Source organism: Triticum urartu, chromosome 1A, assembly GCF_056163025.1.
Source record: "Triticum urartu cultivar PI428250 chromosome 1A, HENAU_Tu73, whole genome shotgun sequence".
Lineage (NCBI taxonomy): Eukaryota > Viridiplantae > Streptophyta > Magnoliopsida > Poales > Poaceae > Triticum > Triticum urartu.
The window spans coordinates 518,166,179-518,238,267 of NC_141873.1; the positions used below are offsets into that span (position 1 = coordinate 518,166,179).

At 44.1% G+C, this 72,089-nt stretch overlaps 1 long non-coding RNA gene across 7 annotated transcripts; it reads left to right on the forward strand.

Moving 5' to 3' along the window:
• The first annotated feature begins 42,342 nt into the window (after positions 1-42,342).
• LOC125545869 (uncharacterized) lies at positions 42,343-47,014 on the forward strand. 7 transcript variants are annotated; one of them, XR_007300323.2, is made up of 6 exons: positions 42,343-43,054; positions 43,690-43,891; positions 43,970-44,175; positions 44,258-44,390; positions 44,492-44,552; positions 44,703-47,014. It is a non-coding gene; the product is annotated as an uncharacterized LOC125545869 (long non-coding RNA). The 7 variants fall into 7 exon arrangements; XR_007300324.2 differs by having other exon boundaries at positions 43,809-43,891; XR_007300325.2 differs by having other exon boundaries at positions 42,353-43,891; positions 44,703-45,317; positions 45,758-47,014.
• Positions 47,015-72,089: the final 25,075 nt, after the last annotated feature.

Here is a 72,089-nt window from a genome sequence, read left to right on the forward strand (position 1 = left end):
CCATGACGTTCAAAACGTCTTTGAAGTCCCGATTCTAAGCCATTAAGCATGATGCACTAAACTATCAAGTAGTCATCATATTGAGCTAGCCAAATGTTCATAACGTCTGCATCTGCTCCTCCAATAGGTCTGTCACCTAGCGGTGCATCAAGGACATAATTCTTCTGTGCAGCAATGAGGATAAACCTCAGATCACGGATCCAATCCGCATCATTGCTACTAACATCTTTCAACACAATTTTCTCTAGGAACATATCAAAATAAACATATGAAAGCAACAACGCGAGCTATTGATCTACAACATAGATATGCTAATACTACCAGGACTAAGTTCATGATAAATTAAAGTTCAATTAATCATATTACTTAAGAACTCCCACTTAGATAGACATCCCTCTAATCCTCTAAGTGATCACGTGATCCAAATCAACTAAACCATAACCGATCATCACGTGAGATGGAGTAGTTTTCAATGGTGAACATCGTTATGTTGATCATATCTACTATATGATTCACGCTCGACCTTTCGGTCTCCGTGTTTCGAGGCCATATCTGCATATGCTAGGCTCGTCAAGTTTAACCTGAGTATTCTGCGTGTGCAAAAACTGGCTTGCACCCGTTGTAGATGGACGTAGAGCTTATCACACCCGATCATCACGTGGTGTCTGGGCACGACGAACTTTGGCAACGGTGCATACTCAGGGAGAACACTTCTTGATAATTTAGTGAGAGATTATCTTATAATGCTACCGTCAATCAAAGCAAGATAAGATGCATAAAAGATAAACATCACATGCAATCAATATAAGTGATATGATATGGCCATCATCATCTTGTGCTTGTGATCTCCATCTTCGAAGCACCGTCGTGATCACCATCGTCACCGGCACGACACCTTGATCTCCATCGTAGCATCGTTGTCGTCTCGCCAATCTTATGCTTCCACGACTATCACTACCGCTTAGTAATAAAGTAAAGCATTACATCGCGATTGCATTGCATACAATAAAACGACAACCATAAGGCTCCTGCCAGTTGCCGATAACTCGGTTACAAAACATGATCATCTCATACAATAAAATTCAGCATCATGTCTTGACCATATCACATCACAACATGCCCTGCAAAAACAAGTTAGACGTCCTCTACTTTATTTTAGCAAGTTTTACGCGGCTGCTACGGGCTTAAGCAAGAACCAATCTCACCTACGCATCGAAACCACAACGATAGTTTGTCAAATAGACTCCGTTTTAACCTTCGCAAGGACCGGGCGTAGCCATACTTGGTTCAACTAAAGTTGGAGAGACAGTCGCCCGCAAGCCACCTATGTGCAAAGCACGTCGGGGGAACCGGTCTCGCGTAAGCGTACGCGTAATGTTGGTCCGGGTCGTCTCGTCCGACAATGCCGCCGAACCAAAGTATGACATGCTGGTAGGCAGTATGACTTATATCGCCCACAACTCACTTGTGTTCTACTCGTGCATATAACATCAACATAAAACCTAGGCTCAGATGCCACTGTTGGGGAACATAGTAATTTCAAAAAATTTCCTACGCACACGCAAGATCATGGTGATGCATAGCAACGAGAGGGGAGAGTGTTGTCTACGTACCCTCGTAGACCGTTCGTGGAAGCGTTATATCAACGCGGTTGATGTAGTCATACATCTTCACGTCCGACCGATCCAAGTACCGAAAGCACGGCACCTCCGAGTTCTGCACACGTTCGGCTCGGTGACGTCCTCGCCTTCTCGATCCAGCAAGAGGGGCGAAGTAGTAGATGAGTTCTGGCAGCACGACGGCGTGGTGACGGTGTTGGTGAAGAATAATCTCCGCAGGGCTTCGCCTAAGCACTACGAAAACTATGACAGAGGATAAACTAGAGGAGACGGGGTTGCCGGCACACGGCTTGGTGTTTCTTGATGTGTCCTTTGTGCTAGCCCTGCCCCTCTATTTATATGTTGAGCCCTGGGGTCGAAACTTGGAGTAAAAGCCTCCACAAAGTCGGTTTCACCCGAAAGGCAAGAGTGCTTCTCGGACTCCAGGGCCAGACGCCAGGGTTCCCGGTGTCTGGACCCAGACGCCAGGGACCCTGGCGTCTGGCCCCTGGACTCCGCAAAACTTCCTTTTGCGCTTTCCAAAAAACCTTGTGGGCTTTCCCCTTTGGACCAAATAACGTGTTCTCGTACCCAAACATTTCGGGAAACATCCGGAACCCCTTTCGGTGATTTCCGGAACCCTTCCGGTGACCAAACACTATTATCACATATATCAAACTTTATCTCTGGACCATTCCGGAATTCCTCGTCATGTCCGTGATCTCATCCCGGACTCCGAACAACATTCGGTCACCAACATACATAACTCACATAGTACTATATCGTCAACGAACGTTAAGCGTGCGGACCCTACGGGTTCGAGAACTATGTAGACATGACCGAGACACGTCTCCGGTCAATAACCAATAGCGGGACCTGGATGCCCATATTGGCTCCTACATATTCTACGAAGATCTTTATCGGTCAGACCGCATAACAACATACGTTGTTCCCTTTGTCATCGGTGTGTTACTTGCCCGAGATTCGATCGTCGGTATCCAATACCTAGTTCAATCTCGTTACCGGCAAGTCTCTTTACTCGTTCCGTAATACATCATCTCGCAACTAACATATTAGTTACAATGCTTGCAAGGCTTATGTGATGTGCATTACCGAGAGGGCCCAGAGATACCTCTCCGACAATCGGAGTGACAAATCCTAATCTCGAAATACGCCAACCCAACATCTACCTTTGGAGACACCTGTAATGCTCCTTTATAATCACCCAGTTATGTTGTGACGTTTGGTAGCACCCAAAGTGTTCCTCCGGCAAACGGGAGTTGCATAATCTCATAGTCATAGGAACATGTATAAGTCATGAAGAAAGCAATAGCAACATACTAAACGATCGGGTGCTAAGCTAATGGAATGGGTCATGTCAATCAGATCATTCAACTAATGATGTGATCTCGTTAATCAAATAACAACTCTTTGTTCATGGTTAGGAAACATAACCATCTTTGATTAACGAGCTAGTCAAGTAGAGGCATACTAGTGACACTCTGTTTGTCTATGTATTCACACATGTATTATGTTTCCGGTTAATACAATTCTAGCATGAATAATAAATATTTATCATGATATAAGGAAATAAATAATAACTTTATTATTGCCTCTGGGGCATATTTCCTTCAATACCTACGTCTAATGGGTGACATTGAGATGCCTGTATCAGATATCTGGATCTGATGACAGAGTTCTCTTTGAAAAATACTGTTTGATAGCCTAGATCAATCAAAGTCCATCGAGAAAAACAAATAAAAAACCTAGGGCAAAAAAATACTACAGTGCTAGGCAAATAGTCTAGATAGAACATGTACAAGAGAGGGAAGATGTGGCGACGTAATCTAGTTGCCATAATTTTTGGGCTACAGTTGTAGTTGTTGTGGATCTGCAGCAGCCTGCTTGCTGGCGGCGTGCGGCGACCGAGGCACCGAGCAAGAGGAGAGTCGATTAGGAGAGATGAAAATTTGAAAACGAACGGATGAGGGATTATGCGTTCGGCTGCGTGTGTTTTCTGTAGGCTAATCATGGTCTAGGCCTAGGAATGAACTAATCGACATTTGCTTATGGGGTTTTTGGGCCCTTTATTTAGCCATCCACGTGAGGCCCTTTATTTGATGGGGTCAGTGACCATTTTGTACTGGGTTCAAGTGATCAAATAATAAGTACCTACACGCACGTAGCAGGCAAATTCCGTTGGGTTCACTTGAACCCAACGCTTATAGGCTGGCTCCGCCGCTGCCTTCCGGTGATCTCTAAGGCCGTGGTGCCATGGAGTCGTCGGGGGATCGACGACGGCGTTAGGGTTCATACCGCCCGCGGATCCAGACAATCTCGGGCTAGGGCATCATGGAATCTTTTGCGTCAAGCTCGGGAACAAGCAAATCGGATCTTGAAGCAATGATGGTGGAGCTAGGGCTTAAGGAGGATGAACTGTAGGATGTGGTGGTGGAAGAAGGCGAGCTGCCGGGGGAGGCGACCCGCTGGATGGCGATCGTCAGGGTACACACCGACAAATCCTACAGTCAATACTGGTTTTATAGGAATATGTGGGTAGCATGGGATCTGGCACAAGAGGTGCAGATCAGGCCGCTTGAGGATAATCTCTACACTCTGCAATTCTCTTGCCTGGGTGATTGGGAACGAGTGATGGAAGAAGGACTATGGAGTTTCAAGGGGAAGGCGGTGGCCCTCGCGTCGTATGATGGGTTCACGAAGCCCTCATTGATTGAACTGAACAAAATTGACATATGGATCCAGATCCATGACCTACCAGATGGATACTTCCCTAAAGTAAAGGCTCTTTCATCGACAGCGGGCGAATTCATATTTGCTGAATCCAAATCACACGACTTTGAAGGTAACTTCGTTCGTGTCCGGGTGAGGATTGATGTGACGAAACCCCTCAAAAACGTTGTTTCACTTGTGGTCAGAAAGAAGGATTCTCTAGAATGAGTCATATTCAGGGTAAAGTACGAGAGATTGTCGGATTGGTGTGCTGTGTGCGGCAACTTGGGGCATTTGTTTAAGGAATGTGGTGACGGGATTCATCCTGCGAAGACGTTGGTGTTCAAGGATCTCGGGGCGAGCTGGTTCAGGGGAGGCCATGGCAGGGGGCGCACTGGTAGAGATGGAGGCCGTTCGACCATGCAAAATAACCCACTGTATAGCTAGGAACGGGAAAGCTCAGAGTATGATTCAGATAAAGATGTTGTTATGGAGGAGGTAGAAAAGAACAGGAATAGGATAGCTTCTGGGGCTGCTCTCATGAATGATCAACATCCCCCAAGCCAAGCGGTATTGCCTAAAACGATGCTCTCGCTCCCTGCACCAACTATTCCAGCAAGTCCTTCGTCCAAGCAGGAACCGAAGAGAACCAAGCCTAGTTGTAGCGACCAGACCTCAAACAGTCTGATCTCTGTGCTCCAGTGTCATCCCTGGATCAGTAATGCTGACACCACACAGTACTCGGAGGATTTATAACAGAGTAGCAATCACACACTTATTACATCGAGTGTTTGAAAAGAGAACTTATTACAATAAATATGGCTTAAGGCCATCTAATAACGATAACAACGGAAGGCTTGGAAGATAAGTGAGTCCATCAACTCCAACGGCATCACTGAGTATAGAACCACGACCTAAAACTCCTTAATCATCGTCTGAAAAGTCTGCAACATTAACGTTGCAGCCCGAAATGGGTCAGCACATGGAATATGCTGGCAAGGTAACACATAGAGAGTAATGGAATGAAACAGCTATACTATATGCATATTTGGCTGGTGGAAAGCTCTATGGTTACAGTTTTGCGTAAAGCCAATTTTTCCCTACTTCAAAGGAATAAATTTATTTAACTATCTTGGTAGTTGTTAAACATTGAGAATGGTTGACGGCATTCTCAATCCCAATTAAACATCATCATTAAACATAACCCAACAAAATTAATTTAGAGTAACATGTTGAGATTCACATGATAATCCAGGTACTAGATACTCAAGATGTCCATAACTGGGGACACGGCTAACCATGATTAGTTTATTACACTCTGCAGAGGTTTTGCGCACTTCTCCCCACAAGACTCGATCTCCTCCGTTGGATTTCTCGCACTACATGATGTTTGAAAAACGGATGACCAAGACATAGTCTTTTAGAAGCGTTTGCACCTTACGATGGGTAGACCGTACCACCTACAACCCCTACATCTGCTAGTTTATCACTGTAAGAGTTCACACGACTTAGTCAACTATGCTAGAGCCCATAATAGCTTGTGGCTACACACGGAAGTTTCTAGTATGAATAGTCTCATGATCCCTTTGAGCCTGGGTGACGGTCCAAAAGAAAACAGGCAAGTCCTGGAATACCCAGGTGCCTCAATCCACCCAGATGTGTGTTTAAGTTACCACCTTAGATAAACCATTAATTAATCAAAACTCACATCTGTCATGGATATCACTCACCCAATCCACGTCTACTAGCATAGCATGGCATAATAAGCAAACGTAGAAGTAACTCCCAAAGGTTTGATAATAAACAGGTAATAGGTACTACCTGATCTACTTTCCATCCCACAATTTAGTTAGATCCTAACCATGCAATGTGTGAGGATTGATCTAATGCAATAAAACTGGGTAGTAGGAAAGGTATGATCAAAGTGTTACTTGCCTTGCTGATGATCCGGGAAACCTAGCGATTCAAAGTAACAAGCGGCGCACTCCGGGTATTCTATCGCAGACAAACAAACAAGCATACAATAAGTACTCATCTAATGCATGGATAAAACTCAAATAAGAGATCTAACCAGAAGGTTCAACTTAAGAACTCCAGTTGGCAAAAAGAATCAAATCGAATGAAGCAACGAAAGTCAAGCGGCGAAAGAAAACAACTTCATTCTACTAATCTGAATCTAGGGCAATTTTTACAGTAGCAAAATTTTGTTTAAGTTGGTTAAACGGATAGAGGGTTTCGAGACGAAACTCTTGGCGCTTGAATCGCCTGAATCCGATAAACGAGCGAAAAGTTATACTAAAACAAAAATTGGATCAGGAATCGCGATCAAAAAAATCGCGGATTTAATCCAAGAAAAAGAAAAACGACGAACGTTCGCTAGAACGAACGAACGGACGAACGCTCACTATTTAAATAAACCGGAAAAACCGTTCTATTTTAAAAAAACCGAATCTAAAAAAACCGACGGAAAAACCGAACGGTTTTCCGAAAATTTTTTAAAAAACGGCGCGGATTTCGAGGCGGCAGCGAACCTCAGCGAGCGTGCGGCGGCGAACCTCAGCGAGCGTGCGGCGGCGAACCTCAGCGAGCGTGCGGCGGCGGCGGGGCTACGGCGGCGGCTCGGGCTGGGGCGGCTCGGGCTAGGGTTAGCTCTGGCTGGGCCTCCCCCCGGCTTGAATAGCCTAACGGGACGGGAGTCCTAGTCGGACACGGCCCTAGGTTGGTTTTTTTAATAATTACGCGCAGAAGAAAAAATAAAAAGAAATACTAAGCGGACTCCAAAAATTCTAAAATAAATTTTCACGGGCTTCTAAAATCAAGCCGCAGAAGATGAACATTTATTTGGGACCTAAATGCAATTTTGAAAAACGCACATTTTTCCTAAATTCAAATAAAACACCGAAAAACTCCAAAATAAAAACTTATTTGATTTTATTATTAAATCCTCAATATTTCTTTATTTTGGGAAAGTCATTTTATTCCCTCTCTCATATTTTTGTAATAGCAATAATTGATGATAAAATAAATAAAATCAAATGATCCTATTCTCAAAATTTGAGAAAACTCAAATATGAAAATAACGAAATCCCCAACTCTCTCTGTGGGTCATTGAGTTGCGTAGAATTTCTAGGATCAACCAAAATGCAAAATAAAATATGATATGCAATGATGATCTAATGTATAACATTCCAAATTGGAAATTTGGGATGTTACAAACCTACCCCCCTTAAGATGAATCTCGCCCTCGAGATTCGGGTTGGCTAGAAAATAGGTGAGGGTGGTCTTTGAGCAAATCGTCCTCTCGTTCCCAGGTGGCTTCATCCTCTGTGTGGTGGCTCCACTAAACTTTGCAAAACTTGATAACCTTGCTGCAGGTAACTCGGCTGGCAAACTCGAGGATCTTAATTGGTTTCTCCTCGTAGGTCAAATCGTTATCCAACTGAATATTTTCCAAGGGCACTGTGTCTCTCAACGGTATGTCAGCCATCTCCGCGTGGCACTTCTTTAACTGAGAAACGTGGAACACATCATGAACTCCTGACAATCCTTCAGCCAATTCCAACTTGTAGGCCACTTCTCCCATACGCTCCAAAACTCGATATGGTCCTACAAATCGTGGCGCTAACTTTCCTTTAACTCCAAAACGCTTTGTTCCCCGAAGTGGAGATATTCGAAGATAAGCTCTATCTCCGACTTCATAAACTGTCTCCTTGCGTTTAGAATCTGCATAACTCTTCTGTCTGGACTGGGCTACCTTGAGCCTATCGCGAATCAATTTCACCTTCTGTTCAGACTCCTTTAATCAAGTCAGGTCCAAACAACTGGCGGTCTCCAACTTCGTCCCATGACAACGGTGTCCTGCACCTCCTTCCGTACAAAGCTTCGAAAGGGGCCATCTTTAAACTAGTTTGGTAACTGTTGTTGTAAGAGAACTTTGCATATGGCAAATTATCGTCCCAACTAGATCCATAATCTAGCGCACAAGCTCTCAGCATATCCTCCAAAATTTGATTGACTCTCTTGGTCTGTCCATCTGTCTATGGATGAAAAGTTGTACTGAATTCTAGCCTGGTTCTCAAAGTTTCGTGCAACTGCTTCCAGAACTTTGAGGTAAACTGGGTTCCTCTATCTGATACGATACTCCTTGGAACTCCATGCAAACATACGATCCTGTTCATGTATATCTTTGCCAACTTAGCACTAGTGTAAGTGGTTTTTACTGGGATGAAATGAGCTATCTTCGTCAACCGATCGACTATAACCCAAATCGAGTCATAGCCTGAATGAGTCCTGGGTAATCCCGTGATAAAATCCATGCCTAACTTATCCCACTTCCATTCGGGTATCGGCAATGGTTGTAACAATCCTGCTGGCTTCTGATGCTCTGCCTTTACTCTCTGACATACATCACAAACTGCTACATACTCCGCAATATCCTTCTTCATTCCGGTCCACCAGAAAATATCCTTCAAATCCAAATACATCTTGGTATTTCCTGGGTGAATTGAATATGGTGAATCATGTGCCTCTTGCAAAATCAACTTCCTGATCTCTGGGTCATTGGGTACGTAAACGCGGTCTTCAAACCATAGGGTGTCATGCTCATCCTCACGAAATCCTTTAGCTTTTCCTTTGCTCAGTTTCTCCTTTATAGCGGCAATCTCTTTGTCAGTTTTTTGAGCTTCCCTGATTCTATCCATCAAAGTTGACTGAATCTCTAATGCTGCTACATAGCCTCTCGAAACTATTTCTCCACATAGTTCACGAAGATTTTCTGCTAACTCCTTGGGTATTTCTCCCGTCATTAACGTATTGACATGGCTCTTACGGCTTAATGCGTCAGCTACTACATTAGCCTTTCCGGGGTGATAATGCAATTTCATATCATAATCCTTGATGAGCTCCAACCATCTCCTTTGTCTGAGATTCAACTCCTTCTGTGTGAAAATGTACTTCAAACTCTTATGATCCGTGTACACCTCACAATGATTTCCAATGAGGAAATGCCTCCATGTTTTCAAAGCATGCACTACGGCTGCTAAGTCCAAATCATGCGTGGCATAATTTAACTCATGAGATTTCAGTTGTCTTGAGGCATATGAAACAACTCTCCCTTCCTGCATAAGCACTGCTCCAAGTCCTCGACGTGAAGCGTCGCAATACACCTCATAATCTTTGGTCTGGTCTGGCAAAATCAACACTGGTGAGGTAACCAAACGTTTCTTCAACTCCTGGAAACTAGCCTCACATTCCTCCGTCCATATGAACTTGGTATCTTTCTTGAACAACTCAGTCATAGACTTCGCAATCTTTGAGAAATTCTCAATAAATCTCCGGTAGTATCCTGCGAGTCCAAGAAAACTCCGGATCTCTCCAACTGTTGTTGGGGCTTCCCACTTGGTCACGGTATCAACTTTTATGGGATCAACTGCTATACCTTCTCCGGATATAATGTGTCCGAGAAATCCTACTTCCTTCAACCAAAACTCACATTTGCTGAACTTGGCATATAATTGATGTTCTCTGAGCTTTCCAAGTACCAAATGCAAATGCTCCTTATGCTCCTCTTCATTCTTCGAGTAAACCAGGATATCATCAATGAACATCACGACGAACTTATCCAAGAACTCCATAAATACTTGTTCATCATGTTCATAAAATAGGCAGGTGCATTAGTCAGACCAAATGACATAACGGTATACTCATACAGCCCATACCTGGTGGTAAAAGTTGTCTTCGGAATATCTTGTTCTCGAATCTTCAATTGGTGGTACCCTGATCGCAGATCGATCTTGGAAAATACCTTAGCTCCTTGCAATCGATCAAACAGATCGTTGATCATTGGTAGTGGGTACTTGTTCTTGATTGTTACTTCATTCAATCCTCGATAATCAACAACCATCCTTAACGATCCATCTTTCTTCTCCACTAGTAGTACTAGCGATCCCCAAGGTGAAGAACTTGGGCGAATATATCCCTTATCCAGTAACTCCTTAATCAGCTTCTTAATTTTCACCAAATCCTTTGCTGGCATCCTATATGGTCTCTTTGATATTGGCCCTGTGCTTGGCAATAGCTCAATCAAAAACTCAATATCTCTATCCGGTTGCATGCCTGGCAACTCCTCTGGAAATACTTCAGGGAAATCCCTTACCACTGGTACTTCCTCCTGCACAACTCCTGCTAGGCAATTCACTTGAGTCCTCTTTGGCACATGCCGGGATACATACTTGATCCTTCTCCCTTCTGGGGTGGTAAGCAAAATTGACTTACTAGCACATTCAATATTCCCTTCATACTTTGATAACCAATCCATGCCTAATATCACATCCAATCCTTGAGATTCCAATACTGTTAGGTCTGAGGGAAAAACATAGTTACCAATCCTTAATGGTAATCGATCACACCATAGACTAGCCACATACTCTGCTCCAGGCAAGGTTACTGTAACGCCCGGGTAATTAAGCTACAGTGAACCTCTGCTAATGATGCCACGTCACCTCGATTTACTATTCCTAATCTCGTGCTAGTTCGAAACTGATTCAAATTCAAATTCAAAATCAACCAAAGGATAAAAACTTTTCAAAATTTAAAACAAAAATGTTCGGGGTGTGCAAATAAATGCCTAGGAATTTATGGTGTGGGATCCATGCCTTTATAAAAGACCTAAATACTTAAAATGAATTAAAATAGAAAAGAAAATAAATAAAGAAAAGAAAATACAAAAACAGAGAGCAAACAAATAAAAAAATAAAAGGACCCCCCCCACTGGGCCAGACGGCCCGGCCGGCCAGGCCACCAACCGGCCCAACTGGGCAAAGGCCCAGCCGGCCACCCCCCTTTCCCCTTATCCCCCCGCGACCCAAACCCTAACCCCCACGATCCCCCCCACTCGCCCCCTCCCCCAGTCGCTCTCCCCCCTCCTCCCCGATCCAGATCGGATCGAGGGGACGAGCCCGCTCCCCCTCGACGGCGACCACGCCCCCGCCCCCGGACCCCGTCGCGGATCCCCGCTGCCTCGACGCCACCCGGCAGCGCCCCGCCGTCGCCGGACCCCTAAGAGCCTCGCCGAGCCCGCTGCCCGTTCCCTACGGCTCCCTGTGAGCCCCTCCTCCATTTCCCCCTTCTCCTCCGCTCTCGTCGCCGTAGGACGCTACCACTGTCGCGCCCCTGACGCGCTCACCACCACGCCCTCCCCCTGCGCGCCGCTAGCCCTCTGCTCGCTGCTGCCGCGCCCGAGCGCACCCCCCGCCACGGCTGCGCGCGCTGGCCGCGCCCCATACCTGCCCGCGTCCTCCACCCGAAGCGTCGCCGCTCGACGCGCTCCGGCGCCACCGTCGCCCGCGCCGGGCCGTCCCGCCCCCGGCCCCTCCCCGCTTCCCCGTGCGGCTCCCCTGCCGCGGCCGCCGCGCCCTTCCCCCCTGGTCCCAGCCACCGCCGCACCCGCACCGGCCCGGCCGTGCCCCCACCTCCAGCCTGCGCCGCCCCGCTCCGATCCGTCGCCGTGGCCGACGCCCCACTGGGCGGCCACGGGTGCACGCCCGGGCGCCCACTGCCCGCGAGAACCCGCGCCCGATAGGCCCCCTGGGCCACTGACACGGGGGCCCCATGGCCCCAAAACGTTTTATAAAAAAAGAGGAATTAAAATAAAAATAAAAATAAAACAAATATAATCAATAGAAATAAAAAATGATTTAATAAAATTAATTATTAATTAGTTAATTAATTAAGAAATTAATTAAGTTAATTAATCCGGTTTAATTAATTTAATTAACTAGTTAAGTTTAATTAAACTGTAATTAGATTAACCTAAACCCTAATTAACCTAATTAGAGGATGACAGGTGGGTCCCCCCCCCTCGACCCACATGTCAGGTTGACTAAGTCAACTCTGTTGACTGCTGATGTCAACATGACATCATGCTGATGTCATTAAATCATTTTCGAATTAATTAAATAATTAATTAAATTTCAGAAATTAATAAAAACTTTAGAAAATCATATCTTTTAATCCGTAACTCGGATTAAAATATTTTCAACATGAAAGTTGCTCAGAACGACGAGACGAATTTGAATACACAGCCCGTTTATCCGCCACGCATCCCTAGCATAGCGAACACGCAGCTTTCCCCCTCTGTTTCATCTGTCCGAAAACGCGAAACACCGGGGATACTTTCCCGGATGTTTCCCCCCTTCACCGGTATCACCTCATACCGCGATAGGGCACCCCTAGCACCGATACTTGTCATGTCATGCATCGCTATGCACCTGCTTGCTTAAATATTTATTGTTTCTTCCCCCTCTTCTCTCGCTAGACACCGAGACCGACGTCGCTGCTACCCAGTACGACTACGGAGTTGACGACCCCTCTCTCTTGCCAGAGCAACCAGGCAAGCCCCCCCTTGATCACCAGATATCGCCTACTCTCCTCTTTACTGCTTGCATTAGAATAGTGTAGCATGTTACTGCTTTCCGTTATTCCTATCCTGATGCATAGCCTGTCCTTGTTACTACTGTTGTTACCATTACCTGCTATCCTACTGCTTAGTATAGAATGCTAGTGTTCCATCAGTGGCCCTACACTCTTGTCCGTCTGCCATGCTATACTACTGGGCCGTGATCACTAGGGAGGTGATCACGGGTATATTACTACATACTTTCTACATGATACATGTGGTGACTAAAGACGGGTCGGCTTGAGGAGCACCCGCGAGTGGATCTTTGAGGCGGAGCGACAGGGCAGGTTCCGACCACCTAGGAGAGAGGTGGGCCTGGCCCTGGTCGACGTTCGCGGATACTTAACACGCTTAACGAGATCTGGGTATTTGATCTGAGTTTGGCCATTTGGTCTATACGCACTAACCATCTACGCGGGAGTAGTTATGGGTATCCCGGCGTCGTGGTATCAGCCGAAGCCTTCTTGACGTCAGCGACGGAGCGGCGCGTGCTGGATTGGACTGGAACGCCACTAGGCTAGGTCTGCTTCCGGCCGCCCACGCAACATGCAGGTGTGCTAAGGGCGATGGGCCCAGACCCCTGTGCGCTTAGGTTTAGACCGGCGTGCTGACCTCTCTGTTGTGCCTAGGTGGGGCTACGACGTGTTGATCTTCCAAGGCCGGGCATGACCCAGGAAAGTGTGTCCGGCCAAATGGGATCGAGCGTGTTGGGGTATGTGGTGCACCCCTGCAGGGAAGTTAATCTATTCGAATAGCCGTGATCTTCGGTAACAGGACGATTTGGAGTTGTACCTTGACCTTATGACAACTAGAACCAGATACTAAATAAAACACACCCTTCCAAGTGCCAGATACAACCGGTGATCGCTCTCTCACAGGGCAACGAGGGGAGGATCATTGGTTAGGGTTATGCTATGCGATGCTACTTGGAGGTCTTCAGTCTACTCTCTTCTACATGCTGTAAGACGGAGGCTGCCAGAAGCGTAGTCTTCGAAAGGATTAGCTATCCCCCTCTTATTCTGGCTTTCTGCAGTTCAGTCCACCTATATGGCCCTTTACACATTTACCCATGCATATGTAGTGTAGCTTCTTGCTTGCGAGTACTTTGGATGAGTACTCACGGTTGCTTTCTCCTTCTTTCCCTCTATCCCTTCTACCTGGTTGTCGCAACCAGATGTTGGAGCCCAGGAGCCAGACGCCACCGTCGACGACGACCCCTACTACACCGGAGGTGCCTACTACTACGTGATGCCCGCTGACGACGACCAGGAGTAGTTAGGAGGATCCCAGGCAGGAGGCCTGCGCCTCTTTCGATCTGTATCCCAGTTTGTGCTAGCCTTCTTAAGGCAAACTCGTTTAACTTATGTCTGTACTCAGATATTGTTGCTTCCGCTGACTCGTCTATGATCGAGCTCTTGTATTCGAGCCCTCGAGGCCCCTGGCTTGTAATATGATGCTTGTATGACTTATTTTATTTGTAGAGTTGTGTTGTGATATCTTCCCGTGAGTCCCTGATCTTGATCGTACACATTTGCGTGTATTTAGTGTACGATTAAATCGGGGGCGTCACAAGTTGGTATCAGAGCCGACTGCCTGTAGGAACCCCCCTTCCACACTCCTTGGCCGAAGTCGAGTCTAGACATTGCAAAAACTTTTACTAACTTGGCTATGTGCCTTACGGGCCCACGTCGCCATCGGGTGGTATTAGGATCTTTTACTCCTCGACCTTTACTCTGGAACTCTGAACTCTCTTCTACTCGGGTTAAACGAATTTACTAACTCTGACACTAGGATCCCGTTACGACATTCACCCCAAAGTTGGATAAGCCCTAGTTATTCTTTAGAGTAGTATTTGAACATTATCCACATTGTCATTTGACTCCTGTGAAAACATCTTTGTTTTCAGATGGAACCCACGAGGCAGGTCGTGCGCCACACGACGGCCATTGGTACCTCGGAATCACCTGCCGTGCTAGCTGAGATGATGACCTATCTGGGTTATCGCTGGCACCCTGAGTACACCGTCTATGAGGAGTATCAGGACTTCAACCAGGAGCAGTACCGTGCCATCGTCCACCTCTACTCTCGGGAGTATGACTCCACTACCGTGCTGCACACTGCTCATGGTGTTGGAGTGACTATCGATATGGCGGTCCACGATGCTGCTTATGCTGCTCTGACACGTCTTCGTGGAGAGTATCAGGAGTTGGATACCTCCCCCTTTAGGCACATTGCTATCGCATCCGATGTTGGTGCGGAGGGATACTACACTGCTGCCTACTCCACTGTCACCCGCGAGCCATTCTACCATCAGAACCTGGTTCTGCATGCTGATGGGCTGGATAGAGCTAACCGAGCTCTTCGCCACGAGTTGTACACCACCCGTTAGCACCTGTATCGTGCTCTGACACTGTTGCACCCCTCTGTCCGCTCTGGTGATCTGTCACGTTCTGCGATCTACCCTGCCCGGACTGTGATGCCCCAGGGCGTCGGCTGGCCAGATGTGGGAGGCTACTCTCCTGCATTGGGTCCTCTCCTGCCACCTGCGCATCGGGTTCCGCACCAGAGTATCCGTGGGCCCCAGGCTACTCGCGTGGAGGTCTTCCCTTCGCGTCACTACCAGCTGTCGGGTTACACCTACCTCCACAGTACCGCATGGGACTGACGTAGACTTGCTTATTAGTGTTAGATGCATTCGCCGCGAGCCTGTGTGCCGCCTATGATGTCTTAGCCTATGTACCGAACTCTGTGTAACGAACTCTGTGCTGATCTCTTTTGTAAGATATGCCGACTATTATGTAGTATCTATCGTGCTACGTTCATTGTGCATGTTTCATCATGAATGATTCTTGTTTCTTTTTTGCAATTCCTCAATGCTGAACTACCCCTGTTAAATATTAGCAGGATGGTTAGACCAGGTGGTCGTGGTCGTGGTGGCAACGCCCCACCACCGCCTGAGTACATGGCTGGTATGATCCAACAGCTTGAGATGAATCGCCAGTTCATGGAGAATATGATGGCTCAGTTTCCTCGCCCCAATATGAACCAGCAGCCAACCCCAGTAACTCTGCAGGATTTCATGCGCCTGAACCCAACTGTGTACCGCAGCTCAACTCAGCCTCTGGATGCTGATGACTGGCTCCGAGACATCACCTATGAGATGGAGTCTGCTGATGTAGCCCCTGCCAGCTATGTCACCTTTGCTTCCTTCTTCCTGAAGGGACCCGCAGCTCAATGGTGGGACAGCCACAGGCGTACTCTGCCAGCTGGAACAATCATCACCTGGCCAGACTTGCAAGCTGCCTTCCGTGCTCGCTTCATTCCTCAGGGAGTTATGGACCGGAAGAAGCGTGAGTTCCGCAACCTCACCCAAGGCAACAGAACTGTGGAAGCTTATCAGCGGGAGTTTCTGGACTTGTCCCGCTTTGCTGAAGAGGACATTGCAACTGATGCACGCAGACAGGAGAAGTTCCGGGATGGCCTTCAAGCTGACATCAAGCTCGCACTTCTAGTGCATGACTTTGCTGATTTCGCCACTCTGGTGAACAAAGCCATCAATGTCGAAACTGGTCTGCAGGAATACCAGAGCTCTCACAAGCGCAGCCGTGGCACAGGCTCATCTTCGGGCCCGTCCTCGCAGAAGCGCAAAATATGGATCCCCAACAGCATGTACCAGCCGGATGCACCTGCCCCAAGGCAGTCCTATGCTGCACCTCGTCTGCCTGCTCCTCCAACTAGGCAGACAAGACTCCCAGCTCCACCACCACAAGCTCCTATTCCCACTCCCAATAATGGATTGTGCTTCAGGTGTGGACAACCAGGACATCGTGCTAGGGAATGCAACCAGAACCAGAATCAACTGGCCCTTCCAGCAATTGGCCGTGGAAGCAACCAACCTCGCAACAACAGTGCCAAGTCTTATGGTCGTGTTCATGCCAACCACGTTGACCTGAGCGAAGCTCAAGACCAGCCTGCTACTGTGATGGGTACCCTCCTCGTAGATTCAGTACCAGCATCCGTTTTATTTGATACAGGTGCATCGCATTCATTCATGTCAGAAGGTTTTGCATGCTTGCACGACATTAAATGTGAGAACATGGATGCTTCACTATTAGTACACACCCCTGCGGGCCAATGTCGAACCTCCATGATTTGCAACGACGTCCCTATAGAAATCGAAGGACTGGAATTCCTTGTCTCTCCCATCGTACTGAAGTCCTGTAGCATTGATCTCATTCTGGGAATGGATTGGTTGAAAGCGTATACTGCTTCTATAATTTGCGCCACTAAGGTCGTCCATCTGCTACACCCTTCTGACGAAATAATAGCTTACCAAGCTCATCTAGTTCAGAACGCCGAGGCACGACTTTATGCCTTGAATGCGTTGAACGCTGCACCACTCGAGGGCATTGAAAACATTCCCGTCGTTCGTGAATTCCAAGACGTCTTCCCAGAAGAACTTCCAGGGATTCCTCCTGCTAGAGCTGTCGAATTCATCATCGACTTGAAACCCGGCACTACCCCTATAGCTAAACGACCCTACAAGATGCCGCCGCATGAACTCATTGAGCTTAAGGAGGAAATCGACAAATCTCTTGTCAAAGGTTTCATTCGCCCAAGTTGCTCTCCTTGGGGAGCACCTTCTCTCTTTGTTAAGAAGAAGGATGGGACAAACCGATTAGTCCAAGACTACCGTCCTATAAACCAAGCTACCATTCAGAATAAATACCCACTTCCTCGGATCAATGATCTTTATGATCAGCTGGCTGGCTCGTCAGTGTTCTCCAAACTCGACTTGAGGTTGGGTTATCACCAGATCCGTGTCCGTGAAGAGGACATCCCAAAAACCGCCTTCGTGACTCGGTATGGATCATACGAGTACACCGTCATGTCATTCGGCTTAACGAATGCTCCCGCCACCTTCTCTCGTCTGATGAATTATATATTCATGGATTACCTCGACAAGTTCGTCGTGGTTTATCTGGACGATATCCTTGTATTTTCCAAGAACGAGGAAGAACATGCTGGACATCTTCGTCTTGTGCTAGAAAAGCTTCGAGAGCACCAACTGTATGCTAAGTATTCCAAGTGTGAATTCTGGCTCCCCGAAGTAACCTATCTTGGGCATGTCATCTCCAAGGATGGTATTGCCGTCAACCCTGAACGAGTTCAGGCTATTCTCGATTGGACTCCTTCGAAGAACGTCAAGCAAGTCCGAAGTTTCCTCGGTCTCGCCAGCTACTGCCGTCGATTCGTCGAGAACTTCTCCAAGATTGCCAGGCCCCTGACTAATCTGTTGCATAAGGGTGTCAAGTTTGACTGGACAGACAAGTGTCAGGAAAGTTTCCAGGCGCTCAAAGACAAGTTGACTTCTGCCCCCGTACTTGCTCCACCTGATACTAAGAAGGACTTCGTCATTTACTGCGACGCTTCCCGTCAAGGATTAGGCTGTGTCCTAATGCAAGAGCGCAGAGTGATTGCTTATGCCTCTCGTCAACTGGGCCCTCACGAAGAAAACTACCCGGTTCACGACCTCGAGCTTGCTGCTGTCATTCATGCACTGAAGCAGTGGCGACATTACCTTCTCGGTAATCGTTGCGAGATCTTCACCGACCATCAAAGTCTGAAGTATCTGTTTACTCAGCCAGATTTGAACCTACGCCAGCAAAGATGGATGGAGACTGTTGCAGACTTTGACGTGGGTATATCCTATACCCCCGGCAAGGCTAATGTAATGGCTGATGCCTTGAGCCGCAAGTCTTACTGCAACCACCTCCAGGTCCACAAAGTTCAGCCCTCGCTTGCCGAAGAATTTAGAAGGCTGAACCTCCATATTGTTCCTCCGGGATCACTCGCTCCCCCTCCCGAAGGTTTTCCCAAACAGAACCTCCATGTTGTTTCCAAGGGTTCTCTCAATACCCTGGTTGCGAAACCAGATCTTGTGGACACCATCAAATGGATACAGAAATGTGACGATGAAGTCCTCAAGATTAAGCGCGACCTCAAAAAGGGAAAGCCCTCATTCTTCACGATCGCCGACGATGGCGCCTTGTATTTCAAAGGCCGCCTAGTGGTACCATGTTTGAAGAAAAACCTGGATAAGACTAAGAGGGTTATGCAAGAAGCTCATGATACGCCTCTGTCCATCCATCCTGGTAGTACTAAGATGTACCAGGATATTCGTCAAAGATTCTGGTGGTCTAATACGAAGCAGGACATTGCTCGTTATGTTGCTGAGTGTGACGTTTGTCGCCGAATCAAAGCAGAGCATCAAAGGCCTGCTGGAACTCCGCAACCTATCTCTATTCCTGAATGGAAATGGGACCATGTTGAAATGGACTTCGTCACTGGATTTCCCAAATCGCAGAAAGGTAATGATGCTATTCTTGTCGTCATTGACCGGCTTTCCAAAGTTGCCCATTTTCTGGCGGTCAAAGAGACAATCACTGCTAGTCAGCTTGCTACTCTCTACATGGCCAGAATTGTTTCACTTCACGGTATCCCACTGGTTATTAGCTCAGACCGTGGCAGCTTATTCACTTCAAGGTTTTGGGCGAGTTTCCAAGAAGCTATGGGAACTCATCTGTCGTTCAGTACTGCATTTCATCCGCAGTCACAAGGGCAAGTTGAACGTGTCAACCAAGTTCTCGAAGACATGCTTCGAGCTTGTGTAATCTCATTCGGCAAGAAATGGGAGGAATCTCTTCCATATGCCGAGTTCTCTTATAATAATAGCTATCAAGCTAGTCTGAAGATGTCCCCCTTCGAAGTGCTTTATGGACGAAAGTGTCGAACCCCTCTGAACTGGTCAGAAACTGGGGAACGTCCACTCTTCGGTCCGGATATTATCCAACAGGACGAAGAACAAGTTCGCATTATTCGCGAGAATCTCAAGACTGCTCAGTCACGTCAGAAAAGTCAGTATGACCGTCATCACCAAGACATGGTCTATCAACCTGGCGAAAAGGCTTATCTTCGAGTTACACCAATGAAGGGTGCTCACCGCTTCGGGATCAAGGGCAAGCTAGCTCCTCGCTATATCGGCCCCTTCACTATTCTCGAAAGGCGTGGAAAGGTGGCATATCAACTGGAGCTTCCGCCGAACCTTTCTCAGGTTCACGATGTGTTCCACGTGTCACAACTCCGCCGTTGCTTCAAGGATCCAATCCGAGCGATGGATCATGAAGAGCTTGAATTGCAACAGGACCTCTCTTATAAAGAGCATCCGGTCCGCATTCTTGACCAAGCTGAACGCCGCACACGTCAGAAGGCGATCAAATTCCTCAAAGTCCAGTGGTCGAATCACTCCGAAGACGAAGCCACTTGGGAACGCGAGGATCGCCTGCGTGATGAATACCCCGCGTTGTTTCCTTCTACCTCCTAAATCTCGGGACGAGATTTCTTGTAGTGGAGGAGTTTTGTAACGCCCGGGTAATTAAGCTACAGTGAACCTCTGCTAATGATGCCATGTCACCTCGATTTACTATTCCTAATCTCGTGCTAGTTCGAAACTGATTCAAATTCAAATTCAAAATCAACCAAAGGATAAAAACTTTTCAAAATTTAAAACAAAAATGTTCGGGGTGTGCAAATAAATGCCTAGGAATTTATGGTGTGGGATCCATGCCTTTATAAAAGACCTAAATACTTAAAATGAATTAAAACAGAAAAGAAAATAAATAAAGAAAAGAAAATACAAAAACAGAGAGCAAACAAATAAAAAAATAAAAGGACCCCCCCCCACTGGGCCAGACGGCCCAGCCGGCCAGGCCACCAACCGGCCCAACTGGGCAAAGGCCCAGCCGGCCACCCCCCTTTCCCCTTATCCCCCCGCGACCCAAACCCTAACCCCCACGATCCCCCCCACTCGCCCCTCCCCCAGTCGCTCTCGCCCCCTCCTCCCCGATCCAGATCGGATTGAGGGGACGAGCCCGCTCCCCCTCGACGGCGACCACGCCCCCGCCCCCGGACCCCGTCGCGGATCCCCGCTTCCTCGACGCCACCCGGCATCGCCCCGCCGTCGCCGGACCCCTAAGAGCCTCGCCGAGCCCGCTGCCCGTTCCCTACGGCTCCCTGTGAGCCCCTCCTCCATTTCCCCCTTCTCTTCCGCTCTCGTCGCCGTAGGACGCCACCACTGTCGCACCCCTGACGCGCTCACCACCACGCCCTCCCCCTGCGCGCCGCTAGCCCTCTGCTCGCTGCTGCCGCGCCCGAGCGCACCCCCCGCCACGCATGCGCGCGCTGGCCGCGCCCCATACCTGCCCGCGTCCTCCACCCGAAGCGTCGCCGCTCGACGCGCTCCGGCGCCACCGTCGCCCGCGCCGGGCCGTCCCGCCCCCTGCCCCTCCCCGCTTCCCCGTGCGGCTCCCCTGCCGCGGCCGCCGCGCCCTTCCCCCCTGGTCCCAGCCGCACCCGCACCGGCCCGGCCGCGCCCCCACCTCCAGCCTGCGCCGCCCCGCTCCGATCCGTCGCCGTGGCCGACGCCCCACTGGGCGGCCACGGGTGCACGCCCGGGCGCCCACTGCCCGCGAGAACCCGCGCCCGATAGGCCCCCTGGGCCACTGACACGGGGGCCCCATGGCCCCAAAACGTTTTATAAAAAAAGAGGAATTAAAATAAAAATAAAAATAAAACAAATATAATCAATAGAAATAAAAAATGATTTAATAAAATTAATTATTAATTAGTTAATTAATTAAGAAATTAATTAAGTTAATTAATCCGGTTTAATTAATTTAATTAACTAGTTAAGTTTAATTAAACTGTAATTAGATTAACCTAAACCCTAATTAACCTAATTAGAGGATGACAGGTGGGTCCCCCCCCTGGACCCACGTGTCAGGTTGACTAAGTCAACTCTGTTGACTGCTGATGTCAGCATGACATCATGCTGATGTCATTAAATCATTTTCGAATTAATTAAATAATTAATTAAATTTCAGAAATTAATAAAAACTTTAGAAAATCATATCTTTTAATCCGTAACTCGGATTAAAATATTTTCAACATGAAAGTTGCTCAGAACGACAAGACGAATTTGAATACACAGCCCGTTTATCCGCCACGCATCCCTAGCATAGCGAACACGCAGCTTTCCCCCTCTGTTTCATCTGTCCGAAAACGTGAAACACCGGGGATACTTTCCCGGATGTTTTCCCCCCTTCACCGGTATCACCTCATACCGCGATAGGGCACCCCTAGCACCGATACTTGTCATGTCATGCATCGCTATGCACCTTCTTGCTTAAATATTTATTGTTTCTTCCCCCTCTTCTCTCGCTAGACACCGAGACCGACGCCGCTGCTACCCAGTACGACTACGGAGTTGACGACCCCTCTCTCTTGCCAGAGCAACCAAGCAAGCCCCCCCCCTTGATCACCAGATATCGCCTACTCTCCTCTTTACTGCTTGCATTAGAATAGTGTAGCATGTTACTGCTTTCCGTTATTCCTATCCTGATGCATAGCCTGTCCTTGTTACTATTGTTGTTACCATTACCTGCTATCCTACTGCTTAGTATAGAATGCTAGTGTTCCATCAGTGGCCCTACACTCTTGTCCGTCTGCCATGCTATACTACTGGGCCGTGATCACTAGGGAGGTGATCACGGGTATATTACTACATACTTTCTACATGATACATGTGGTGACTAAAGACGGGTCGGCTTGAGGAGCACCCGCGAGTGGATCTTTGAGGCGGAGCGACAGGGCAGGTTCCGACCACCTAGGAGAGAGGTGGGCCTGGCCCTGGTCGACGTTCGCGGATACTTAACACGCTTAACGAGATCTAGGTATTTGATCTGAGTTTGGCCATTTGGTCTATACGCACTAACCATCTACGCGGGAGTAGTTATGGGTATCCCGGCGTCGTGGTATCAGCCGAAGCCTTCTTGACGTCAGCGATGGAGCGGCGCGCGCTGGATTGGAATGGAACGCCACTAGGCTAGGTCTGCTTCCAGCCGCCCACGCAACGTGCAGGTGTGCTAAGGGCGATGGGCCCAGACCCCTGTGCGCTTAGGTTTAGACCGGCGTGCTGACCTCTCTGTTGTGCCTAGGTGGGGCTACGACGTGTTGATCTTCCGAGGCCGGGCATGACCCAGGAAAGTGTGTCCGGCCAAATGGGATCGAGCGTGTTGGGGTATGTGGTGCACCCCTGCAGGGAAGTTAATCTATTCGAATAGCCGTGATCTTCGGTAACAGGACGATTTGGAGTTGTACCTTGACCTTATGACAACTAGAACCAGATACTAAATAAAACACACCCTTCCAAGTGCCAGATACAACCGGTGATCGCTCTCTCACAGGGCGACGAGGGGAGGATCATTGGTTAGGGTTATGCTATGCGATGCTACTTGGAGGTCTTCAGTCTACTCTCTTCTACATGCTGTAAGACGGAGGCTGCCAGAAGCGTAGTCTTCGAAAGGATTAGCTATCCCCCTCTTATTCTGGCTTTCTGCAGTTCAGTCCACCGATATGGCCCTTTACACATTTACCCATGCATATGTAGTGTAGCTTCTTGCTTGCGAGTACTTTGGATGAGTACTCACGGTTGCTTTCTCCTTCTTTCCCTCTATCCCTTCTACCTGGTTGTCGCAACCAGATGTTGGAGCCCAGGAGCCAGACGCCACCGTCGACGACGACCCCTACTACACCGGAGGTGCCTACTACTACGTGATGCCCGCTGACGACGACCAGGAGTAGTTAGGAGGATCCCAGGCAGGAGGCCTGCGCCTCTTTTGATCTGTATCCCAGTTTGTGCTAGCCTTCTTAAGGCAAACTTGTTTAACTTATGTCTGTACTCAGATATTGTTGCTTCCGCTGACTCGTCTATGATCGAGCTCTTGTATTCGAGCCCTCGAGGCCCCTGGCTTGTAATATGATGCTTGTATGACTTATTTTATTTGTAGAGTTGTGTTGTGATATCTTCCCGTGAGTCCCTGATCTTGATCGTACACGTTTGCGTGTATTTAGTGTACGATTAAATCGGGGGCGTCACAGTTACTAACATGGGTGACCTAAGGGCTTGGGTTGACAGGTTATACTTATCCACAAATCCCCTTAAGATGTATGAATGCGATGCACCAGTATCAAAAAGAACGAGTGCAGTAACTGACTTAACCAAAAACTTACCTATTACTGCATCGGACTAAGCTTCAACCTCCTCCACGCTAACGTGGTTCACCTGTCCCCTGTTGAAAGAGTTCGGCTTCTTTCCAGAACTTCCATTGCCATTTTGGCCTTCAGGACATTCATTGGCATAATGTTCGGTCTTCTGACACTTAAAGCAAGTGACTTGGCTCAGGTCCTTCTTGGCTGGGGTTGATGGGTTGGTGCGATTCTGGCCGTTGCTTCATCCATTGCCATTACCATTCTTGGTGCCATTGTGATTGTGCGAGCTACCTCCTCCATGGGTATGCTGAAAATGTCCTCCCGGTCTAGGGGTAAAACGTGGCTTCTGTTGAGCTCCTGAATTGTACTTTCCTTGTCCATACTTCCTCTTGCGATTCTCAATTTGCTGATGCTTGCCTTCAATCATAAGAGCATGATCTACCAACTTCTGGTAGTTGTTGAAGGTTGCTACCATCAACTGCATGCTCAACTCATCATTCAGTCCTTCCAGAAAGTTCTCCTGCTTAGCTGCATCCGTAGCGACGTCATCTGGGGCATAACGTGCTAACTTATGCAAGTCCTCCACATACTGGTCAACTGTCCGTCCTCCTTGGCGCAAGTTGCGAAACTCACGCTTCTTCATGGCCATAGCTCCTGCTGAAACATGGGCAGTACGAAAAGCCTGCTGAAACTGGTCCCATGTGACAGTGTCGACAGGGAAAGTGGTTGTGAAATTCTTCCACCATGATGCTGCGGGTCCTTCAAGTTGATGTGCGGCAAACTTCACCTTCTCCGCATCCGTACATCCTGCTGTGGTTAACTCCCTAGTTGTCTTGCGGAGCCAATCATCTGCTACTATCGGCTCGGTGCTACTGGAAAACACCAACGGATTTAGCCTAAGAAAACGGGCTAAGTGGTCAACGGGTGGTGGTGGTGGGTTGTTGTTGTTGTTCCCCTGATTCTAATTCTGGACTAGCAACTGCATCAATGTGTTCTACTGCTGGATCAACTGGGTGAGCTCCGTTGGAAAGGCAAATCCGGGGTCACGTCTTGGAGGCATCTGAGGGTTTAGAAAAGATGAGATGTAAGAATAGAGGGGGTCTAAAGAGAAAACACTACCCATATGCACATGAGGCAAAAACAAACAATTCACTTCATTCAATCAAACAAGGCATACAATCGATCTATCTATCGCAAAAGTGCTCGGACTACTATATTTACATGGTGGACTACTACTACTAATGAGGTGGTCTACTAGAAATATTTTTCGGTTACAGACTCCATGATATCTGCTCCAGCTTCATCAACATAGTCATCATCGCTACTATCTAGATCCGAATCGGTGTCGTCGATGATGATGTAGTCTTCCGGGCTAATCTCCTTGGGTTCTTCATCTTCATCTACTGGTGTAGGGCCTCCCATAAATATTCCAATCTTCTTGATCAGGTCGTCATTCTTCTCCACCAATACTTCAATTTCTTCTTCATAATCTTCACGTGTAGTCTTGAGTTCTTCCTCCAGTTCCTTGATTCTAGTCTTAGCCTTCTTCAGATCTATCATGTCGGCACACATCTGGTTCTCCTGTTGTCGAATGTGCTGGTTTAGCTCCTGGATAAAAGCTGCGATGGATCTATCCTTCCTGGTGCTGATCATCTCCCAGTGTTCATCTCGGCGCCCACAAATCTGGTAGATAGTATCCTTGATATCCTTGCGGTAGACTTCTCCAATGCGTCCCATGGCGATGTGAGCTGCCATGCTCTTTCCTAGACTCCAAGTTGGTGCATCAAAAGAAAACTCTATGGGCTCAGTGACTGGCATGAACGTCCTTCCTGGAACTTGAACTTGAATCATCCAGCGCTCTTCTTCAGGTAAAGTGGCGTTGTAAGTTCCGATGAAGCTTGGTACTCCTATGTTCAGGTATCTAGTGACTTCCTTCAAGTGACGTCCAAAGGGTGTATCTTCATCTGGTTGTGTGAACTTGTTCCTTGCATCCGCCATCCTAAATGAGTAGAAAAGATGAGAAGTCAGAAGAGAAGGGAATGGATAGTGATCTAGGTCTTTTAGCTTAGTGGTCGTGTCCTACAGTCAACTTGGCTCTGATACCATCTCTGTAGCGACCAGACCTCAAACAGTCTGATCTCTATGCTCCGGTGTCATCCCTGGATCAATAATGCTGACACCACACAGTACTCGGAGGATTTATAACAGAGTAGCAATCACACACTTATTACATCGAGTGTCTCAAAAAAGAACTTATTACAATAAATATGGCTTAAGGCCATCTAATAACGATAACAGCGGAAGGCTTGGAAGATAAGTGAGTCCATCAACTCCAACGGCATCACTGAGTATAGAACCACGACCTAAAACTCCTTAATCATCGTCTGAAAAGTCTGCAACATTAACGTTGCAGCCCGAAACGGGTCAGCACATGCAATATGCTGGCAAGGTAACACATAGAGAGTAATGGAATGAAACAGTTATACTATATGCATATTTGGCTGGTGGAAAGCTCTATGGTTACAGTTTTGCGTAAAGCCAATTTTCCCCTACTTTAAAGGAATAAATTTATTTAACTATCTTGGTAGTTGTTAAACATTGAGAATGGTTGACATCATTCTCAATCCCAATTAAACATCATCATTAAACATAACCCAACAAAATTAATTTAGAGTAACATGTTGAGATTCACATGATAATCCAGGTACTAGATACTCAAGATGTCCATAACCGGGGACACGGCTAACCATGATTAGTTTATTACACTCTGCAGAGGTTTGCGCACTTCTCCCCACAAGACTCGATCTCCTCCGTTGGATTTCTCGCACTACATGGTGTTTGAGAAACGGATGACCAAGACATAGTCTTTCAGAAGCGTTTGCACCTTACGATGGGTAGACCGTACCACCCACAACCCCTACATCTGCTAATTTATCACTGTAAGAGTTCACACAACTTAGTCAACTATGCTAGAGCCCATAATAGCTTGTGACTGCACACGGAAGTTTCTAGTATGAATAGTCTCATGATCCCTTTGAGCCTGGGTGACGGTCCAAAAGAAAACAGGCAAGTCCTGGAATACCCAGGTGCCTCAATCCACCCAGATGTGTGTTTAAGTTACCACCTTAGATAAACCATTAATTAATCAAAACTCACATCTGTCATGGATATCACTCACCCAATCCACGTCTACTAGCATAGCATGGCATAATAAGCAAACGTAGAAGTAACTCCCAAAGGTTTGATAATAAACAGGTAATAGGTACTACCTGATCTACTTTCCATCCCACAATTTAGTTAGATCCTAACCATGCAATGTGTGAGGATTGATCTAATGCAATAAAACTGGGTAGTAGGAAAGGTATGATCAAAGTGTTACTTGCCTTGCCGATGATCCGGGAAACCTAGCGATTCAAAGTAACAAGCGGCGCACTCCGGGTATTCTATCGCAGACAAACAAACAAGCATACAATAAGTACTCATCTAATGCACGGATAAAACTCAAATAAGAGATCTAACCAGAAGGTTCAACTTAAGAACTCCGGTTGGCAAAAAGAATCAAATCGAACGAAGCAACGAAAGTCAAACGGCGAAAGAAAACAACTTCATTCTACTAATCTGAATATAGGGCAATTTTTACAGTACCAAAATTTTGTTTAAGTTGGTTAAACGGATAGAGGGTTTCGAGACGAAACTCTTGGGGCTTGAATCGCCTGAATCCGATAAACGAGCGAAAAGTTATACTAAAACAAAAATCGGATCAGGAATCGCGATCAAAAAAATCGCGGATTTAATCCGAGAAAAAGAAAAACGACGAACGTTCGCTAGAACGAACGAACGGACGAACGCTCACTATTTAAATAAACCGGAAAAACCGATCTATTTAAAAAATGAATCTAAAAAAACCAACGGAAAACCGAACGGTTTTTCGAAAAAAATAAAAAAAAACGACGTGGATTTTGAGGCGGCGGCGAACCTCGGCGAGCGTGCAGCGGCTGGCGGCGGCGCGGCGGCGGCTGGGGCTGGGGCGGCTCGGGCTAGGGTTAGCTCTGGCTGGGCCTCCCCCCGGCTTAAATAGCCTAACGGTCCGGGAGTCCTAGTCGGACACGGCCCTAGGTCGGTTCGTTTTTTTAAATAATTACGCGCAGAAGAAAAAATAAAAAGAAATACTAAACGGACTCCAAAAATTCCGAAATAAATTTTCACGGGCTTCTAAAATCAAGCCGCACAAGGTGAACATTTATTTGGGACCTAAATGCAATTTTGAAAAACTCACATTTTTCGTAAATTCAAATAAAACACCGAAAAACTCCGAAATAAAAACTTATTTGATTTTATTATTAAATCCTCAATATTTCTTTATTTTGGGAAAGTCATTTTATTCCCTCTCTCATATTTTTGTCATAGAAATAATTGATGATAAAATAAATAAAATCAAATGATCCTATTCTCAAAATTTGAGAAAACTCAAATATGAAAATATCGAAATCCTCAACTCTCTCCGTGGGTCATTGAGTTGTGTAGAATTTGTAGGATCAAACAAAATGCAAAATAAAATATGATATGCAATGATGATCTAATGTATAACATTCCAAATTGGAAATTTGGGATGTTACACTAGTTCATCTACCAGTGAAGTCGCTGTGAGCAAGGCTCCAGCCCTCAACAAAACCACCGATGCGTGATTGGAGGGCCTCCGAGTGGGGTTGCGCCCAGCACAATGAGTCTGCTAAGTTGGAATTGTCGCGGAATTGACAAAGCCGCGACAGTCCGTGAGCTTCACGACTTAGCGAGGCACTTTGCCCCCTATATCCTTTGCATTGTAGAAACACAAATAGAGGGTTTGAGAGTTGAAATTTAGCATATACTCTAGGTTACAATAAAAGCTTTGCTGTTAGTAGTTCTGGACGAAGTGGTGGTCTTGGAATTTTCTGGAATGATGAAATAAAAGTTGAAATTTCTGGTTACTCGAAGTACCATATTGATACACTTGTTGATGGTTTGGCGGATGTGTAGGTCAGGGTGACCTTTGTTTACGATGAAGCCCAAGTACCGAAACGATATCATATGTGGAATACCCTACGGGGGATAGTTGAAACACAGAATAGGCCATGGGCGGTAATAGGTGACTTTAATGAAGTTTTACATATCCGTGAACATGACGGAGTTGGTACCCGGAGTCAAGCTCAAGTTGAAGCGTTCAGAGAAGTTGTGGACTTATGAGGCCTGACAGACATTGGATATACTGGAACGGATTGGACGTTCAAAAAGAAGGTTGCGGGAGGCACATACACAAGGGTGAGGCTTGATAGGTGTGTTGTAAACCCTGAGTGGCTCTTGGCATTACCATCTACGACCCTAACCCACAAAAGTGCAGCCGGATCAGACCACATTCCAATCCTTCTCACGCTATGTGAGTTGCATGCATGCACTGCGGGTCCCAAACTTTTTAAGTACGAAACTATGTGAGAGGGGGAAGATTCTTTATTTATCACTGTCAGCCGCTGATGGAACATGCAGCCAACAGAATCCGCGGCCTCTCAGCATGAGAAGCTTGGGAATCTGGTAGGGGACTTGTCGGCTTGGGATCATACCCACTTTGGCTCGGTCAAAAAAGAAATCAACCAATTAAAGGCCCACCTGGAGTATATGCGCTCTGCCCCAGGAAGATCCAGTCCGTCACACGATGAGACAAAGGTTGTAGACAGACTGATTGAACTGTTCCACCGCGAGGAAATGTTGTGGCGCTAGAGGGCACGTCTTGATTGGTTAACTCATGGGGACAAAAACACCTATTTTTTTCCATTTGAGAGCGAGCAGACGGCGTCGGAAAAACCAGATAAAATCACTTCAACGTGCCGATGGTACTTTGACGGAGGATAGTGCAAAGATGGAAGCGTTGACCACGGAGTTTTACAAAAACTCGTACACTTCGGAAGGGGTGCAAAACATGGACCGAGTTCTTGATATAGCCCCAACAAAGGTTACTCCAGCGATGAATGAGATCCTTCATGCACCATATACCCGGCAGGAGGTCAAACAAGCACTGTTCCAAATGTTTCCCATCAAGGCGTTGGGCCCGGACGGGTTCCCTGCACATTCCTTTCAGAGGCATTGGGAGGTCTGTGGGGATGAAGTGACGAAGGTAGTGCTCAAGGTTGTCGAGGGAACTGAATCGCCAGCATGCATTAATGATACTATGTTGGTCCTCATACCAAAGGTAAAAAACCCCACCTTACTCTCACAGTTTCGTCCAATTAGGCTTTGTAACGCGTTGTACAAGATCACTTCCAAGGTTATATCCAATAGGCTCAAGCAAATCCTTCCAGATATAATTTCAGATGAGCAATCAGCATTTATTCCAGGCAGGTTAATCACGGATAATATAATAACTACTTATGAATGCTTGCATTTCATGAAGAGGAACAAGGCAAAGAAAAACCAGTCTTGTGCTCTGAAGTTGGACATGATGAAGGCTTATGACAGGGTAGAATGGGACTATCTACGTGCCATAATGCTCAAGTTGGGATTCACAAGTAACTGGGTTGAGATTGTTATGAGTCTTGTTACTTCAGTAAACTTCTCAGTCATGTTTAATGGGAAAAGGCTTGAGGAGTTCAAACCTTCAAGAGGGATCCGGCAAGGTGACCCGATATCTCCATATTTGTTCTTGATAGCAGCTGAGGGCCTGTCATGCCTTTTTAAATCAAGAGGGGAGTCATCCAATTTGAGAGGGGTGCATGTGGCAGCTATGGCGCCACCAGTTAACCATCTTCTTTTCGCTGATGACAGCTTGCTATTCTTCAAGGAAAATGTTGTGGGTTCTACCGAGGTGAACCAAATGCTGGAAACCTACTGTCAAGCAATAGGTCAGAGAGTAAATTATGCTAAATCATCCATATTCTTTAGCAAGGGTGTTCCTGAGAGTGTCCGTAATGAGATTAAAGGACTTTTGAACGTCCCAAATGAAATGTTGAACGAGAAATATTTGGGTATGCCGTCGGATGTCGGGACCTCGAAAAATGGTGCTTTCAAATATCTCAAAGATAGGCCGTGGAGAAAAATTCAAGGCTGGACTAAGCGGACAATGTCTATGGCAGGGAAGGAAGTGTTAGTCAAAGCAGTTGCGCAAGCAGTACCTGTCTTCTCAATGTCATGTTTTAAGCTGCCAAGAGGACTTTGCGAGCATTTGAACATGTTGATTCGGAAGTTCTGGTGGGGAAGCACTAATGGGCAGCGAATACCTCATTGGGTATCATGGAAGGCAATGACGCAACCTAAGAGTATTGGAGGGCTGGGTTTCAAAGACTTTGAGTTGTTTAACCTCGCGATGATGGCAAGACAAGCGTGGCGCTTGCTACGGGACCCAGAGTCTCTTAGTGCCCGGGTGCTTAAGAGTATATACTACCCCCACACTTCGATCCTGCATGCAATGTTGGGAAGCCAGCCTACACTACAAGAAATCTGTTAATACGTGACAGATCCAATCCGCCACCGACATGCACAAAACTGTCATGTAGGGGCATACGTGACGGATTTGAAATCCGTCATGTATATCGCATCATAATTTGACCACTTTACGCTCCTTGACGGACCATCCAAAACCGTCACGGATCATGAAGGTTCCTAGCCGTCATGGATGGTAGTTAACTGACATGCTCATAACGGCGTTAACGTGTGTACCACGTCATCATCTGACATGGATCTGACGTGGCAGCCCATGTAGTAGTCAGCCCATCAAATTTTTTGGCCCACTAAATTTTAGCTCAGTCCAAGATTGTCGGCCCATATAGTAATCAACCCAAACATTAGAATTTCAATCCATTATGGCACGGCCCACTAATTTCAATTCAGGACATTATCCCATGTCTCTTTTCACTTGGTCCATGGAAATTTAAGCCAATAATAATTTGACAAAAAATATATGCTCATGTCATTAAAAAAAGAAGATTACGTAAACACACTAGAAAATACCAGTACATGAGCAAAAAAAGAGCCAAAATTATTAATTTTACAAGCATATCTCAAAGAACACTATGCTACTCTACAACCAGCGCCGCCCCCATCAAGCAAGGCCCAACGCTCGTCGAACATCAATCACGGGTCGTCCCACATTCCTAGCCGTTTGATCCACCCCTCCACACCAAAGTCGTGAGAACACATGTCTTCATTGTTGAAAATGCTCCCATAAACCAATATCTGCCACATGATAAAAAATATGTCACAATATATAATATTATAGCCAGTAGGTTAAACTAGAAGTAACTTACTATTCCCTTCGTTCCTAAATATAAGTTTTCTTAGAGATTTGAATATGTACTATATACAAATAAATATAGCCTTATTTTAAAGTGTAGATTCACTCATTTTGCTCCGTATGTAGTCCATGTTAAAATTCATGAAAAGACTTATATTTAGCAAGGGAGGGGGTACACATTATCAAGTCCTGTATTTTTTCACTCCCGCAATGCAAAGTAGTGCAACAAAATAAATCGTGTGAAAAGAAACAACCGACGGCAACAAAAAGGAATGATGAGCATATATAGATCAATAGAGTTGGCAGTAAACTTCACTGTGCTTATTTGACATGAAGTTCCAGACTATCACTACACTAAATTTGAATCATGCTATGAGAAATTCTGAAATTCCTACTATCAGTCTCTAATGAGTTGTGAAATATAGAAGTATAAAAAGTAAGGCAAGGGAAGGCACTTTCGTACCCACTGTAAGAAATAAATAACATAAGCAATACTTCTATTCTGGTAACAAAGGCAAACATCAAAATAGAAAGGAAACAAACCCTTTTTCCTCTTAATAATGTTATTATGCCGCAGGAGAATAATAATATCACAAGTACCTTCCAACAACAACAAAAATAATACTAGCTTCTCGTACAACAATCAATGATATTGTGATGCATCCACAGTGTGAACCTAAGATGGAGAAAGCAGACTACCACGATTAAAATCTTCATTTCAACCATCAAAAGGGATTACCCAAGCCCTTGGTATGAAAAGAAGTGATAATTGATGTATCATATATGTATTGTGGGATGTTGAACTGAAGGGCAATTGTTGAGGGCCGGGACACCTTGAAACAAGGTCTAATCAAGCGTATAGGCAATGGAGAGAGTACATACATTTGGGAGGACAATTGGTTACCCCACGAGGAAATGATGAGACCCTACGGGTGTATCTCAGCTAACCCGCCTCGGAGGGTCTCCGATCTAATCGACGCCACTAATGCCACATGGAACAAACAGCTACTGGATGCCACCTTCATGCCTTTTGACGTCAGTGTGATATCAAACATACCAATATGCACCATGAACATGCCTGATTTCTGGAGCTGGGCTCATGACAGGAGCGGCCATTTTACCGTTCGGTCGGCCTACAACATGCTCATCACGACGAGGAACAGGCGGGAAGCATGGTTGGAGGGTTCGTCTGGATCTTCATCAACTAGAACCGAGGAGGGGTCATGGAAATTGTTATGGAAGACGGAGGTCCCGGCAAAAGTACGCATGTTCTTGTGGAGACTGTCAAAACAGTCGCTACCGACGGAGGATGTCAGAGCGCATCGCCATATGACAAACACGAGCACTTGCAGTTTCTATGGTGCAGTGGATTCATGGCGGCATTCACTCTTGGAGTGTACCGTTTCGAGATGCATATGGGCCCTGGTGGATGAGGAACTAGGGAGTACACTGGTTGCTACAACAGAAATGAGGGCGAGAGCTGGCTGTTTAGTCTTCTTGCTGCGCTTTCTCATGAAAAGTTTGTTCTCCTCTCAGTAACACTTTGGGCAATCTGGACATCGAGAAGAAAGGCTATACATGAGGCAATTTTTCAAACCCCCCATGCAACACACGCTTTCATTACCCGTTTCATATCCGACTTGGAAGCAGTGAGAGTTCCAAAGCCTGTTCGCCAAAGTAGAACAAGCACTAGCATGGTCAGACAGAGACCGAAGGCGTCCCCAGCAAATTATGCCAAGATCCATGTTGATGCAGCTGTACGGACACATAGAGGGGGAACGGCGGTAGCTATTTGCAAGGACAACAATTGTGTTTTCTTGGGGAGCTCATCTTTGGTCATCGCGGGGATTTGGGATCCGGCAACACTTGAGGCTATTGCATGCCGGGAGGCTATTGCTCTAGCGGAAGATCTTCATATTCAGAGAATGGTGGTTGCTTCAGATTGTAAGCAGGTTATTGGTGACATAACAAGAGGACACAAGGGCTCCTATGGTTCGATCATCTGTGAAATTAAGTCAAGATCATTATCTTTCCAATGTAATTTCTCTTTTGAAGGTCGTCATGTTAGTTTAGAAGCCCATAAGCTAGCTAGATTTGCTTTAAGCTTAGCTTTTGGTCGTCATGTTTGGCTTGGCCAGCCTCATGACCAAACTTGTATCCCACTGAATGTGGACTTTGAAAGAATAAATGCTTTTCCCCTCAAAAAAAGTTATTACATCTTCTCTCCCTCTCAAAAACAAGCAGTTACATCGGCACGTCTAAAAAAAGCAGTTACATCGGCGGAGGAAAATTCAAAAGCGAAATCAGTAGTTCAGGGTAGCCCTTGCGAAGGTTACTCACACATTCTTTGATGGTGATAAGTGACACATTGCATATGTGATATTTGTCACAATTAGAAGTTTTGGGTTTTTCGTCATAGATTTAATATTTTATTTCTTGAGCCATGCATCTAAATCTCGAACCATTTTTTGTCACAATTAGAAGTTTTGGGTTTTTCTTCATAGATTTAATATTTTATTTATTGAGCCATGCATCTAAATCTCGAACCATTTTCACAAGTGGGTTTCTTGCATTGAGATTTCAGAGACAAAATCCCATGTTAACAGGTTTAGATGTTTTTTTCTTGAAAATACCAGGGCAGAAGAAGAAAAACATAAATAAAAATAGGGAAGCACACTTCAGGCACATGTCTGCTTCATGGTGCCCCAAAAAATATGCATCACCACGAAACACACTTGTTTTTTCACTTCTCAAAAAGTACAGGTGTGCTAACGCGTAAGCAAAGCTATGTTTTTCACTTTTCAGAAAAACACAGTTGTGCTTGTCGCGAAAGCACATCTATGAGAAGCGTAGCTGTGTTTTTTCACTTTCGGAAAGCATAGTGGCGAGTTCATGTGAAAGCACAAATGTGTTTCACGATTGTGTTTTTTACAGGACGTGGACGTGCTTCATGCGAGAAATCCAACATAAATAAATAAACATAATCAAATTATATTTTTAGGAAACCTAGGAAAAACCAGGAAATATCCAAAACCCCACAAAATTTTAAAAAGCAAACACATGCATGAATTAAAAAACCGTTTCCTGTGTGTGCGCACAACTAGCGACACATAGTGGCGGCTGGGCACACCACGTGGCGCACCCCCACGCGGCTTCCCACTGCACCCTACCCGTTGGGGGTAACCGTCCTAAGAAAGAGGTGCGGGTGTTGGTTACCATTGCTTAGCCTTTATCCAAGACGGTAGATTTTGTTGAATTCTTCGAGGCACAATCAGTTGAAGAGAATATCACAAGCTTGAGCATTGTATTGCAGCATCTTCAACTCTTTCGCGGTAGCTTCACGGTTTGGTTCTTTCCCATCAAAGAATTCACCTTGCAAGCCAATACACACAATGACCCAAACGGCGGGGTTATGTCCAAGAATATGCATTTTCATCTTATGCTTTCAACTAGCAAAATTAGTACCATCAAAGTAAAGACCTCTATGGTGGTAATTTCCCTCGCTAGATGCCATACTCTCCTAGGTTGTGAAACCAAGGCTATGATCACCAAAAGCTATGGAAATCAAGGCAAATGAAGACCAAAGCTCTGATACCACTTGTAGAATCAAAAGTATGTCTAGAGGGGGGTGATTAGACTACTTGACCAAATAAAAATCTAGCATTTTCCCAATTTTAAGTTTTGGCAGATTTTAGCAACTTAGCACTAGTCAAGCAATCAACCTACACATGCAAGTCTAAGACTATAGCAGCGGAATGTAAAACATTGCACATGAAGGTAAAGGGACGAGTTTGGAGGGAGCAAACACAATGTAGACACGGAGATTTTTGGCGTGGTTCCGATAGATGGTGCTATCATACATCCACGTTGATGGAGACTTCAAGCCACGAAGGGTAACGATTGCGTGAGTCCACGGAGGGCTCCACCGCTTAGGGGAGTTGATACGTCCATTTTGCATCATGTTTTCTTACTGTTATTTATAATTTTTTATCTATAATAATGCTTTTTGGAGTAATTCTAATGCCTTTTCTCTCATAGTTTGCAAGGAACGCACCAAGAGGAGAATTCCGGCAGCTGGAAATCTGGACCTGGAAAAGCTACGTCAGGCCACCTATTCTGCACAACTCCAAATGAGCTGAAACTTCACGGAGATTTTTTATGGATTATTTAAGAAATAATGGAGCCAATAAACAGCAGAGGGGGACCACCAGGTGGGCACAACCCACCAGGGCGCGCCAGGCCCCCCAGGCACGCCCTGGTGGGTTGTGGCCTGCTCAGCCCACCTCCGGTACCCATCTTCTGGTATATAAGTCATTTTGACCTAGAAAAAAATAAAGAGAGGACTTTCGGGACAAAGCGTCGCCGCCTCGAGGCGGAACTTAGGAGGAGCACTTTTTCCCTCCGCCGGAGCGATTCTGCCGGGGGAACTTTCCTCCCGGAGGGGGAAATCATGGTCATAATCATCACCAACAACTCTCCCATCTTGGGGAGGACAATATCCATCAACATCTTTAACAACACCATCTCCTCTCAAACCCTAATTCATCTCTTGTGTTCAATCTTGTTACCGGAACTATAGATTGGTGCTTGTGGGTGACTAGTAGTGTTGATTACATCTTGTAGTTGATTACTATATGGTTTATTTGGTGGAAGATTATATGTTCAGATCCATTATGCTATTTAATATTCCTCTGATCATCAACATGTTTATCATTTGTGAGTAGTTACTTTTGTTCTTGAGGTCACGGGAGAATTCATGTTGCAAGTAATCATGTGAACTTGATATGTGTTTGATATTTTGATAGTATGTATGTTGTTATTCCCTTAGTGGTGTCATGTGAACGTTGACTACATGACACTTCACCATATTTGAGCCTAAGGGAATGCATTGTGGAGTAGCAATTAGATGGTGGGTTGCGAGAGTGATAGAAGCTTAAACCCCAGTTTATGCGCTACTTCATAAGGGGCCGATTGGATCCAAAAGTTTAATGCTATGGTTAGAATTTATTCTTAATACTTTTCTCGTAGTTGTGGATGCTTGCGCGCGGGGGGGGGGGGGGGGGTTAATCATAAGTAGGAGGTTTGTTCAAGTAAGAACAACACCTAAACACCGGTCCACCCACATATCAAATTATCAAAGTAGCGAACACAAATCAAACCAACATGATGAAAGTGACTAGATGAAATTCCCATGTACCCTCAATAATACTTTGCTTATCATAAGAGACCGTTTTGGCCTGTCCTTTGCCTCAAAAGGATTGGGCTACCTTGCTGCACTTTTGTTACTATTATCGTTACTTGCTCATTACAAACTATCTTGCTATCAAACTACTCTGATACTTACAATTTCAGCACTTGCAGACAATCCCTTACCGAAAACTACTTGTCATTTCCTTCTGCTCCTCGCTAGGTTCGACACTCTTACTTATCGAAAAGATCTACAATTGACCCCCTATACTTGTGGGTCATCAGTTCCCCCTCCGACAGAGTACCGAAAAAGGCCTCCAGATGGGATCTCACGAGAACAGAAGCTTGCGGTGGTGGAAAAAATGTTTTGGGTGGCTCTCTGTTAGTTTCCCGATTTTAGAGAATTTGTAAAGGTGAAATTAGGTCAAACGGATGCTCGTGGGCCCCACAAGCCACCAGGGCACGCCTACTCCCTTGGGCGCGCCTTGGTGCCTCGTGGGCCACTCCTTCATCTTCTGGCCCTCCCCCGAAGCTTCAAGGGTCTCTTTTGTCTAGAAAAAAATCTCCAAAAAAGTTTCATGGCATTTGGTCTTCGTTTGGTACTGATATTTTGGTAAACCAAAAATAGGTGAAAAACAGCAACTGGCACTTGGCACTAAGCTAATAAGTTGGTCCCAAAAAAAGATATATAATGACATATAAATGCATATAAAACATCCAAAATTGATACTATATAGCATGAAACAATCAAATATTATAGATACGTTGGAGACATATAAGCAGGTGTCACAATATAGGCCCGACATTACAATAAGCTCAAACAACGATAAAAGATATATTGTTTTGTATTGAACTCTTCATTCACTTTGGGCATTTTTGATCTGCTTTTGCATCAGATTGTGGTCCTCTTCGGACCGCTTCAACTTCCAGTTCATCTTCGCTAACTCTTGGGAGACAAAGCTCGGAGCCGAAATAGAGGCCTACACAAATGATTAAAACAATTAGCTGTCCAAGCTCGATTTCGATCCTTTGATGGCTTTATACCAAACCAACAAGAGTCTCGGGGGCTACTGTATGGTCATATTCACACAAACATCAAGACGACCCCCAAGTCAGTTCTTTAAACCAACTTAGGGCTCGGGGGCTACTGATGGCTATGTTATAAATTATTGTATTGTCTTCAAATAGGAGTTTTTTAGCCACACCAGAAGAGGTCTGGCATAAAATTGACAATATATATACTACAGGGTGAATTTGAAGTACGGTAAACATACCTCAAAGCCTCTAAGGAGACCCTTGAAGGCCTCTTGCATTTTGGCCTCCATAGACTGGAAGCTCCCCACTGTCATGCCAATGAGGTCATGGTGCTCTTCCGGGATGGAGGAGCTCTCCACGACAGCCTCCATCTCCACGGGCCACCCCATGGGGACCTACTTTGGAGCAAGAGGGGAAGGTGGAGCCGCTTAGTGTTCACCCACCATGGTGGCAGGGACGGTAACCTCTGGCTACTTTGGCAGTCCTAGAGTGATTTGGGCCGAGGATACACCTTGGCCCAACTCTTCTTCCGTAACCATGGGGACTTCTTCCCTGTGGTCTTCGGCGGCCGAGGACTAGACCTCAGCCAATGAATCGCCGGTGCCTGCCCCCGTGTTGTCAGCGGTAGGGGTTGGGCGCGACGTCGCTTCCCCCAGCCCATTAGGGCCAGAGGGGGAATAGGACGCTCCACGGACCCGCTCTCCGCCATAGAAGGTGGAGGGATACCATCGTCCTCAGCTGCGTCGCTGATGTTCACGCGTTGCGGGCTACAAAGGATGAATCAATAATTAGGCATCTACTCGAGGAACCATAAACATGAAGGAAATATGCCCTAGAGGCAATAATAAAGTTATTATTTATTTCCTTATATTATGATAAATGTTTATTATTCATGCTAGAATTGTATTAACCGGAAACATGATACATGTGTGAATACATAGACAAACAGAGTGTCACTAGTATGCCTCTACTAGACTAGATCGTTGATCAAAGATGGTTATGTTTCCTAACCATAGACAAAGAGTTGTCATTTGATTAACGGGATCACATCATTAGGAGAATGATGTGATTGACTTGACCCATTCCGTTAGCTTAGCACTTGATCGTTTAGTTTGTTGCTATTGCTTTCTTCATGACTTATACATGTTCCTATGACTATGAGATTATGCAACTCCCGTTTACCGGAGGAACACTTTGTGTGCTACCAAGCGTCACAACGTAACTGGGTGATTATAAAGATGCTCTACAGGTGTCTTCGAAGGTACTTGTTGGGTTGGCGTATTTCGAGATTAGGATTTGTCACTCCGATTGTCGGAGAGGTATCCCTGGCCCCACTCGGTAATACACATCACTTAAGCCTTGCAAGCATTGCAGCTAATGAGTTAGTTGCGGAATGATGTGTTACGGAACGAGTAAAGAGACTTGCCGGTAACGAGATTGAACTAGGTATTGAGATACCGACGATCGAATCTCGGGCAAATAACATACCGATGACAAAGGGAACAACGTATGTTGTTATGCGGTTTGACCGATAAAGATCTTCGTAGAATATGTAGGAGCCAATATGAGCATCCAGGTTCCGCTATTGGTTATTGACCGAAGACGTGTCTCGGTCATGTCTACATAGTTCTCGAACCTGTAGGGTCCGCACGCTTAAAGTTCGATGACGGTTATATTATGAGTTTATGGTTTTAGATGTACCGGAGGTAGTTCAGATTCCGGGATATGATCACGGACATAACGAGGAGTCTCGAAATGGTCGAGACGTAAAGATCGATATATTGGACGACTATGTTCGGACACCGGAATGATTTCGGGGAGTTTCGGGCATATACCGGAGTACCGAGGGGTTACCAGAACCCCCCGGGGAGACTAATGGGCCTATTGGGCCCTAATGGAGAAGAGGAGGGGCGGCCAAAGGGCAGCCGCGCGCCCCCTCCCCCCAGTCTGAATTGGACAAGGAGGGGGCGCGTCTAAGGTGACCGCCCCCTCCTCCTCCTCCACTCCTTTATATACGGGGTGGGAGGCACCCCTTGGAGACACAAAAAATGATCTCTTGGACCTTTTAGCCGTGTGTGGTGCCCCTCTCCACCATAGTCCACCTCGATAATATCATAGCAGTGCTTAGGTGAAGCCCTGCGATGGTAGAATATCAACATCGTCACCACGTCGTTGTGCTGACGGAACTCTCCCTCAAAGCTCGGCTGGATCGGAGTTCGAGGGACGTCATCGAGTTGAACGTGTGCAGAACTCGGAGGTGTCGTGCATTCGATACTTGATCGGTCGGATCGTGAAGACGTACGACTACATCAACCGTGTTGTGCTAAGGCTTCCGTTTTCGGTCTACGAGGATACGTGGACACACTCTCCCCTCTCGTTGTTATGCATCACCATGATCTTGCGTGTGCGTAGGAATTTTTTTAAAATTACTACATTTTCCAACAAAACAGACTCCAAAGCGTTCTACCGAGAATACCATCTGAGTACAGGCTTCACTGAGTCAGGGGGTCCTCCGAGGTGTCAAAGAGGGTCACCCAAGCAGGCGCAGGTCATTGGCCGGCCGGCACGCCCGAGGCCTTGCGCAGCTTCCAACGGGGCTGGTGGTGTGCCTCCTCCACGGGGTCCTCAAACGCTGCTCTCTTCTATTTCGAAGAGGCCACCTCATCTTCTTCGTCTTCCATCTCCTGTACTACTTTCCCCTCCCACTCTGCTATCAAGTTTCTCTCAGAACCGAACTGAACCGAATTCTGATATGCAATTAGTCTAGTGTAACACCTTCCAATTAGTTTTTTAAACAACCTTTGAATTATATTTGTGACATAAGACCGGCTCGGCTGCAGAGGCAGGTGTTGCAGGCAAATTAAAGCACCAAAAAATAGGGAGTTCCTAACCAACACACATGAGACCTCCTATTTAGCAACCTGCATGGGGGAGAGCGCACAAATGCACACCACCTCATGCGCAGGATTTGGGCTGGACCATGTGTGGACGAGTGGCGTCCCTGCTTTTTTCACTTTCATTATATATATATATATATATATATATATATATATATATATATTGCTTCATAATGTTCAAGATTTCAAACTAAAATGTGTATTTCAAAAATAAAATCATAAATTAAAAAAATGCATTTGGATTAAAAAATGTTTGCGAGTTCAATAAACATTCTTGATTTTTATGGAAATAATTCTTGAACTAGAAATTTTTTGCAATTTTTAAAAATATATGTGAATTCAAAAACATTCATGAATTGGGAAAAAACTTCACAAATTTGAAAAAAATATTCCCGAACCAAAATGTTACATTTTAAAAAATGTTCATGGATTTAATAAAAAAAATTCAGGAAGTTTAAGAAATATTCGTCACTTCAAAAACCGTTCATATTTTTCAAAAAAAATGTTAGTTCGAAAAACTTTAACCAATTTTTAAAGGCCGCGTGTTTAGAAAATTTTTATGACCTTCTCTTTTTTTATTTCCACAAATGATCATGATTTTGAAAAACAAATTCATAACTTTCAAAAATATGTACGCGAGTTTGAAAATAACATATTCAAGTATTAAAAATTTATCCTCAAACTCAATGTTTTTCACGAATTTGTATTGTTTGGAAGATTTTCATAAAAACAATAAATTGAAAAATTGTTCATGACTTTATTTTAATTTTATGAATTTCAACAAAAAGTTTGTGAACTATAAAAAAATAAGAAACCAAAATAAAAAGGAAAAAAGAGAACGAAAAAGAAAAGAAAAATACTCAGAAGAAAAAACAAAAGAAGTAAAAAGATAGTGGCGAAAAACCCAGAATTGACCGTCCTATCAGAGGACCAGGAGCAATTAATCTTTATCTTTACCTACTAATAAAGCGGCTATCGCTTCTGCCCGTCCGTCATTAGTACTTTTGCATAAAAGCCCCTGTGGTTTCGTGTATTCAACCCGCAATCCATTATTAAGCTGCCACGAAAAACGGTTCGCAGAAAAAATACCCGTACGCGTCTGCCTCCTCGCATCGCCTCGACCCTGGCCTCTGCCTAGGCCGAGCCAACCCTAGCTGCCGCCGCACCACTCGCCGCCGCGGCCGACCTCAACCCACCCGCCGCCCCCGCCGACCTCAACCCGCCCGCCGCCCCGTCCACACCTCTTCCCGCTCGCCACCCCCGCCGCGGCGCTCGAGCGCAGCTTCTGGATCAGGTCAACGCGGCGGCTCGACAGGCTGGGGACGATGCGTCTGCTCGATGCAAAACGGCGGCGGCGGGATCCAGCGGGCGCGGGAGAAGGAGAGATCCGGCGCGGCGGCGCGAAGTCCATGCAAGTGGAGGCGGGCCTCCATGGCTGGCAGGGAGAGCTCCAAGGTCATGGCGGTGATTCGATTTTTCTGGTAGAGAAGAGAGACAGAGGAGGATCCAGGGTGGAGGAGAGGTAGGAGAAGAAGGACGAGGAAGCTGGAAGGGTGCGGCAGGGGTGCAGCGGTGCGAGGGCACTGGTGCGCGTGAGGAGCGCCTCTCCTCGGGAGGATCAGGGAGGAGCGAGTGAAACTCAAATCGACTTCAGAGCAAGGTACTGGTGTAGAACTACGAAGAAGCAAGCTGACCAGATGCACACGTACTAGCCGGCAACAACGATGAAGGAAGCCAACCAGATGTGCACAAAACTACACTACATCATGCCTAATTGAATCCTCCGGTACGTGTTCCATTGGCTAATAGACCATGCTAGCTAGCTAGCAACCATGTAAATTCCCCACGCTTGATTGATTCCTTTGGGACTTTATTAACTTCTATATGTTCTTCCCATGATTATCTAGATAATGCTAACTGTTGATATTTCTTTCACGCATACATGGTTTTGCTTGGAGTTTTTCCACTGGCGACGTCTGAACTCTGAATATATGAACTTAAGGATAAATCTTATAGCAGATCAAAATCATGGTCCACGCAAAAAGAAGAGACCAGAATCATGGTTGTGCTGATTCCATAGGGGCCTCATGATGGTTTGTGTTCTTTTATTCAAATGAAAAAACCAAGATTATTATTGTAACTGTTACAGTTGTACTAGCAGGATTATCCTAGAAGCGGTGCCAATTTTCCATCAATTGATAACACTGTAAGGTAGTGAGTCATCTTTGTAGACTTTACCATGCCTAGATTGGTTGACTTGGATCACGTGTATGTCTTACACTTTTAGACAATTCTCACTTGCTATGCTAAGCTCGAATTTGAAGATACAAGTTGAGGTGTGTCTTGGGACAGTGTGACTAAAAACCGAACCTTCAGTTTATGCAATCAGAAGAAAAGTGAATGATTTTTCAATGAAAACAGAATACTTCTGAGCATAAGGATGAAAAAGTGCAGCAACCGACTTGGCTTATTGTTTTGGAAATTGCAACCGGTACTCTCCTTCTTGTTTTTGTGATCACTAGTGTTGTTACTGCCTCCAGAAGCTTCAATCTAAAGCCTTCTATAAGAATATCATCATGGAGTAGATCAAAAAGTTGGAGCAACGAGATAACAGTACTGATTGGTTGGTTTTAACTATATAAAATAAATTGATTATTTTGTCTAACATACATTGTTGCTAATTTGTTCATGCTTTCCTCAGATTCTGATATGCTGAAAAGTTTGCCAAAGTTGAGTCACTAGGAACTTGAAGTAGTGTGTTAGGATTTTAGCAACATAATTGGCTCAACTCTGGAGACTATAGTCTACAAAGAAACAATGAAGGATGGACCTGAGGTTTCTGTCATGTCATTATGCGCCTTTGAAGGTCATTGGACTAGCCAGCATGAGCTCTTTTACCAAAACAAGGTAGTTCGTTTGTCTAAAATTGCGACTCAGAAACACCTTTTAACTCAAATAATAAATAAATAAAATGGGATGAACATTGTAGGTTATTGATCTGGCAAGGTTGAATCATGAGAACATAGCAAAGTTTCTGGGCTATTGCAGAGAGAGTGACCCATTCTCGAGGATGTTAATCTTTGAGTAAAAATCAAATGGGACCCTGTACGAGCACCCACACTGTAAGTCTATCTCTTCAATTTCATTAGGACAAACTAAATATTTGCATTTTCTGTGTGTTGTAGATTTGATCTCATTTGTTTTCGTCCTTTATATGGGGAAGCGGCCCAATTCTCTTGGCTCAGATGAATGAAAATAGCCATCGACATCGCCCAAGGTTTAAGGTATTTGTACACCGAGTCGCAGCCTCCTTTCGCTATATCTGAGCTGAACTCCAATTCAGTATACGTTACAGAAGATTTTATATACAAACTGAACTTTGAAGTCCACTTGACAATTGCTCATGACTTGATAGAAATCATTCTTATGAGCAGGCTGACGACGTCGTCTATTGAAGCCCCACCGGCGACACGACGGGCCAGCTCCGACTTGTACGTGGGTGTGGGAACGCAGATCCGCGTTGCCAGCTTACACAAGGCCATGCTCAACGCGCCGACGCAGGGTTTATCGCCCGTCTTTGTCAGATAAGCAAAGCAATCCACCTTCCTCTTTCTCATCAGATCCATTTTATTGTGATATTGCATTTAAGTCAATCAATTTTTATGATTCTTTCAGTGTTAAAGAAAATGGAATTTACCTGAATAAATTGCGTGTATAGATATGTAGAGGATGAACTCAACAAGTGGATCTTTCAAGGTTAATTAGCTTTGCACATTTTATAAAATAGATGCAATGGCATAGCACCTTCAGTATCATGCTTGCACTCACATGTTGTTCCAACAGCACTATGAATGCTGCCCAGAATTGCCATGCCTTCAGCTTTCGCTATAAGTTCCTATGATGCTCCTTTTCAGGTGACTTTTCATGTGATTTCTACTTCTAAAAATTAGAAAGTACCTTCAGATCAAAGCAGTGGATTTGTAGATTTTCTGGGTATTGGTGCTACTCCATCTCCATTTGGCTTACGGTCTTTGGTCACTGATTCTGAGGTACGACGTTGTTTTACTTTTATGTTAAATCCCATTTAGCTTGGCACCTCCATTTATTGGTTCGGACCGAGCAAAGATCCTGTCGAGCAATATCACTGACTGGAAGCATAAATTTTCAAATCAGTGATGAGATAAATCTTGTGTACCGGTGCTTAGCAGCTAGCGAAGTGCGGCTGGTATTTTTGGTCTGTATGTAGGTAGCTTCCTGATGTGTGTGGCTGTTGTTCATTCACCACCTGAACTTATTTCTGTTGGCTTCATTTTAGTAAAGATGGGGTGGGGAAAAAACTACACCCTATATATGTAAGTTGACTGAAAATAATAATATGTTTCAGTAGCTATATTTCTCTGTTTCCTAACATGGTTGTAGGCTAGATGTTCGTGTTGGTTTGTCTTGCTGTAGAACTTGCCCCTATTCATTTGTTACACATTTTGTGTAGCTATCAAGGAAGAAAGTAATGGACATTCACAGGTCAGAGTCTCCCCATCAGCATTTGATGGCAGGGGCCGCTGCTTTACAGAAGATGGATGTGAAACCAAAATCATATTCTACCAACTTTTATTTAATGCATATTATCATTTAGCAATACGTTGGCTGTGCCTCCCCGTGATCAATGGAGATCTTCTGTAGATGTATTGGAGTTTTGTCATGCGTTAAACTTCTCAATGGTTGACCATGGAAAATCTGTGTAGTTCTTATTTTGTACATATGCTTCTGGTTTCAAGGAGAATTCTTACTCCTTTTGGAATTACCATCTTTAAACATTGTAGATCCCAATCTCTTGTGTATTTGCATCAAATACTGTTTTTCGAATGCTTATCATGTATAATACTAAACTCCCTCCCCCTACTTCTTCTGTCACATGTGTTGTTCCTTCGTCATCAGTGAGCTCCAGAAAACACAACTGCAAGGTAGAGAATAGTTGCCACTTAGTTAGCATTTTAGTTAGCAGTGTAGACATGTTAGTAATACTATAATGTTGGACAATAAATGACTTCGACTACATTCGAACGAACTTATCTTGCTTCCAAGAAGAGTAAAATCATCTTTAATAATTTCCCGGATTTTGCTTATATTCATGTTTCTTAACATGTTTGGAATGTCGTTTCCTCCAAAATGCGACATTTACCTTCCATGGGGAGCATAGGATGCATTTTTTATCAGTTGATGACTGAAAAAAATCACTTTTCTGATAAAAACGCTATCCATCAGTTGGACTTAATTAATTGCCTTCTAGACACACCTTCAAATATATACAGGTTCTCTAATAAGGTAGTCGTGGGAACACTATATTTTTGGTTTACATTGTAAATGTTTCCAGTGACCATAAATTTGACTTTCTTTTTTGCTTCTTTTCAGCTTTCAGGTCCTAAATGAGAAGGTAAGGATGTACTTGAGCAGTATGAGAAGACCGAGTTCCATTATCTCAGAAGCCAGAAGTTTCCCATTAATCTTTGGTTCTAAAATTTGTTTAAGAAAATGGTCATTCTGCTATTAGCACCACGATTATGTGTCAATTGTAGATTCTTAATTGGTTAGAATTATTTTATATGTTTGATTCCTTTGGTTCATATTTATTCAACAACAAAATATTTTCGAGATTGGTCAATTTGAGGATCAAACTTCAAACATGTGAATTGATGTGGCATCAAGCTAAATCTATTGATACATAGCTATCCTTTTTTGCTTTGCACAATTAATATTGTTACTGGAGATGTATGTTAATCCTCTAGCTTTGCTCATTTTATCTTTTGATTTCATCTGAGTTGATAGGATATTGTGTCATGCGTTCAAAAATTATATGGTCATGTGGGTGGATTGTTTCTCCCGTTGCAACGCACAGGCATGTTTCCTAGTCGCTATTTAAGCGGGGAATAGGATCTCCAGCGCGTTGGGCGTTGCCTACATCCAAACGCCCAACCCGCACCGCGTGGCTTTGGGCTGGCCAAGTACGATGCAAGATGAGCGGTGCGCCTGGTTTTATTTTTGTTTTAACTCTTTTCTTTTATTAATTAAGTTTTAAAAAGATATCGTTAAATTTTAAAATATTCCATAAACTATAAATGGTCATATTTAAGAAAATATATTTGTGAAATAAAAAAATATGAAATTAAAAAAAATCATGAATGCACAGGTTCTACGTCATTTTCAGAAATCATTTGAGTATTCAAAAAGTGTTCGCCAATATTTAGAAAAAAGTTAATGAAATCAAAAAATATTTGTTCAGGAAATTTAAAAAGGTTCAATTTTTTTAGAAAATACATGTGATTTGTGAAATTGTAAACAAATGATTCTGAATTTGTAATATGTTCGTGAAAAAAATGTTCAGGAGTTTTAAAAATAATTGCGATTTGAAAAATTATAAGAGAATACTGAAAAGATAGTTTGCAAATTTGAAAAAACTTTTGTTCATTTTTAAAATGTTCTCAAAATTTAAAACATGTTCATAAATTAATAAAAATGTGTAATAAATACAGAAATTATTAATAAATAGTTATTTCTTTTCTGAAAGGAAAGAAAAATTTAGAATAAAACTCAAAATTACTTTTTTCTTAAAAAAACACAGAAGGTTCTGGATCCTTCTTTATCATGGGAACTACACACAATAAAAAGGCACAAATGGGTTGAACCATTATGTGGCAGCAACACTCTTCAGCAACCCACTGGTGGATTATGCTTTCCGTGTCAGCACCCTGCAAGATGGGAAGTTCCACAATTCCTATTTGCTGCCATTGGCGGTAAAGTGACGCCAAATCCCATGGGAAAGGAAGCACGTGAAATTAAGTGGGGTGTCCTGTTTAAGTATGCTTTGTTCCTGGTTTTAGGAACCATTCAGAAGGATTCAGTAAAGTTCAGAGCCGATTTTTTTCGTTTTTCCCATTAATTATTTCACTGGTTATTTTTTCCTTTTTCGAAATTCTGAAAACCATTTGCATTTTAAAAATTATTTGGAATTTTAACTAGTTTTATCATTTACAGTTTTTTCTAGAAATTCAAAAGCATTCATGTGTTTTCAAAAAATGTTCGCGTTTTCATAAAATGTTTCAAAAAAATCCAAGTTTTTCAAAAATTGTATGCGTTATGTATAGTATCTTTTCCATTTTCCTAAAATATATGTGTTTTTAAACAAATTTGGAAATTGAAAATTTAAAAATTTCTGAGAATTTTAAATGATATTCGTGCACCCTCTGGCGGTACAGTGCCTGTCTCTTGCATTATTGAGTCACTACAGTACACATGAATTGCCATAATATGCACAGATAAGAATGCAAGACTGTAGCTAATGGACTAGCTCGGCACCTGTGCCTATGCCTTTGGGGGCAATTTGACGGAAAAATCCTTCACACAGGAGCTCCCGGTACTATAGCTAGGGCGCCCCTATATATCACATTCAGCGAGACGGTACGAACCCTCGCTGAAGGGTGACGTGACTGGGGAACAACATCCTCGTTTTTTGTTTTTTATTCATTTTTTGTTTTTTGTTTTATTTTGTTTTTCTACTTCCAAATGTCCTAATAAATATATTTCAAAAATCGCTCTACATAAAACATTTGAAAAGTGTTGACCAAGCATTTGAAAAAGGTTAAATGTCTATAGAGAAAATGTTTATCACGTATACAAATAAAATAAAATATGTATGAAACTATTTGATCATGTATTAAAAAAATGTTGATTAAGTATTTAATAAAAATATTGAACAAGTGTTTGAGAAATGTTAATCAAGCATTTGGAAAATGTTAAATATGTATAGAAAAAATGTTGACCATGTATTAAAAAATGATAATCAAGTATATTTTTTAATATGTATAGAAAAATGTTGATCATGTATTCAAAAAATTATGTCTAATTTTTGCATGTACATAAAAATGTTAATTAAGCATTTGAAGAAAATATTGAGCAAGTATTTTAAAAATGTTCAATGTGTTTAAAAAAAGTTGTCCATGTCCTAAAAAAAAATTAATATTTCATTTAAAGACTGTTAATTAAGCATTTGAAAAATGTTAAATGTGCATAGAAAAAATATAGACCATATATTAGGAAAATTTAATCTTGTATTTGGAAAATGTTAATAGAGTATTTGAAAAGTTTTGAAATTGTGTATAGATAAAATATTGACCATGTATTCAAAAAAGTTAATCATGTATTTGAAAAATGTTAATCAAGAATTTTAAACTTTTGAAAATATCTGTATAGATAAAATGTTGATCATGTATTTTGAAAATACGAAATATGTATTGGAAAAATGTCAAACATGTATCAGAAAACTATTGTTGACATATACAAAAATTGTAGAATAAAACCCAAAAGAAATGAAGAAGACCAAAAAAATGAAGACCCAAAAAGAAATGAACTAAAACTAAGAGAATGAAAAATAAAACCAAAGAAAGAAATGAAAAAGAAAAGGAAAAACCCCCAGAGAAAACCGAATAAGAGAAACATAAAAAACGGTGGAGAAAACTAGCTCTTTTACCTCAAGTAGGATGCACCCTATAGTTTCGTCACGAACACGTGACAGCCCCTTTTTCTCCACTATTTCTTTCATTAGGTGTGTGTTAATGGGCCGAGCCAATTGACACACCAGATAAAGAAATCCTTCAGCGAGAGATCCTTCTATCTCGGTTAATGCAAGATATACTCGCTTGCTCTAGATAAGCCAACTTGACGTAAATTGCCGACTCATGTTATGTGGTAACTGTGGGTTGTGGCAGTTCAGCCTGGCAAAGAGTGGTGGGTTGTAGAGGCGCTTCTGGGGATCCTTCCAACTCGCTTAATGCAAGATATCCTCCCACGGTCTAGCTATGGCAACTTGACATAAATCGATGACTCGTGTGTTACATGGTAACTGTGGGCTGTGGCAGTTCGGCCTGGCAAAGAGTGGTGGGTTGTAGAGGCACCTTTGGGATCCTTCCAACTCACTTAATGCAAGATATACTCGCCACAATCTAGCTAACGCAACTTGACGTAATTGATGGCTCGTGTATTGCGCGGTAATTGTGGGTCGTGGTAGTTCGGCCTAGCAAATGCTTTATCAACAATTTTCAAATTCAAGATTAACATTTTTTTGAATGCATGATCAACATTTTTCCATACACATTTAACAATTTCTAAACACTTTATTAACATTTTTAAAGACGTGTTCAACATTTTTTCATATACTTGATTCACATTTTAATATACAATGATAAAAACAATTCATTATTTTAATGCATGGTCCACACTTTCTCTATACACATTTACTATTTCCAAATGCTTGTTTAAATTTTTTGAAAATACCTTTTCTACATCATTTGAATGCTAGATTAATATTTTCATATACATGATCAAAATATTTCATTATTTTTTTTAATGCATGGTCAACATATTTTCTAGAAACATTTAACATTTTTCAAATGCATGATTACATTTGTTGAAATATTATGAAACTATATTTTTGTAATATATATGTTTGGATAATTTGAAGTGTAAACAAAACTAAAAAATGGAATCAAAAAACGAAATAAAAACGTGGAAAACAGAAAAAAAATTAGGCAGTGTCCTTCCGCCCAATGGGCCGGCCCATATGCTCGCATGAGTCGTTTCAGCGAGTCGACATAGGGGCGCCCAGTTCTTTGTTCCGAAAAAACCACGCATCCTTAATATCTCAAATTCTCATCAAAATAGAACCAACCTGTGGTTGAGATGGTTAGGTGGACAGTGGTATCCCCAACCCACCAGGGTTCAAATCCTGGTGCTCGCATTATTTCTGGATTTATTTCAGGATTTTCGGCGATGCGCTTTCAGTGAGAGGAGACGTTCCCGTCGACGACGAGGCGCCTACGGTGACTTCATAAATCTCAAGATGATGTGCCGGCTCAGTCTTTCGGAGGTGCTCATAGGGGTAGGGTGTGCGTGTGTGCGTTCATAGGGGTGAGTGTATGCGCATGTATATGAGCGCTTGTGTCTGTACTGATGCTCAAAAAAAAATTCTCATCAAAATATTAAGACTTTAAAAGGCTACTGATTTTAATTCCATTTTCTCACTTTCTATTTCTTTCATATTTTCATATTTTCCTTTTCTATATATATATTTAAATTAAATAGGACAACATAGTTCCCGAGTAAAGTATTTATTACCCCAAAATTAATGAGAATTTGAAAACCTGTTAAGAATTTTAAAATTCATGAACAATATTTAAATTTAACATTTTTTTCTAATTTCGTGAACATTATATTCAAATACATGAATTTTAAATTCACTACTAATTTTATAAATCCACGATTTATTTTATAAATTCAGGCATATTTGAAAAAACAAAGATATTTTTTAATTCATAAATAGTGAACATTATTTTAATTTGTGTCTTATATTTTTTTCACTTTTTCTTATACTTTATCAATATTTTAAATAGTCATGATATTTCTTAACTATTGATAAACATTTTGTAGAAACATGGATATTTTTAAATAGGAGAATGATTTTTTTTGTAAACAGTGAACTCTAAATTCATGATTTTAAAAAAATTTATGAGCATTGTTTTAATTCGTAAACATTTTTCTTTGTTTCTTCAAAATCTAGTTTATTGTCAAAATTAAAAGTTTCTTACTCTCTCGATTGCAATGAAATCCAAATTGACCATAAATTAGACTGGTCAAATGTGGACTATATGTGAGGAAAATTATACAAGTGGATTCGTATTCGAAAGTAGCTTTCAAATTTGACACTAAACTAGACTCATCAAATATAGATTAATGGTTTAATTATGATCAAAGTTAGATTTTGGAATGCGCACACGCGTCGGTCATCGCTATACTAATATCTGATGACTATTTATTGTTGGAGGCAAGATCAACCTGAACTACGAGCTACGAGTTCTTGCAGACATCCAAAGAACCTACGAGAACTGTAGTAATGTAATGTGAACTGCAAATATATAGTAAGCACCAGATAAATGTGGGGGTTCTTCATAGAGGATTTGAACAAGGTGGTAGTCCTACACGTCTCGCAGATGCGAATTTTATCAATGCTAAACAATGTCTAAACAAAAAGCCCGAGTCTAAAACTGATGAATGATAGCTATATATATAGAGAAGCCTAAGACAAGTAGGTCCCCAGTTATTAAAAGGAAATAATCGATCTTAATTTTTCTTGCGCCTGGGCTGGCCCACCAATGTTGAGGTGTATGTTGATTCGGGTTGTCGAGCGATATGCGTGTATGGAATTCCATCGAACCTGCACCTCCACGTACATGCGCATACACATATTTTATATGTTTCCATCTCGCATCTTAACACGTGGCTTCTACAATTCTCTATTAACTCTCCATGAATAAATGATAATATCTTATTTCTCTTATAGGCAACAAATCAGTAATTTATACAGGTCGCATGTGGGCCATGGGTTGGTAATTGGGCTGCCCATAGCCATGGTTTGGTAATTGGGCTGGCCCATAGCTATGCAAGTTACATGTTTTAGGTGCTATTCTATGATGTGTTTCCAATTTGACGCTCTTTGCTCAAATAGTCGGCTGAACTCATAAGCAAGCTAACAGAGCCAGCGAAACGTTCAAGAAGGTTCTGGTCCGTTTATTATATGGTTTTCCTATTTTTTTTAATTTTTGAAAATGTCCTAAAATTTCAAGATTTATTTGTAATTTTAATATTTTTTCAGGAATTCCAAAATTTGCTCGGCAAATTAGCCAATGTTCAGAATGTTCCTAAAAATCTTCGAAAATTTCAAAATTTATTCATAAATTAGAAAATGTTTGAAAATTTAAAATATTCGGAAATTTCAAATTTCTAGAAATAAAAAAAATGTTTGCGCTTTTAGAAAATGCTTAGAATTTTCAAAAAAAGAGTTCAAACTGATTTGGAATAAACGCCACCATGTCTATTCACTACAGTGCCGCATCACTACATGGTCACTGTTTGCTACAGTGTCGATCTCCCAAAGTTGCTCCTGCACCTTGTTTTTTTTTTGAAAAACAAACTTGAAACTTTATTAATTAGAAATAATTGTTACATCGTCTATCAAGAGAGTTACAAGAGCTTCGATGGGCTCCTCTATCCAATCCCTAGTCATGAAACCTTTTGCTAATCTAGCAAGCTATGAGCTACTTTATTTGCTTCCCTGTTACAATGTTCAAAACTGGTTTGAGGAAAATCACATGCCATAAAAAAACAATCCTCAAAAATTGCAGCAGCCGGTCCCGTAGACTGTCCTCCGTTCTTCATTGTGTCGATGACCTCCATATTATCAGAATTGATGATTAGACGATTGCAGCCCGTCTTTTGTGCCAACAGTAAACCAAATCTGAGTGCTACCGCCTCTGCCGTGAGGGCATCCGCACAGTACTGAATCCTCCAGTTACCACCTACTATGAAGTTTCCTTTGTCATCTTTGATAACAGCACCCGTTGTGCCTCTTAGCTGATCATGATCAAAAGAAGCATCCACGTTTAATTTAACAAAACCCCTAGGAGGTCTGCACCATCCTTCATTCTTTCTCTTTGCTTTAGGAGAGTGGTCATTTACATAGTTCGATGTTATTTACTCCCGCACCTTGTTAATGCTACGGTTGCCCTGTGAGAAATGCTACCCATTTGGCATAGAATCTGTCAAATAGGGACTCCCTTTCCATGAGCCTATATGAGGACCTTCCGTTGTACAACTTCCTCCATCACCAGGAGAATTTGGTAGCCCATCTAATCAACGACTCCAATACGCATACAAAGGAGAGGACATCAACCAAATTGAGCCCCCACCTCACACGGGTTGTGCCTGCTGCCATGGAAGCACCCCACTTCAAATCCGGTAGCACTTACCCACATAGGCCTTTTGTCGGTGCCGGATCAGACTTCAAATCCGGCAGCTTGTTCTGGAATACCATCGTTGTCACCACCTCGTCAATGCCGCTAGGGAAACAAACCAAAGGGAAACAACAAGGATCTACAAAAACTATAAAAAATGGAAAGCGACCTTTTCAATTAATTTCGTGTGATTATAAATTTACAGATAAGTGATAGCGCGCGTTGCCACGCCACTCCGCTTTACACTATAATGTTAGAGGTTGAAGCAAATATAGAGGAATTTTCCTTTGTTTTAGAATTGGCATAAGCTAATATGTATATATTTGTCAGTAAATTTTGAGCTTATATGTTACATTCTAGATATGTTGAACTTTCTCTTGAGCTTGTTGTTCCAATGTTCACATGTGAGCTCGGTTGCGCTGTTTTTATTGCATTGCTTGCATTTGGATTCCATCATTTTATGGTATGGCTGCTCACTTAAGTTGCTTCCACGGTTGGGTTTTGGTCTATGGTGTGATCTTCTCAAATAAGTTGCTTTCATGGTTGGGCTTTCTAGATAGAACAACACATATAGCCCAATTAATCAAAACACTAAAAATGGGACGGCTCCTGATGCTAATCGGATGACGAGCGACATCCGCATCCAAGCCAATAGGGACAATTTTGCTTAGAAATCCGCATCCAATGGGCAGCGACGACCAAAATATAAAATCGGACAACTCTTCATGCCAATGACCTGAGAGAGCTCCTAGGATGTCCAATTTTAATCTCTCTAAGTAGATAGTTCACATAAAAATAATGTATATTTTGGTCTCAAATAAAGCAAAACAAAAATACATCAATGTGCTATAAATATGGAGTAACAATACTTAAACTACATAACTATGCTATAAATATGAATAAACTATATGTAATTGTAAAATTTTAGTGTCTATGAGTGCACTAAAATGAAATCTATTTTGTAGCTGGAGCAAGTTTGCTTAGTTATTTATAAAAAGAAGTTTGCGACATAGCTTCTTGACAAACCTATCAATGCAAGTTGATTCACTTGTAGACATAAAATGGAACCCATAAAAACCCCACCCATCCACAATTTATGCTCTTGGATACACCAATGTATTTGTATTTATTCACACCCAAATTAGCCATCCTTTAACAATTGTAGCCTTTGATCGTATATGTTTAACAAATATTCTTGTAGATTTTGTAGATCGTTGATATAAATATCAAATAAATAGTTCTATGAATGAGGTGTCGATAAGCGGTTTGTTCTCATTCAGTTCAGATCCAAAAGGAGCCCCTCGCGCGAATTTACAACACAAGTGCCCTTGTCAAACTTTCTGCACTCTATTAATTCTTAGTTATTTTCTTTGTTCATTGATTATTTTCATTTTCACACATGTCTCTGGTCTGTTAAACAATTGACCAACCCATGCATGCTCTATAATTTGTGTGATAGCAACGTTTGGAACACATATACACAAATATAATCTATTACAAAACATACAATATGTTGGAGTCATTGGGCTTTTAGCCCATTTTACTGATTCTAGTAGTTCTTAAAAAAATTCCTAGAGGCCCATATGATCCATTCATGCATGATAAGGATGTGCGGAAAGTTTAGTCTCACCCCGGTTATGAAGGGTGTATTGGACCAACATATAATGTTGATTGTGTCATGCACCACTAATAGATTGCGAAGAAGACAAATACATGTTTGTTCCTTATATTATTTTTACTAAATGACCCCTCAAGAAACTAAATCACTTCACTGACCCAAAAGAAATATCTTATTTCAGAATTTGGCCCGCGAGATAGACGTCAATTTATTTGGTGTTTTAATGCACATAATAACACCTAATTATTTGGCGCCGCCAAATCCGTGTTGGAAGTCAATCTGATGTGTCAAAAGCCAATGCCGCCAAATAAATTGGCTTGTATTCATTCTAAGATTGACTTCCAACACAGATTTGTTGTCATTGACTTTTGACACGTCAGATTGACTTCTAGCACGGATTTGACGGCGCAAAATAATTAGGCGTTATTACGTGTATTAAAAACGCCAAATAAATTGGCATCTATCTCGGGGTCAAATTCCGAAATAAGACTTTTGAGGGGTCGGTGAAGGAATTAAGTTTCTTATTAAGGGGTCATTTAGTAGAAAAAACATATATCCTTCTTCTCCGCCACCCATCTCTCCCGCACGCCGGGTTACATGACCGAGCTGACCACGAAGTAAGACATAATGCCCCTCTGAAGCCCGACTGCTGGATTCTCCTCCACCGTGGCTGTGTATGTTTGGACTACTAGTATTAGCAATCGACATGGATACTTATCATGATTAATGTATCGCATTTCTTTGTATGAAAATTCGCTTAACTATTCAGCACAATACAGTGTTTGTATATATATCGTTTCTCAAGTTCTTGGTTGATTTTTGCTGTTTGCATATACTGTGATATGTTGCTTGGGCTTACACAGATGAATTTCATATGGATAAAGAGTTTGGCGCTCCTTAACTTGACATAACATAACATAACATAACATGTGAATTGCAGCCTTGAAGGAACAGACGACCTAGGCAGCTTTTGTAACGACCTTTGTCCTTGTGTTGGATGCGCTCGTTTCGATGTCCTTCGGGGCAAGAGCGCACTGCAAAAGTGCCTGCCCCCATCGCCTCTCCACGTCCTCACTGCCGGCCGGGCGGTGCCGGTGGGCGAGTTTTCTTCCGGAAAAGGAGGTTAAAACCCCGACTCTATATCACATTCATCTTTTTAATTATTGAACAAAGGTACGACAAAAACATACATTAAATCTTCCAAAACTGTCGCTCGTACCTACAAACTCGATAATGCAGAGATCCATCCGCATAATGTATCGAAACCTACAGCCGATATAACAAACCTAAAGAATACATCACATATACACGTTTTAAAAGCCGTCATCATCATCGAACGGCTTATCCATCTTCAGGAAAGAGATCATCATTATCTTTACCAGCTCGGCCATCCGTCAACGTCACCACGACATCCAACGGCACCACCTCCATGTGCAAACTGCTGAGCACGCGCGGTCGCCGCACCATGCCGCCAAGTACCATCAGCCGACACAATTTGAAGTCCCTGAAAGACCTGTCATATGTAGCACCTGCCGAATAGGCATGACACCGCGTAGCACCTGTCGGCCAGGCATGACTTGACTTCTCCACCAAAGTTTCATGCAAGACGAAGCCGCTCGGCCTCCTGCCCCTGTCTTCCGGCGTTGCTCCACAAACGATGTTCCCAAGAGAAAAATGACACCGCAGTGTCGCCATCGTCCGATCTGGAAGACCAGATCCGGGTTTTCCCCGGAACAGCACGAGTGGGTCGTCAGTAGTTACACGATGATGCCTTCATCAAGGTAACGACGCAGAATGCCTGCATTGCCTGCCATCTGCTCGATTTTCACCGACAACTATGTCTACCCGACACGCAGCCGAGACTAGATGACGGATCTCAAGATCCGACCACCCAATTTCAGACTGACCACCTCCGACAGAGAAGATGATCACCATCGTCGACTGCACCGGCCAGATCAAATCTGACCGGAGGCCATAGTCTGCATGCCGCCAGCCTGTCCACCAGACCCTCCATGCTACAGCTGCCGACCCGAAGCCCGATGGCGCGTCGCCGCAGGATAGCCGGCCGCCGACCAGAGCCACCGCCACCGCCCGTGACCCGGGCCGCCCACTGCATCTGCAGCTGCCGCCGCCCGTGGCAAGCCCGGCATCCATGCCGCCGCGTGCCGCAGTAGTCGCTGTCACGCCGTAAAGACTGGATCAGCCACACCTCCACACGTTTAGAGGCCGTGCACCACCCCTAAGACGCATGAGAGAGAGGGAGTCCCCCACCAGCGCAGCCGGCCCCCAGGCTTAGCCCGCCGGGGCCCCCTGGCGGCGGTGGAGGGAGGGGAGGAGGAAGGTCATGTCCCCAGCGGCTAGGGTTTGGGTGCCGCTCAAGTCGCCCTAGCAGGGACGACGTGGGGGCTGCGTGCGGTCCTTCCCGCAGCCATGAATGGTGCCGGTGGGCAACGTACGTACGCTGGCGGTAGCAGCGGCCACGACGCGCGGGCCACGCATGGCCGCATCAATCTTCACGGCCCGCTGATATATCGCTAACGAGAATGTGCTGCTGCAGATGTTCCCCAGCGACAGATCGACCTCGATCGTCTTCACCCGAGAGGTAACCGTCCATCCCGCTTCGATCTCGTTAAAGCTCAGGCCGCTGGCTCCCACGAACATGCGCGCACGGCAGCGCACGCCGCTGTATGCTGCTTTGCAAAGCTGTTCGTGTGCTTCGCTTTGGAATACCGGAGCAAAGGGCGTCGCGACAAGCACCAGAAAACATGCGTCGTGCATGGCGATGGCGGCATGGCCGCGCCGCGCAAGCTTTTGCCGGCCGGCGAATTTGCATGCGTAGATCCGTCGCCCGTACACGCGGTAGGGAAGGGTCGCCATCGACCCATGGACGATCTCGTGGTCGTGGGAGACATGGACAGCACAGACGAGACGGGCCGCGAGGCACCTACAGTACTTTTCTACTCCTACAAAATATATTCCCGTGGGAGTAGTAGGCAGAGGAAGCATCAAATCGGACGTGAACGGCATTTTCAGTGGCGATGAGCGATGACCCGGCCCGAGCCCGACGCGATCGGAGCGTAGCTGAGGCGTAGGCACGAGCCTACACCTGCGATGCGAGCGCGCCGTTCGGGAAGGGAAAAGACTGGACACCCTAAATTTGCCATGTTTCGATGGATGAATCACGCAGTGGCCAACAATGCTGACTTGATGAGACATCACCACGCCAGTCCGCCAGCCGGTCGATCACGCAGACAGGTTGGAGGAACGTGAAAAACCTGGTGCGTTCTTTTCATCATCGCAATCTGGCACGTGGTAAAATCTCTAAAATTTCAGAAATCTAAAAATCGAACTAGTTTTCACCCATCTCACATTCACTTGGCTTAATAAAGAGGTTGCATATCACTCTGATGCAGAGGTCGGGGTAATCCTCCTTTTCTAAAAAAAAATCCTCACGATTTCTGACCGTCTCACGTCTGAAATGCTTTTGCACTTTAATTGCTATATAATCTTGTCATTAGTCACCAAGTGGGCCAGCTATACTAAAGAGAGGCTAGCAATGGTGAAGACATGCCTAGAGTAGTTAGGGCTATAGCCCTTGGCCTATTAGCAACAACTTTTGCAACTCTTTCATACAAAGTATGGAAAATAACCCAAAAAGTATAAAAAATCACTAGAATGCATTACTCAAATTAGCTTAGCCCTAAGCGCAACTCTCGTTGCTAGATCCCCCAATGGAAATCACAAACCAATCCCCTTCCTTTCTCCTCCCAAGCGAACAAGCAACTAGGGTTCTTGCCTCAGGCGGCGGTGCCACCGATCTGCCTCGTCTCCTGTGGCCTTAGGGCCATGAGGGTGCGGTGGATTCTGGCCTAGAGGGCTTCATTTTTTAGACACTTTTTAAGTTTTGTTAGGGTTTGTGTCATGCTCAGAAAGACGAGACGGCGTTGGCTCCCTGAAGATGGAATAAACTTCTCCCCGCCTAGCCTTGTCCTAGTGGTGCGTCTAGCATCGTTAGAAGGTGTGTGGAGGTGTTTCTCTGGCGAATCTCGCATGATTCGGTCGTGGATTGTCTTTGGTGGGTCTGCTCGGACACAGACAACGGGTTACATGGGATTGATCACAAGTTTAGAATTTTGCTTAGGGTGGGAGCGCTTGCCGTTATATGGCCGTTTTGACTATGTAGAAATGATAAGGTTTTTAATGATAAAATTTCTTTCCTTATGCAGGTTATCGATAGATGTACTGGTATGCTCCGTTTATGGTCGTCTCTACAATGTGTGAAGAATCGACATCTATTTACGAAGATGCGTACACGCTTGGAGGATACGGCGAGGGATATTTTTTGCTGACATGGATAGCAACATAATCTTAGGATTGGCCCTACCTAGTCTTAGGCATTATACAGTCTCTACATGATCACTTGTATTTCGCCGGTTTTTACTTTTTACCTGTTGGACATGGACTTGTTTGGCCGTGTGCATAATACTTAAATCTTTTAAGTAATAAAACGCCCATTATCAAAAGAAATAGACAAGGGTTCCGGCCCTAGTGCCAAGGCAGTTACCCGTTGCTGTTGCAAACCTATATAAACTAAATGATGCCCCCGCTAGTTACTGGAGGACTTTGTAGCGGATTTTTGGAGTAACATCAACGTATGGAAGAAGAAAATAAGTGAAATAATATGATAGACTTCACAAATAGGCATTGATCCAAAAGTTATTTGTGGATAATCTTATCCTCCAAGTGATTAGAATTAATTTCCTACATAATTAAAGCATTCACACTTCAGAATGTCACGTAGAAATTCAAATATTCACATGATGCCACATAAATCAAATGCAATTGACGGGTAAACAGAATACGCTCACGTACCTGTTATACCATTTTCTTTCAACAATGAACAATTTGAGAAAGTATATACAGATGTAAAATCAAATTCCTATAGATCTTCAAAGATTATCTTAAAATTTGTATCACACAGCAAGAAATGTTCAGAAATTTAAGGCAACTTGCATGACCACACTGCATTTTTTGTGCAAACAAAAACGGAGATCCAAGATGGTTAGCATAGGCATAACTTGTCCATGAAACAACACAATCTACTACCCAAACATAGATCATATATAATTGGCAATACAATCAAACCAAACATTCACATAATGGTAGGACGACAAACTTCAGAAAAATATCCAGAAAATGTGCAGATTATATCATCAGAGCTCACACAAATACATGTAGCCCCACATGATGATATAGATGCAGTTTTGTACCGCTGAGAATACATAGAAGTATGAGAACTTCTCTAATGTATCTTCTCTGTAGCAAAGCATGACACTGCCCTACATGCTGAAAAATTTGTAGCACCTTTAGGAAGGTATTTTACCTGGATAGTATGGTGAGTTGGTTAATTCCTAAGTGCTAGGTCAATTTTTTAGATTTATGCGTTGCATAGTACCTTGATATATATTATTCCTCATGGTATTACTCTGGTTGTTCTAGAAGGTTTTCCGAGTTCTTGTTTTTTCTAGTGCTGGATAGAAATATAAAGTGAGTGATTGATAGAAAGTTGTGATACATGTAGATAGTCATAACTGGTGAACATAATTTATACCGGTGTTGATGATAAATAGTGAAAATATAACTTAATGTCCAATCAATGTATGTATTTTATTTTTCTTTAATAAATACACAGAAGAATGGTATGATTTACTTGCTAGCTAGAATAATGTTAACATCTCTTCAGTGAAGTTAATTTTTTCCTTTTTGTACCGGAGTTCTTGTGAAGCAAAATTTTATGGCAAAACATTGGTCAAGGATTTAAATACGTATGCATATCCATCAGTAATACTTTGTTTGAGTCTTCTATATATCGCTGGGAGCAGCTTATTTAACCGGGGAGGTCGCTTGGCTAAGGGCAGATGAACTATAAAGTAGTGTACATTATAACTAAAATACTGGAGGCACTTATTTGAAATTGAATGGCAACTTTAGTTTGAAGGACGACAACAAACCTCTCGCTATTTTTTCTGGTCGAATTCTGTAAGGGACAACATCTTGTTGGTTTGGGATGCCTACAAATGTTTCATGGTTCAAGTTGGCATGTAGGAAACAGTTTGTTAGTGAATATCAAATACTTGCTCACCTCTATAGCAAGTCGCATTGAAAGTGGATTTGTGTCATCAATTAAGAAGCTTTCTCTGATGATATGACTGATATCTTGGAAGGTGAACCTGTTTTCATACTTAATTTTGTTTTATTTGTAAGTGTAAGAGGAAGTTTGTACGGACAACATGACATGGTTGTTTGGCACAGGCAATGTCGAGGGCACAAATGGATTCTAGCCTAGGATGAGAGCAACCCTCTCGCTAATGATTGCAGGAGCAATGTGTGCAGGAAAAGATTTCAATTCATCAACTTAGTAGATAACTATAAGTTTCTATCTGTAAAATGAAGATGGAAATAAATTCAGTTATATTATTATTACTATAGAAAGTCATGGATACACACCATGTGTTAAGTTTGTAGCAGCCAACAACAAAGTAAGAGTGCATTTTATCCAGCTTCATATGGTAAGCAACAAAATAACAGTAGCATCAACGTTTCTTCATCATGGTATGCATTCGTAGATAAATATGTGAATTTGAAGTTCAACATTGGGACAGTTAAAATTTAAGGGTGAAATTTCAGTTCAGTAGTCATATCGGTACAACAGTCGAATCATGTAAAGTTTGAGCATCTTAGAACAATTATATAATTCAAGGTTTGCATCAACCAAGAAATGAACTGGACCTGTAAAGACTGGATTCATGAGAGCACGAAAGGATCAGCATATGCCAAGAGGAAGAGGGTGTGTGGAGACCCTCGGCACAAAGAGGGGACGCAACCCCAGGGTTGGAGTTGTGTCCCAGGGAACATGCACGTAGCCAGTAGGCAATGATTATCCTACCCTTGAGCCGCCATCGCCACCTTACCCGCCAGTTCTACACCCAACGGCGGCCACAAACCCTAGAGTAGATTGGGCTCTGTTGCGTCCACCGCCAAGTGGCGTTTGTGTCATTTGGGTTGAACGAGATGGGGAATGAGACGGGATGGTGGGATTATCTCTTGGGCTGAGCGAGATGTGGAAGAGCTTAGACTGGTCACAATGGGAATATCATAGGTAGTATCATGCATGCCAACTAGGCATTTTGCTGAGGTGACACACAATTAAATGAGAAAAGCGATGATTGAATATCACAATATATATCATATCATATTAAATGATGTACTAATATGTGTCATGCATGACAATAAACGAGGTCACTATGATACCGAAATATGATCCTATGCATTGTGAAGGTAGTATCATACACTAGTATCAGATGCATGATACTAATATATGACACTTCTCGGACGAAATCACTATTTTGACCATTTGAACGAACTTTGTCACAAAATGAACTCGACGTGAAAGTATTTCACGATCTGACCCTTTTAGCAACGCCATAGCCCGCGGCGTTTCCGCTCAAAGAAGAAACGCCGAGGTAGCTAGCGTTTTTGATCAAAGAAGAAACGCCGAGGTAGCTAGCGTTGCGGACCAGGTAAGAAACGCCGAAGGCGCCGACGTTTTTGGCCATCATAGAAACGCCAAGGAACCATGGCGTTGCTGCCTTCTTTGGTCATAATTAATTAGCCTTATTAATTAGGTTATTCATCCACGTTCCACATGCACATGAAAAAGGGCAGCAACGCCATGGTCATTGGCGTTTCTATGATGGGCTGCAACGCCAGCGCCTTCGGCGTTTCTTATCTGGTCCGCAACGCTAGCTACCTCGGCGTTTCTTCTTTGGTCAGAAACGCTAGCTATCTCGGCGTTTCTATGTTGGACAGAAACGCCGCGGGCTGTAGCGTTGCTAAAAGGGTCAGATCATGAAATACTTTCACATCGAGTTCATTTTGTGACAAAGTTCGTTCAAAGGGTCAGAATAGTGATTTCGTCCACACTTCTCGGCGTGACCAGCCTTGTGAGAAGGGATTCCATGGCGACGTCTCGATTGGAGTGGTTCGCTTTCGCTTTCGCTTCCATGGGTCGAGGAAGGAGACATCGGGAGGGGCGTGGAGCACGGTTGGATTATCTTTTGGGCTGCAGATCTGAGCCTTCTGTGGTTAATCGAATGGTTTAGAAAAAAATATTGTGACGTGGATGCATTAGAACGCAAAAATAATCACCTAGTGAGGGCTTCTATTTAGATATAGCAGATTATGCTTTAGCGACTTGCCTTCATTTGTTTTCAGCATTCTATAGAGAAAAGGTCTATAGCTAGCTTCTGTAAGGGCATTTGTCCTTTGAGACGTAAACAGACTGCAAAACTAGCTGCCGCTGACTAATCATCACCATAGTCTGCTAAACTGTCAAAAATTCACAGAGTTAATTACACATATAGTACACAAACTGGCATGGTATGTACAGATTCATACGACAACTTGAAAAATGACACAAATTAATCCACTAACTTGAGTTTTGGAAACATTTTCATACATTTCTGTTACTCACCGTCAAATGGTCCGTTAACTCTACCAGTCTGCCTATATCATAAAAAAAAATTGTGGTTGACGGGCTTGTTGGAGCCTTTAAAAAAAATCAGAAAGCATATTTAGAAATTTTTAAAAAAATCAAAAAAAAATGTGAAAACTTATGTGGAGCCCATTTCTCAAATGCCATACGTATGTATCTAAAAAAATCCAAAATATATATGCATTGAAAAAGCAGCGTACACTACCGGCAAAAAAAGAGAGAAAAACAGCGGACATTACCAGTGAAAAAAATACAGTAATGAAAAAGAAAGCAGCGTACGCAGCCTAAAAGGATATAGATAACTTTGGATCATTGTTTAACAGCAAACAGGTGGAATTTGTGCGGACGTCTCTGGCTCGAAACCTGGTCAGAACATTTTTTAGTTAAAACTAATTTCTCCCAGTGGCTGACAGGATGGACCCACGTTATGATAAAGGAGAGTGTGGGCCTGGTGCCACGCTGGCGTGCAATGTAGACGAATGTAACGGAGCACTAACGGTAAGTGACCGAGTACTAAAATGTCCCCGAAACTCAAGTTATATGATCAATTTGTGTCATCTTGCAAGTTGTTGTATGAATTTGTACACACCGTACAAGTTCGTGTATCATAGGTGTAATTAACTCAAATTCACAGGGTTTTAAGTTTTAGTTTCTTTTTCGTGAGTATGCAAAAGATTTGTGTATCATTGTATTGGTAGAAGGAATAGAATGTGATTGTTACAAGGTTGATCCCGTAAGAACATGCATACAAGAGATGGTGTGAACGAGATAAACAAGGGCGTAGGTAGAGGGTCTGCACAACCCAAGTAGAAACACACTACGTCTCGCCAATCAATTGGCCAAGCCCATTGGCCCTGGTGCGCACCCAAGCGCGGGCGTCTTCTTTGATGCAATCGGAGAGTCTGATGACAGAAGGGCTACTGCCGTTGAACACGCAGTCGTTGCGTACTTCCAAAGTCTCCAAGTAGTGAGGATGATGACAGCGGCAAGCTCACGACGAAGAGTGGTGTGGGGGAGTCGTGGATGGAGGCAGAGAACCACTCGCGAAACTCGCAGTCCGAGTTGGGTAGGGTGGCTGTGACGTGGCACCAAGAGAGGATCTCGTGCTAAAATTGGCGCGAAAAAGAGCAACCTGGGGTGGCCACGGCATGCCAACCTATCCGCCATCCAACATCTGTCCTAATAGGCCAGCCATAGAAAGATCTTCACCCTGAGAGGCGCCCAAGACTTCTAGGTAAGCCGCCAAGCCGACTCGATGCTCGATCCAGAGAAGAGCGTCCGGTAACAAGTCCCAGCAGAGTACGTGGTTGACGTGATCCATCGCCAAGAGATGCTGAGGGAGACCTAGATTAGGGGGTATCCGGACAGCCGGATTATATCCTTAGGCCGGACTGTTGGACTATGAAGATACAAGATTGAAGACTTCATCTCGTGTCCGGATGGGATTCTACTTGGCGTGGAAGGCAAGCTACGCAATACGGATATGTATATCTCCTCCTTTGTAACCGACCTTGTGTAACCCTAGCCCCATCCGGTGTCTATATAAACCGGAGGGTTTTAGTTCGTAGGACAACATACAATCATACCATAGGCTAGCTTCTAGGATTTAGCCTCTTCGATCTCGTGGTAGATCAACTCTTGTAATACTCATATCATCAAGAATAAATCAAGCAGGACGTAGGGTTTTACCTCCATCAAGAGGGCCAGAACCTGGGTAAAACATTGTGTTCCCTGTCTCATGTTACCATCCGCCTTAGACGCACAGTTCGGGACCCCCTACCCGAGATCCGCCGGTTTTGACACCGACATTGGTGCTTTCATTGAGAGTTCCTCTGTGTCGTCGCCGTTAGGCTTGATGGCTCCTACGATCATCGATAGCGATGTAGTCCAGGGTGAGACTTTTCTCCCCAGACAGATCTTTGTGTTCGGCGGCTTCGCACTGCGGGCCAACTCGCTTGGCCATCTGGAGCAGATCGAAAGTTACGCCCCTGACCACCAGGTCAGGTTTGGAAGCTTAAACTACACGGCCGATATCCGCGGAGACTTGATCTTCGACGGATTCGAGCCCCTGCCTTGTGCGCCGCGCGGTCACGATGAGTACGATTTAGCTCTACCATCGGACCGTATTCAGGAGATCGCACCGGCAGCCGCTCCGAGCCTCAATTCGAAGCCAGTTGCGCCATCCATGGACGGGTGGATGGACCCCGTCATGGAGGCCGTATCCTCAGCGGTGATCGAGCCGAATATCGACTTTACCCTTCACGAGAGCCGTGTTGCCAAACTGCCGGATCCTTCTCCGGCCATGGACTCCGAACCGCTTGCGCCCGTTCCTGTCGAATCCGATTGAGCGCCGATCATGGAGTTTACCTCTGCGGATATTTTTCAGCACTCGCCCTTTGGCGACATACTGAACTCATTAAGGTCTCTCTCCTTGTCAGGAGAGGCCTGGCCGAACTACGTCCGGCAGGATTGGGATGCGGATGACGAAGAAATTCGCCGCCCACCCGCCACCCACTTAGTAGCCACTGTCGATGACTTAACCGACATGCTCGACTTCGACTCTGAAGACATCGACGGTATGGACGACGATGCAGGAGTCGAAGAGGAACCAATGCCCACAGGGCACTGGACATCCACCTCATCATACGATATATACATGGTGGACACACCCAAAGAAGGCAACAACGATGAGACAACGGAGGATGATGTTGGAAATATGCCCTAGAGGCAATAATAAAATGGTTATTATTATATTTCTTTGTTCATGATAATTATCTATTGTTCATGCTATAATTGTGTTATCCGGAAATCGTAATACATGTGTGAATACATAGACCACAACACATCCCTAGTGAGCCTCTAGTTGACTAGCTCGTTGATCAAAAGATAGTCATGGTTTCCTGACTATGGACATTGGATGTCATTGATAATGGGATCACATCATCATGGACAAGACCCAATCCTAAGCATAGCTCAAAGATCGTGTAGTTCGTTTGCTATAGCTTTTCCGAATGTCAAGTATCATTTCCTTAGACCATGAGATTGTGCAACTCCCGGATACCGTAGGAGTGCTTTGGGTGTGCCAAACGTCACAACGTAACTAGGTGACTATAAAGGTACACTACAGGTATCTCCGAAAGTGTCTGTTGGGTTGGCACGAATCGAGACTGGGATTTGTCACTCCGTATGACGGAGAGGTATCTCTGGGCCCACTCGGTAATGCATCATCATAATGAGCTCAATGTGACCAAGTGGTTGATCACGGGATCATGCATTACGGTACGAGTAAAGTGACTTGCCGGTAACGAGATTGAACGAGGTATTGGGATACCGACGATCGAGTCTCGGGCAAGTAACGTACCGATTGACAAAGGGAATTGTATACGGATTGATTGAATCCTCGACATCATGGTTCATCCGATGAGATCATCGAGGAGCATGTGGGAGCCAACATGGGTATCCAGATCCTGCTGTTGGTTATTGACTGGAGAGTCGTCTCGGTCATGTCTGCGTGTCTCCCGAACCCGTAGGGTCTACACACTTAAGGTTCAGTGACGCTAGGGTTGTTGAGATATTAGTATACGGTAACCCGAAAGTTGTTCGGAGTCCCAGATGAGATCCCAGACGTCACGAGGAGTTCCGGAATGGTCCGGAGGTGAAGATTTATATATAGGAAGTCAAGTTTTGGCCATCGGGAAAGTTTCGGGGGTAATCGGTATTGTACCGGGACCACCGGAAGGGTCCCGGGGGTCCACCGGGTGGGGCCACCTATCTCGGAGGGGCCCATGGGCTGAAGTGGGAGGGGAACCAGGCCCTAGTGGGCTGGTGCGCCCCCCTTGGGCCTCCCCCTGCGCCTAGGGTTGAAAACCCTAGGGGTGGGGGCGCCCCACTTGGCTTGGGGGGCAAGCCACCCCCTTGGCCGCCGCCCTCCCTTGGAGATTGGATCTCCTAGGGCCGGCGCCCCCCCTAGGGACCCTATATATAGTGGGGGGGGGGGAGGAGGGAGGGCAGCCGCACCCTAGCCCCTGGCGCCTGCCTCTCCCTCCCGTGACACTCATCTCCCTGAGCTTGGCGAAGCCCTGCCGAGATCGCCGTTGCTTCCACCACCACGCTGTCGTGCTGCTGGATCTTCATTAACCTCTCCTTCCCCCTTGCTGGATCAAGTTGGAGGAGACGTCTTCCCAACCGTACATGTGTTGAACGCGGAGGTGCCGTCCGTTCGGCGCTAGGTCATCGGTGATTTGGATCACGACGAGTACGACTCCATCAACCCCGTTCTCTTGAACGCTTCCGCGCGTGATCTACAAGGGTATGTACATGCACTCCTCTCTCCCTCGTTTCTAGATGACTCCATAGATTGATCTTGGTGATGCGTAGAAAATTTTAAAATTCTGCTACGTTCCCCAACAGTGGCATCATGAGCTAGGTCTATGCGTAGTTTCTATGCACGAGTAGAACACAAAGCAGTTGTGGGTGTGGATATTGTCAATTTGCTTGCTGTTACTAGTCTTATCTTGATTCGGCGGCATCGTGGGATGAAGCGGCCCGGACCGACCTTACACGTACGCTTACGTGAGACTGGTTCCACCGATTGACATGCACTAGTTGCATGAGGTGGCTGGCGGGTGTCTGTCTCTCTCACTTTAGTCGGATCGGATTCGATGAAAAGGGTCCTTATGAAGGGTAAATAGAGATTGTCATATCACATTGTGGTTTTGGCGTAGGTAAGAAACGTTCTTGCTAGAAACCTATAGCAGCCACATAAAAACTTGCAACAACAATTAGAGGACGTCTAACTTGTTTTTGCAGCATGTGCCGTGTGATGTGATATGGCCAAAAGGATGTGATGAATGATATATGTGATGTATGAGATTGATCATGTTCTTGTAATAGGAATCACGACTTGCATGTCGATGAGTATGACAACCGGCAGGAGCCATAGGAGTTGTCTTTATTTATTTATGACCTGCGTGTCAACATAAACGTCATGTAATTACTTTACTTTATTGCTAAAGCGTTAGCCATAGTAGTATAAGTAATAGATGACGAGACAACTTCAAGAAGACACGATGATGGAGATCATGGTGTCATGCTGGTGACAACGATGATCATGAAGCCCCAAAGATGGAGATCAAAAGGAGCAAATGATATTGGCCATATCATGTCACTATTTGATTGCATGTGATATTTATCATGTTTTACATCTTATTTGCTTAGAACGACGGTAGCTTAAATAAGATGATCCCTCGTAATAATTTCAAGAAGGTGTCCCCCCTAACTGTGCACCATTGCGAAGGTTCGTTGTTTCGAAGCACCACGTGATGATCGGGTGTGATAGATTCTAACATTCGAATACAACGGGTGTAAGCCAGATTTACACACGCAATACATTTAGGTTGACTTGACGAGCCTAGCATGTACAAACATGGCCTCGGAACACGGAAAACCAAAAGGTCGAGCATGAGTCATATAGAAGATACGATCAACATGAAGATGTTCACCGATGTTGAATAGTCCGTCTCACGTGATGATCGGACACAGCCTAGTTAACTCAGATCATGTTTCACTTAGATGACTGGAGGGATGTCTATCTGATTGGGAGTTCATTGAATAATTTGATCAGATGAACTTAATTATCATGAACTTAGTCTAAAATCTTTACAATATGTCTTGTAGATCAAATGTCCCACGTTGTCCTCAACTTCAACGCGTTCCTAGAGAAAACCAAGCTAAAAGATGATGGCAACAACTATACGGACTGGGTCCGGAACCTGAGGATCATCCTCATAGCTGCCAAGAAAGATTATGTCCTAGAAGCACCGCTAGGTGACGCACCCATCCCAGAGAACCAAGACATTATGAACGCTTGGCAGCCACGTGCTGATGATTACTCCCTCGTTCAGTGCGGCATGCTTTACAGCTTAGAACCGGGGCTCCAAAAGCGTTTTGAGAGACACGGAGCATATGAGATGTTCGAAGAGCTGAAAATGGTTTTCCAAGCTCATGCTCGGGTCGAGAGATATGAAGTCTCCGACAAGTTCTTCAGCTGTAAGATGGAGGAAAATAGTTCTGTCAGTGAGCAGATACTCAAAATGTTTGGGTTGCATAACCGCTTGACTCAGCTGGGAGTTAATATCCCGGATGACGCGGTCATTGACAGTATCCTTCAATCGCTTCCACCGAGCTACAAGAGCTTTGTGATGAACTTCAATATGCAGGGGATGGAAAAGACCATTCCTGAGGTATATTCAATGCTGAAATCAGCAGAGGTGGAAATCAAAAAGGAACATCAAGTGTTGATGGTGAATAAAACCACTAAGTTCAAGAAAGGCAAGGGTAAGAAGAACTTCAAGAAGGACGGCAAGGGAGTTGCCGCGCCCGGTAAGCAAGCTGCCGGGAAGAAGCCAAAGAATGGACCCAAGCCCGAGACTGAGTGTTTTTATTGCAAGGGAAGTGGTCACTGGAAGCGGAACTGCCCCAAATACTTAGCGGACAAGAAGGCCGGCAACACTAAAGGTATATGTGATATACATGTAATTGATGTGTACCTTACCAGTACTCGTAGTAGCTCCTGGGTATTTGATACTGGTGCGGTTGCTCACATTTCTAACTCAAAGCAGGAGCTGCGGAATAAGCGGAGACTGACGAAGGACGAGGTGACGATGCGCGTCGGGAATGGTTCCAAGGTTGATGTGATCGCCGTCGGCACGCTGCCTCTTCATTTACCTACGGGATTAGTTTTAAACCTCAATAATTGTTATTTAGTGCCAGCTTTGAGCATGAACATTGTATCAGGATCTTGTTTAATTCGAGATGGATACTCATTTAAATCCGAGAATAATGGTTGTTCTATTTATATGAGAGATATGTTTTATGGTCATTCTCCGTTGGTGAATGGTTTATTCTTGATGAATCTCGAGCGTAATGTTACACATATTCATAGTGTGAATACCAAAAGATGTAGGGTTGATAATGATAGTCCCACATACTTGTGGCACTGCCGCCTTGGTCACATAGGTGTCAAACGCATGAAGAAGCTCCATGCAGATGGACTTTTGGAGTCTCTTGATTACGAATCATTTGACACGTGCGAACCATGCCTCATGGGTAAAATGACCAAGACTCCGTTCTCAGGAACAATGGAGCGAGCAACCAACTTATTGGAAATCATACATACTGATGTGTGCGGTCCAATGAGCGTTGAGGCTCGCGGTGGCTATCGTTATATTCTCACCCTCACTGATGACTTGAGTAGATATGGGTATGTCTACTTAATGAAACACAAGTCTGAGACCTTTGAAAAGTTCAAGGAATTTCAGAGCGAGGTTGAGAATCAACGTGACAGGAAAATCAAGTTCTTGCGATCAGATCGTGGGGGAGAATACTTGAGTCACGAATTTGGTACACACTTAAGAAAATGTGGAATAGTTTCACAACTCACGCCGTCTGGAACACCTCAGCGTAATGGTGTGTCCGAACGTCGTAATCGCACTCTATTGGATATGGTTCGATCTATGATGTCTCTTACCGATTTACCGCTGTCATTTTGGGGCTATGCTTTAGAGACTGCTGCATTCACTTTAAATAGGGCTCCGTCGAAATCCGTTGAGACGACACCGTATCAATTATGGTTTGGGAAGAAACCTAAGCTGTCGTTTCTAAAAGTTTGGGGATGCGATGCTTATGTCAAGAAACTTCAACCTGAAAAGCTCGAACCCAAATCGGAAAAATGCGTCTTCATAGGATACCCTAAAGAAACTATTGGGTATACCTTCTACCTCAGATCCGAAGGCAAGATCTTTATTGCCAAGAA